This window comes from Acartia tonsa, chromosome 12 (genome assembly GCF_053477335.1).
Source record: "Acartia tonsa isolate MP-2025a chromosome 12, ASM5347733v1, whole genome shotgun sequence".
NCBI classification, from domain to species: domain Eukaryota; kingdom Metazoa; phylum Arthropoda; class Copepoda; order Calanoida; family Acartiidae; genus Acartia; species Acartia tonsa.
In genome coordinates, this window is record NC_137271.1 from 37,615,599 (window position 1) to 37,687,687 (window position 72,089).

At 32.6% G+C, this 72,089-nt stretch overlaps 1 protein-coding gene and 4 long non-coding RNA genes across 6 annotated transcripts; 4 read left to right on the forward strand and 1 right to left on the reverse strand.

Moving 5' to 3' along the window:
• The first annotated feature begins 3,875 nt into the window (after positions 1-3,875).
• LOC145333672 (uncharacterized) lies at positions 3,876-7,596 on the forward strand. Its single transcript, XR_013884576.1, has 4 exons — positions 3,876-3,928; positions 4,584-4,632; positions 7,114-7,166; positions 7,504-7,596. It is a non-coding gene; the product is annotated as an uncharacterized LOC145333672 (long non-coding RNA).
• Positions 7,597-8,545: 949 nt separating this feature from the next.
• LOC145333330 (uncharacterized) lies at positions 8,546-10,265 on the forward strand. The gene is made up of 6 exons (XM_080178450.1): positions 8,546-8,739; positions 9,151-9,194; positions 9,446-9,507; positions 9,677-9,739; positions 9,837-9,872; positions 10,006-10,265. The coding sequence occupies exons 1-6, from the start codon at positions 8,546-8,548 to the stop codon at positions 10,015-10,017; spliced, it is 411 nt and encodes a 136-aa protein (XP_080034576.1). The 3' UTR covers positions 10,018-10,265.
• Positions 10,266-14,452: 4,187 nt separating this feature from the next.
• On the reverse strand, positions 14,453-24,799 carry LOC145333594 (uncharacterized). Its single transcript, XR_013884544.1, has 3 exons — positions 24,660-24,799; positions 16,304-16,423; positions 14,453-14,826 (listed from the first exon to the last, which is right to left on the reverse strand). It is a non-coding gene; the product is annotated as an uncharacterized LOC145333594 (long non-coding RNA).
• Positions 15,372-17,178, forward strand: LOC145333595 (uncharacterized). The gene is made up of 4 exons (XR_013884545.1): positions 15,372-15,698; positions 16,041-16,123; positions 16,334-16,380; positions 16,948-17,178. It is a non-coding gene; the product is annotated as an uncharacterized LOC145333595 (long non-coding RNA).
• On the forward strand, positions 18,130-27,127 carry LOC145333593 (uncharacterized). Of its 2 annotated transcripts, XR_013884543.1 has the most exons (10): positions 18,130-18,153; positions 18,460-18,526; positions 18,979-19,056; positions 20,073-20,191; positions 20,702-20,757; positions 21,397-21,500; positions 24,683-24,767; positions 25,161-25,209; positions 26,353-26,402; positions 27,058-27,127. It is a non-coding gene; the product is annotated as an uncharacterized LOC145333593 (long non-coding RNA). The 2 variants fall into 2 exon arrangements; XR_013884542.1 differs by having other exon boundaries at positions 18,979-20,191.
• Positions 27,128-72,089: the final 44,962 nt, after the last annotated feature.

Consider the following 72,089-nt stretch of genomic DNA (forward strand, 5'->3'; position numbering starts at 1 on the left):
CAAAACTGGTTTTAATCTTATAAATTTTCATTTTAATATCCGCGGAAAGCTGTCTTTAATAATATACGATAAATGACTATTATAGAAGTGTAATTTTCGATTAACAGAAATGTAAACCTTTTCTTCTAAGAAATCATTTTTGCAAAGCACAAATAACACAAAAAAAGACAAGTCAATAGTAAAATAAATTTTATAGAAACTTTGCTACCAAACTTTTCATGGTGCTTATCTTTTATCCCTGAAAAAGAACTTTTGAAAATTTAAGGAATTTCTATGCTTTAATACAATCAAGGGCTTATAAAAATTTGTGCGGCCCTCTTTTCTATAATTCTTAAAGGCGTAGATATGACACTTTTCAAAAGTTGACATCAAAAAAGGAATTTTGTTCCAAGAAAATGCTGAAAATATAAATAGATTGTAAGGAATTTAAAATTGGAAAAGTTAAGTTTCCTTACACTATCGGCTACGCCCCTAGATGTCTCTAGGGGAACTTCAAGTGGTGGGGCTCGAATTCTTCCCCTTATTTTATTTTTTTTTAAAGAAAAAGTAAAAAAATTTCTCCAAAATTTGTTTGAGAGTGAGTAGTAGTTATATACTTTCCCAGGACCTATGAAAAGCTACATTGTAAAGGAGAACCATATCGGTTCAGCTGTGAGCGAGATCCTTCGGTGCAGACAGACACACTTAGATCCTTGTAATTTTATTTAAAGATGTTCGTGTGTCCATCTACCTTAAACTCTTTAATCAGACGGTTTATGCCAAAGTTGAAATTTTAGTTGCTTTTTAATTTTTATGCAATATACATATAATTTAATCTTTTGAAATGGCGATTCCTATAACAATTATGTGCGATGTTTAAAGCTTTTTGTTCTAATAACCACTCATAGATATACAAAATCGTAATTAAAATGCTCATATTCTTACATTAATTTTACACTTTTTCAAAATTTTGATAAGAGACAATAATTGAGTAGCAAATGATAAAATAGGAAATTAATCAATTTCTTAATTTTGATAAGGATTTTGTATTCAACTATTAATTATCAAAATATTGGTAACTCAACACTTAATATTTCATTTATAATTCAGATAAGTAAATTGTATCGTTTTACTTTTATAGACAGTTTTCCGAGGATAGGAAAACGATAAATTTTAAGATTAATTACGCTTTTGTTAGCCCCGAATGTCTACGAAACGATACAAGATTTTAAGTATGGCTGAGGACCAATTACAATCGGTTTCACGGCCATACTGTAAAATTAATTTTATTTATCTATCCATCAAAATTCATGATTAAAATAATTGTTTGTCTATTTTCTTTTTCAGTAGTATATTTTTTTCCATTCAAGTTGTCTCAAGTTCTACTGAACTTTTCTGTGATGGTTTTTGACTATTTTTCTTCCCCTCCTCCACCCTTCGAATACCTATGAACGCCCCAATATAATGTATCTATCTATCTAAGTATTATATGATATATGATTATCTATCTATCTAAGTATTATATGATATATGATTATCTATCTATCTAAGTATTATTTATATGATATATGATTATCTATCTATCTAAGTATTATATGATATATGATTATCTATCTATCTAAGTATTATATGATATATGATTATCTATCTATCTAAGTATTATATGATATATGATTATCTATCTATCTAAGTATTATTTATATGATATATGATTATCTATCTATCTAAGTATTATATGATATATGATTATCTATCTATCTAAGTATTATATGATATATGATTATCTATCTATCTAAGTATTATATGATATATGATTATCTATCTATCTAAGTATTATATGATATATGATTATCTATCTATCTAAGTATTATATGATATATGATTATCTTGCCATATTTAGATCTTGATGTGTGATCAACATAAGAATTTTAGGGTGTCAACATTTTTTACAAAAAATATGTAAATTATCAATGGATATAGAATATAAGAAGATATATTGGCAGGTGAAAATTTGTCGCAAATTTTGCTCCTGATATTGATTTCATTTAATGGTTAGTTTGATCATCCAGTAGGAGGTTGGATGGGGAGTATCGTTATTTTAGCCAGCTGCGAGCATCACTTTATCAGAGTACATAAAAATAAGGTGCAACATCCAAAAAATAATACATTGATAAATTTTTTAGAATATTTTACGGAAAAATATAAAAAGCGTTTCAACTAAAGGTAAAATAGATTTTACTTGGTGACTAAACTTGGGCATATAACATTTTTATATAATGATATGCGTTAGATTAAAATCGATATACTATTGCTTGGATGTTGCACCAGAATTTCATGTACTCTGATAAATTAATCCTAGCTGGCTAAAATAACGATACCTCCATCCATCACCTTTACCCCACCCCTTCCCTTTTACTTAATGAACGAGCTGACAAATAAATGATGGCCATATTAGCATCCCAGACTAACGACAAATTTTCCCCTATATCCTATATCTTTTTACATTACGGAAAACTTGAATAAATCCGGCACCCGCATTCCTGATAAGAGAATGAGATGTTGACCAAAGTATGGGCTTGTGCCACTTTCATCATCACAGGGTGTTCATGCAAAACAAAAAATACAGAACCTACAGAAAATTTATCCTTTAATTGCATCAACCTTTTCTGTAAGTCCTTAATAACATTCTAACTTGTAGTTTATAGGCAGAATGTATTTTGCCTGACTTAATATTAATTGGTTAATTATTGGGGATTTTATTTTTAACACTATTGGCTTTGTCTTTTATAATTAGATGGGATAAGAACTCAAAAGACAGACAGATGGATTTGTAGGAGTGATGATAGCGTTTACCGCTATTCTATACCTTGCGTTATCAAAAGAGCAGATTTTAACCTATCTATCCTTTGAAATTAGAAGACGTACTTATCAGCCTTCCTACCTGCAAAGCAATCCTTTAAATGTTGGTTCAGTAAGTAGTTAATCCTAGTCCCGACTCTCAAGGAAACCCAATTCTAACCGATAAGGTTCTCCCTTTCTTAACGGCTTGCCACTAATTCCCTTGACAGTGTTTTATTCGAGCTAGGTAAATTATAGAGTAGTTTTCAAACGAGTTTACCAATTAATAACTAATTCCTTATTATTTTATAATTTTATTTTACAAGACTTATTTAAACACAAAACAATCACAAGATATTAATTAGATTTTAATTAGATTACAAGATCTCAAGATTTAATAATATTAGATTTATATAAATGGTGGAATAATACTTATGAATTTATTTACAAGACAAAACAATTCAAGATTTTAATGATATTGGATATATAAAAGGTGGAGTTATACTTATGAATTAAAGGACAAGACAGAACAATTTAAATTCAAAATGGTTGCAATAGTTTAGAATAAAACCAAACAAAATTGTACACAAAACTTATTTAACACAAAGGATTATCAATTAATGTATACTTAATTACAGACGTGATAGGTATACCTATCTCAATGGATTATTAATTACTTAAGTATTAATTACTATTCAAAGTTAGTTCTTTATTTTAAAATGATAATCAATCAATAGCGTCGGACTTTTACTGAGGCTTTAAAACAAATCTTTTACTTAATGTTTAGTTTAAGATTTAAAATTAAATAATCAACCAATGGTGTTAAATGTTTACTGAGGCTTTAAATAAATGTTATTTTAGACTTAGCTTAGGATTTAAATTTTAAAATCAACCAATGGTGTTAAAGGTTTACTGAGGCTTTAAATAAGTGTTACTTAAAACTTTAGCTTAGGATTTTAAAATTAAAAATCAACCAATTGTGTTGGAATTACTGAGGCTTTAATTAATATTACTTAAACCTTTGGCTTAATAAACTTGTTATCAAATGTCAATTATTTCAGGTAGTCAAATTCAACAACTGATGTTTGGTGTACCTTTGGATATGATTAAGGTAATTTAACCAAAGTCTTTGAAGTAAAACTTACTGGATTTCTATAGATCTGGAATTAATTTTCTATGGACTATGTTCTACAAGTGAGGTGTTTTAAGTTTGGTGGCTATGAGAAGAGTGAGGAATTTCCAGAAATCCCTTCCTTTTATACTTTTGGGGACGCTTGTTGCGCCCCCTAGACGTCTGGTTCTAACCATAATTAATGGCCATCTTGGCTATCTGTTGCTATGATTGTCACATCTCAGACGTCTAACCTTTTATGGTTGTTGGTTTTAGACGTCTAAATCACTGATATTTTCTCTTTCTAACATGGTGAAATTTGGCATACTAGACGTCTAGTTTTTGATCTGTGGATAACTGTTTATTGGGGTTGTCACTTTTTAGGGTAAAACTTTCCCTTTTTTCACTTTCCTTCTGTCTAACAAGTGTATGAGTCACTGGGTTATGAACCCTGGTGTGTGACAAGTTCATTGACTGCCTAATACAATCTCATTCTGACAACCATTCTTCCACCAAAGGCCTGTAATATTTTAAGTTTAATTATAAAGGAAATGATTGTGGTTTTTAAATTTAAAGATGTGATAAAAAGGAACGAATAAATGATTTGTTGATTTTGAACTTTTTTATCCTTGTTACAATATTAAACATTTTATAGGATACTACTTGGATGTTGCATTTTGGACAAGGACAAGCTATGTTAGAAGGTAAGTGTTTTAAAGCTTACTTTTTACATTATATTCCACTTTACAAAAAAAAGGAGAAAAAAAATTAATTAGCTTGCCAAGTATATTTTTTTTGCATAAAAGAGAAAGAGAAAAGAAAAGGAAATTTTTTATGTAGTACCTGTAATACTAAAATTTTGGTGATTTATTCCTTGCTGTGGGCAATGATGATGAGGCGGGAAATCTCTGCTAGGGTGATCTTGTATGCGATCCTGCTGGGTAGGATCAAACAACATGCTCCCTGGGGCATGCAGTTTAGGAGCTCTCGGAAGGTGATGGATGAAGACAGGTATAATCTGTATACTGTTTCTTCATTGGTTTCTGTGAGGGTTCTGATGGTCTGCAGTATCTCAGGCAGGCGATATGCGCGGGAGTAGGTAGACATTTGCATCAACAGGTGACGTTTTGCAGGAACGGTGTGGTTGATCAATGGCATGCTGGGCAGTATCAGGTATCGGTTGGTCATCTTCTCCAGGTACTTGGTGGAGAAGTTAGGAATTGTGCTTAAAACCTCTCTGTTGGCATGATGCCAGAGGCTGCACATTTCTCCTTCGGGAGTGAGCGGGTATCTTTTTGGAGGCTCCAAGACTTGGAATTTGAAATTATTCAAAGTGACAGAGACAATACTGCGATCTTGGTGAATGTGCTTCAAGGAAGGAACCCACGAATGTGGACAACTCGTATTGGCGAGTCTCACCAAGTTGGCTCCCTGGCTGTATACCATGGTAGGTACATATAAGCCCTGCGTTATGTCGTATGAGGTTGTTTGGGTCTCATACACTGTCAGCTGGTCTGTCACCAAATCCCATGTGCATGATTTACCTGTCCCCCTGGAGAAGTTTGATACATGACTCAGCTGGTAGGTCTTGATAATATTATTACTGAGTATTATCTGGGGACAGCTATTCTTCAGAGTGCTCATGCCTTCTTGGTTTACTTTCCCCATGCACCGCGTTATCTGTGGAATACTGGTCATGTTGGTGTTGATTTGCTCGACCACAGCTAATGGGGTAGGATAGATCATGTTGGTGAAGAATGCTCTTTTTTCATTTAGGTCGCTGACTGTGAAGCCGTCCATCAGTCTTCGTTTCAGTGAGTAAATCTTTTTGCGCTTGGAGGGTTGTTCTGCTGATGGAATGGGCGGCCTTGTTTTAGGGGTTACCTCTGTATTTGGGGGCGAGTTTGGGGCTGAAATTATGTATTGTGGGCTTCCCGGAGGGGTCCTAGGACCAAAGTTGGGTTTATAGGATGGCGAATTTGAAGGTCCGGGGGGGCATTCTGGGGACTTTCTAGGGGGCGTGCTGGCGCGTGCTGGTCTCTTAGGGGATGGGGGGTTGTAGTCGGGGCTGGAGCCACGGGGTTTTGTCCACGAGTAAGTCTTCTTTACGCGTTTATTAGGGGCGCCGCCGCCTGAAACATTTAAAGCATAAGTTTTATATAGTATCACAGTTAGTTTATATTGTATCACATTGAGTTACAATAAGTTTGGGAGGAGCTTTGCTCCTTTACTAAAATTGAAATAATATATGTTTCTATCAACAAAAATGATATGTGTAGAGATAATTTTCGAGTTTGTTTACATATGATTTTTGGCGGTGAAAGGACAATGGGGAATAATTTATATTTACATCAAAATATAGTTATTTTGTGGTTAAGATTTAGCATAAGTTTAACAATGTTTACTAGTAAGTGCAGGGGTTGGATATTGGAAGATATTTTCATATTTAATATTGAAAGAAAATTTTCATTTTGATATTACAAATAGATTTTATTGGTAAATTTTAATATTTTAATAAGTTGATAAATTTGTAGGGTGTTATAAATGGAAAATAAAATATATATATAGATAGGTTGAGAGATAAATATTACAGTGTAGTCATAATATTACAAAAATTCAGGGGGGGGGGTAAATGGGAATTAATTTTGTTGTTCTCCAAAAGAAATAATAATAGATAGGATGTGAAGATAAATGTTAAATTGTAGTTAAAATAATAAAAAGAATGCGGGGGGGGGGGGCTGGTAAATGGGAAATAATTTTATGGGTCTCCAAAAGAAATATTTATAGATAGGATGTGAAGATAAATGTTACATTGTTGAAAGCTTAAAATTATGGAGGGTTGGGTAAATGAAAAATAAATTTTATATATCCCCAAAAATAATGTTTATGGATAAGTTTTAGCGATAAATGTTACAGTATAATCAAAACATTACAAAATGTGGAGGGGGGGGTAAATGAAAATAAAATTTTCTATATGTAAAATAAGCCTTTATAATTGATGTGTAAGAAGAAATATGTTATTGGAAAATTAAATTTTTGTGTAACAGTGACTTTTAGATTAGCTTGCCTACAGATTATCAATTATAAATGATAAATCTACACTTTTTGTTCGGTTCAAATTTTTAATAGGCTATTTGTTAGCGAGATATTAATATGAAAAATAATAGAGTTACCTGATTTTTTAGGACTTGGTGGATCTAGTGGTTGTATTTCATCGTCCGACTGAAATAATATAAAGGTAAGGAAAAGGTAAAAAAAGGAATATTATTGTGTAGTTGGGAATAGTAAAAGGTTGTGGGTTGAAAACATTATTTATAATTTTGTAAATAAAAAGATAAAAAATTTGAACCAATATGGTTTAAAGATTTGTTGAAATAAGAGGTTTAGGGGTAGGGGGGGGAAATTTATTTTAGACTGAATAACATATTTTAGTGATTCTATATGAATCTATTATCGGGTTAAATTACATGCTTTCTATATATTAGGGTTATATTAAAACAATTATACTTACAAAGCAGTCATATACTGGCTGTTTCTGCGCCATCATTGAATATGAGTGCTGTGTTCTTTCCTAGCCTCTCGTTTCCGGATCCTAATGAGTTAAGTTCTGAAGATCTTGGAGCCGTTGAAGGAGTGGTTCTAGATGGATCTGGCAAATCTGTCCCCAGGTAATCTGTAAGACATATAATATGTAAGGGAAAAAAAATGCATTTTTTGGAAAATATCTATTTATATAAAAAAATTCTTATTATTTTAGAGGTTTCCGAATTGACTTGAATACGTGGTTGCTTATCGCGATTCTCGTCCTTGTTCTGTTGTTGGTCTTAACGCAAATGTGTATGGTTTTCGTTAAGTTGGGAGGTATGTTTCTAATTTAATTAAATATTTATGATAAAGAATATATTTTTACTTTTCTATCCGTATTTTAAATTTCCTTATACGGAAAGGAGGGTTAAAATAATGCAAGCGCGTATGCCGCGTAAAATTTTTTACTAGTAATGAACTAAAATTCGCGTGTGTTTCATTGTTTATATAAATTATTGGAGTGAGGATATTCTTTGTAAAAAAAATTTTAATTTTTTAGCGTTATTTGAGCGGTGTTTTCGAAGGACAAACAATATTCGGCGAGTGGAGGAGGGAAATGGAGCCCACATTGAAATGAATCCCTTAAACCCTGCTGGAAATAACATCTATGATGATGTCGAGTTCTAGAGAGTGAATTCAAATCGTATTTAATAAAATTATACAAGTTAGTTTAAATAAGAGGTCAACAGAAAATTTGAGGATTTTATTATATTTAATATAAAAATTTGAAAGTAATTTGGGTATTTTTATATGATAAAGCTTGTATAAATTTGTGAAATACGACCTAATTTCTGTGTGTTTTCTATTTAAGAACATTATTAAAAAAAATTTTACCTGATTTTTCAGCACTTTAGTAATGAAATTGATCTAATGATCTCTGTAAGGCAGAGTAATGATAACAAATGTGATTTTAATTATTAAAGTAATTTTCACTGAGTATTGTGTCTATTTTTTTAACTTTTATAACTGTTTTCTTCTATAATTATTCACTATAACTTGAATATGTTTTTGCTTTCAGATTTATTTGCGATTATGGATATCTATTCTGTTTTGTTCGATGTGGGTGATGAAACTGGGGGTCAGGAGCTGGGGGTCGGCGATTTTAAATCGGAGTATGAGGGGGATGGAGGAGACGGGGGAACTGTGTTGTCCGGTGGGGCTGGCAATACTCTGACGATAAATGTGGTGGTGGGGGGCAGTGTTATTGCGATCTGCGTTCTCTCAATGTAAGTAAAAAAAAAATTTTTATTGTTGGTTAATATCGTTATTTTTGAAAACAAAGTAGCAGTCAAGAAATTGTTTTTGTGTGAAGTTTATCTTTGCTATTTTTGTGTTGGCTTCAACAAAGAAGGGTGTGTTTTTTAAGTTGACTAAATCTATATTTAAAATTCCATTCGGGAAGTCTATTGCTTGTAATAGTAAACCATGTTCCAGTTGAGGGCGTTCAAGCTGTATTAAGCATATAAATTTTTCATCAAATTGAATTTCAATCTTGGAATCAAGCTTGGTATGTCCTGGCAGGATAACAAATGATGTAAGGGAGGTTAAGTAGTAGTCTGCCTTTATTTGTTCTATTTTAAAGTATGGTGATCCGTGGATGATTAGTTCATACATCTAATATTTTTTTGTTGTTTCAGGTTGTTTCGGATGCTGTTCAAGCGCTTATGGAGACAATCCACCGGTAAGATTTGTTCTTAAATTTCGAATGGGAATTGGGCTTGATTGTTTAAAATGAAACGTTTAAACAGGTAGTTTATTAGTTTGTAGGTACCATAAATGTAAAATAATACGGACGAGATTAGGGCCGTCACTAGAATAATTGCTACCGGCAGTAAAAATAAGATTGCTATCAAAATACCGATAAATTGGGCTGGGTTTAGTTCATCAGTATGGTTGATAACAGTTTTCATAGATTGAATGTTTTCTTTTTAGTTGCCAACCGAGATATCAACGATGTTGTCGGGTCTGGAGGTGCTGCGGGTGAATTAATCCAGGTACATTTTTTAGATTCTGGAAAAGAAATAATTATTTTGTCGAATATAATTAAAAGGGAGATGCAATATAATCAAAAAAGATATACAATTTAAGAGTTATAATGCAAGAAAAAATACATAAAAAACGAAATATTGAAGGAAAACTTAAAAAATATAATATTTTTTTTAGCTGGAACCTGTCAGCGCCAGCGCCAAGACCTGCACTCAGCCCCGTCCCGGCCTGGTGAGAAAGGTAAGAATAGGGTTTAATTTATTAATGGTAGGTAGTTAAGCTTTAAAGAATATTATGCAATTTTATTCGGTTCTTTAAGAATACTTTATTATTTTAGAGGTTAACTGCGTTCGAGCCGAGACGGATTAATTTTGTAAGTTTGTATTTCATTTATTGGTGTGGGAGGGGATTTTGAAGGATATTAATAAGTAGTTAAAATAATTTCTTAAGTTATTTATAGGTTTAGTTAGTAAATTTCTTGATTAAAATCTTATTTAATATTTTAGGATGAGGTTTGAAGCGTCTGTTATTTCTAAGAAGAATTACCACTACCCACATTTCAACATAGTTGGGGGGGGTTAGTTTAAAAATGTTTTTCTTCTTAAAAATACTAGGGCTAAATTTAGGTAAAACATAAGTAGAGATTTTCGATGGGTTAAGTTATTTATTTGTTAGGAGGGTTTAAGTTTAGGGTACGTATTTAATTTAGGATTAGCAGTTGGATAAGGAAAAAAATATGTTGGATTGTATTAACTTTTAGGGGGGGGAGAAAAATAGGGGGGGGAGGTTGTAGAATAAAGGATTGTAGTGGTTTAGTATATGAATGGAAAGAAATTTTACAGGATAAAAGGAAACGAAAGTAAAAAAATTATGGGTAGGTATTTAAATACGTAATTTTAATTGTAAAAAATGTTCGGAAAGGTGGGGGGTTAAATTTGGGGGGGGGTAATAAAATTGAAAGAATTAAGATTTCTTTTCGGGCGCAGAGATTTAAGTTAGGACGAATTTAATTTTAAGTTGGGGGTTAAATTTGGGGGGGGTAATAAAATTGAAAGAATTAAGATTTCTTTTCGGGCGCAGAGATTTAGGACGAATTTAATTTTAAGGTGGGATATTTTAAAATTTAAGGAGTTAATATTTCTTCTCGGGCGCAAGGATTTAGGTTAGGATGAAATTAATTTTAAGGTGGGGGTTAAATTTGGGGGGGGGAATAAAATTTAAAGAATTAAGATTTCTTTTCGGGCGCAGAGATTTAGGACGAATTTAATTTTAAGTTGGGATATTTTAAAATTTAAGGTGTTAATATTTCTTCTCGGGCGCAAGGATTTAGGTTAGGATGAAATTAATTTTAAGGTGGGGGTTAAATTTGGGGGGGGGAATAAAATTTAAAGAATTAAGATTTCTTTTCGGGCGCAGAGATTTAGGACGAATTTAATTTTAAGGTGGGATATTTTAAAATTTAAGGAATTAATATTTCTTCTCGGGCGCAAGGATTTAAGGTAGGATGAAATTAAAAATGAGAAAATCTTTACTAGAATGTTATTAACCTATGTATTATTATGATGTATATTTTTAGAGGAAAAGACCACTACATTCCTGACAACTGAATAACATTTGGTTTGGAGGGGGGGGGTTTAGGCTATTGAACATTATATCTTAATATTGATGGGTATCGTTAGATTTATTATTGGAATGAAAGTAAGTGTAAAGAAAAATTTATCAAGGGATTTGAAGGGAAATTTAAAGGTTGTAAAATTAGGGGAAATATGTATGGAATAAGGATTTAGAGTTTAGTGCTTTGAAAGTAATTTTAAATAAATTTAGGGGGTTAATTTATTTATGCACTATTGTCAGGTTTGGAATGGCTTTTTCTCAAAAAATAAAAGAATTTTAGTCTTTGACTAAATTCTTAAAGTTATTTAAGATAAAATATTTAAGATTTGGTGTTAAGATTTTGGTTTAAAGTTAAATTAAAGGACTATTTCTGTTTTTAAAATTCAAAATTTGATATTCAAAAGTTCTTTATTATCAGGTGTGTGTCTCAAGGTTTGGACGTCCTGGAGAATTTATACCGTAGTATTTTAAGAAAGTCTTTATCTTCGGAATTATGAAACTTAAATATATTTGTTAAGTATTTGCGTAAAATTTAAGTAAAAGTTAAAAATGGAGTGCGTCATTTTAATGGCGTGGGTTGGATGGAGGGTTTAAATAAAATCGTTAAAAATTTAGAATATTCTTCAGGAATGTTAAACGAAAGACACACCACTGTATAATAACAGAAGTAAAATATGATTGATTTTAATTCATCATTAAATTGATATTGGTAAAACCAAGGAAAGAAATTTGTTTCGAGATACATTAATTTAACACCTATTTGTATAAATGTTGGTAAAAATAGATTTTTATTAGCTTCTTAACGTATCGGAAATAATTTATTTGAATAGATGGTTAATTAAAGGGAACAAGAAGAATTATGGGTGTTAGTTAAGTGCTATGTAAATCAAGTAGCGTTTAAAATCTGTTGTATTAAGGGGAATCATTCTTTTGTACTATAAGATTTATGGGTTATGGTGTTAAAATATTTTGAGAGAAGCTAGTGGAAATCTGTATTTATCTTCATTATTTTAAACAAGGATGTAAATTTTCAAAATTTTGTTTGTAAATATGTAAAGTTTGTATAAATTAAACTAAAATTTGCAATTTTTAAAGATTTTAAAGTTTAGAAAAGATCGTTTTATAATATTATTAGCATTCTTGTGATAAAAAAATTGTACCTAAGAAATTTGTATATAAAAGATTAGAGCATTTGACTAAATTACGCTTATATTTCAAAAGAACTTGTACCTGTTTTTAGTAATTATGTGACAGAAATTTATGTAACGTTGTTTTAAGACGAAAATTAAAATAAAAGTGGTTTATAAATCTCACGTTTTCTTTTCTTATTTTATCTGTAAATTAATAAATTAAAATTTGATAAAGAATTAAACAAGAGAGTGTAATAAAATAATTTCGAGGTGAATGTTTTCTTATGAATATTGTTTGATTCTTTATAAATGTTTCGGAAAGATTGGAACTAGTTTTAGTGAAAGAAAAATGTTTTAAAAAATTTTTCACTTCTTTGGAATAAAAATTGTTTTAAATTTACGGAAATTTCGAGGTCAGAATTTATTTTAAAAGATCATAAAGGTTGAATGTTTTCAAATCTTAATTAAAATATTAATCTTTAAATGGTCGTTTTAAAAGATAAAGACGATTAATCGATTGCGTCTTTTTTCTTAATTTGATAATACCTAGTTGTATATTTCCGATACATAAATTTTAATGTAAATCTGCTTTTAAGATCTCGTAAAAAAAACTGATTTTATGAAAAGAAAAGGTGTTATGATAAACCAATTTAAAACGTAATACCTAGTTATTTTGATTAAGATTAAAAAAAAAAGTTGTATTTATTTCGAATATAATTCTAAAATTTGTACTATTAAGTGGTTGAAAGTAAGATTAAAGTTTATTGAGTAGGAGCAGGTTAGTTTGAATACAATGGGTGAAAAATACATTGTAAAATTTTGGTTAGAAATAAGTAGGGGCAATTTAACTTGTGTGTTTAGTGGACCAAAAAAGATTTATGGCACGAGGATACAATAAGCTTGTGCGGAGGTGAGGGGGTTATAAAATTTATGGGGTGGTATTAAGATATTTAGATAAATATTGAGATTTCGTTATCTTTATGGTTATAAACATTAATTTAAATGGTAGGTTGTAAGATTTATGCGGTAAATATTTGGTAAGAAAATTGACAAGAAGTTTTCATCTGCCGAAAATAGATGTAGAGAAACCGTTGGCCAAATATCTGAAGATTTATGTTAGCAATCAAGAAGGACTAGAAATTTGTATTACAGGATGGAAATAAGTTAACCGTTATTGAATATTTGTTTGCAAGAATGTTCTATAAAGCTTAGATTAGAAAAAAAAATTTCTTAATAGTATGGAATTTATCTTATATGTAAATATTGGATCGATTTTAACATGGAATTATAAACGGCTTAAAGGTATGAATAATAGAGCTTGGATTTCATTAGAGGAGAGCGGTGAAAATTGCGTGTTCTATAATGCTTAGTATTTAATAAAAACAGGTAATAATGCGATTAAAGAAGTTATTAGTTAAGAATAGAATGTTTAATTTTTCTATTTCGTAGGATTATAAGTTAAAAAATGCTTCATAATACTTAACAATGAGATTAATATACAGGTGAGAAGTTAATTCGAACTGTTCGTTACTTTGATAAAATAAATAAATGAGCGTTTGAAGGTTTAATGCAAAGCGTGTTTTATATTGCTTAGTAAAAAAAATAAAGATTAGGTCAGAGATTTTATTTAATGAAAATAAAAAGGCAGTGTTACAATTAAACAGATAGATAATAAGATAATTAAAGGTTTAATTTCACGTATATATATATAAAAGAATATTATTAGGTACGAAAGGAGAAAATTATTTGCTAGACGCGGAAACGTGTTTATGTATATTAGAAAAAGATTAAGCGTGTTCTATACAGCTTAGGCTAAATTAGAATGGGTCGATTCCAGTATGGGGGGGTATGTACACAGTAATTGTTAAAAACATATTATACAATAATTAGGGTGAATCGATTTCGAGATTAGATTAATTATACTTATTATTAGGAAGGGTTAATTATAAATTGATGCTTGGGACTTAAGTTAGTTAATCAATTAATATGGTGGATATTAAGGAATGTAATTCAATAGAAATATGCTTAGATGCATTGAATTATTAAAGTGTGTAGTATATAGCTTAGATTTACTCATATGATTAGTTTGAATTGGTTGGAATCGATAAAGGTTAAAAAAAGAAAAGTATAACAGAAATAATGTACAATAATTTATATTAATAAATACACAAACAAAATTGTAATTTAAATAGTATCATTTGTCGTATTTCTAAAAAATGTGTCGCTATAAAGATTGATGTCAAATCCGAATTTTTTACGTTCTGAAATAGACATAGCATCAAAGAATATGTAAAATACATAGTAGAAATAAGGCAGATGATTTCGGAGGATGAAATTAAGCACTCTAGGTGCAAAATTTATTGTAGGATTTAGCTGTTTATAGATAATAGCGGCATTACATAAATTAGAAATAAAAATGAGGTCTTTATGTTTTATAATGATCTCTAGATTAGGTTTTAAGATTCTATCTCTAAAAAGATCTTTTTCAGCTGGCGTAAGGTGTTTAAATTTTAATAAGGATCTGTCTATTATTTCGTCCACGTTCAATATATTGTTTCTGATGGTGCTGGATATGTTATACATCTGAAACAAAAAAAGAATTATGCATGATTTTTTCTTACCATTTTAATAATGTTATTTTCCATTGGAACTCTTTTACAATGACGTGTAGATTTGAGGAAAAGTTTTTGCACTATGGCTACGAGAATAACTACTAATCCTACAGCTGAAATGTCAATTAATATGCCTACGTAATTATCTTCAACATATTCAGGAAATGTCAGATTATTTTTAACTTTATCTTCTTTTTTTCTTAAATAATCTGTCATGTAATCTATTCTATTGTGAGAAAATGTAGATTCCTCGACATCTATTGCTGAGTTACGCTTGAAGGATACTAAACCAATCTCCATGTCTATGAATGATAAATTACCATCAAAAGTTATATGCGCAGGTAAGTCTGATTGAGCTAAATCAACATTTAATTGATTATTTATAGCATTAATAGTTAATTGGCTGGCTTTATGAAGCAAAACTCCTTCATTTGTTGGTGTAAAAGTATTTGATGGGTTATATTGAAATTCACAAAATTTTAATGTATCATTAAAATTTTCTGAGTTTAAGGCTGTTAGACATTTATTAAGATTTATCCTTTGTTTATAAGATAAAGATTTATCTGATGGCTTAATATATTTATGTAATGAAGGATCAAAAAGATAACCTTCTTCTAAACCAAAATTATTATAATATACAGGAAGTAGTTTGTTTCCTGTTTTTTGGTTGTGATATTCAATCTTTTTAATATAATACGTAGGTATACCATCCTTAATAAATGAATCAATTATTTTAATGTCTGTTTTAGGTGTGTTGTATTCAAAAGTCGAGATGGCAGAGGCCAAGCGATCTGTGATTATGTTTTGTTTGGCTTGTTTTATGGCTTCATAATGTGAGTCCAGGTTAGTAAATAAATAACTTAGTGTTTCTTGTATAAATCGAAATTGGATAATAATTGATGTAAAGGATTGACTGTTGGCTTTAAAAGCGTCCCAAGTAGGATATTTATCAAATGTTATTTTTGTGACCGCATTTAAATAGTCTAATGCGTTAAGGGTATCATTTAAAAATTTCTCAGATACTTCAAATTTACCAGATTGGTGATAAGGCGATGGAACCTCTTGTGTGTAATATTGCTGTAATTCAGTAAATTTTTTGTTTATTTCCATAATTTTTTGTATCTGAGTATTTACTAATGATAAATGTACATAATACTCATTTGTTATTAGCGTGTTATATTGTAGGTCGTTACTTGCAGGCAATGGGAATTTTGTATTTGCTTGATCATAAATATTGAATACTGTTGTATTAATTTTGTTAATATCAGGTAATTTACATTCAAGTTTTATAATCGTTTCAAATTTATAATCATACATATTAGTAGTAATAGTGTCGATTAAGAAAAATTGCAAAGAAAATATTGACGATGGAAGGATTAATATTAAAAGATATTTTAATAGCATTATGAATTAAAAATCTTAATATCAACTTTTGAATTAAAATTTACCTTTTTATTCTGATTTTGTGCTTTTTTAAGGGCTGATCTTGTTACAATCTGTTTGTCTTCGTCGTTGTGGTCTTCAGGTAGGTCAACGGGCTCTATGGGGACAACTCCGTTCTCAAGTTCCTTAACAATTGCAATTTCGTCGTCAATAATTTCCTCAGGTGTGTTAAATATTTCTTCAAGAACTATATTATCTGATGATAAAAGATTATCTAATTCTTCTTTATTTATATCCTCATACTGTTTTAGGCAAATATTTCTAACAGAAGGGGGGAGGGGGTCAAATAGGGGGTCTGAAGGAATGTATTTTTTTATCTCATTCCTGTTTCTTCTTAATTGTTTATTATTTAAATTAGATATAGCTTTTACTACTACAGCTTTTTCAGGGAGTTGTACAATAACAAAGGGTGTTTGATAATAAGTTGTTTTTAACGGTCGTGTATTACCTAAGATTTTGGATTGATCTTTTACAAATACAATGTCTCCAATTTTATAATCTCTGGTGATTCTATTTTTATTTTTGTATGTTGTTCTATCTACATTAACTTTTTCAATTTTTAATTGTGCTTCTTTCCATATTTTTTGTAGAAAGTTATGTTTTTCTTTTATTTGGTCAATGTGGATATGAGCATTTGGATGTATTTTAGGTAGGTTGTCTGATAGAAGCGGATTTTCTGACAAATGTACACCTGGTCCGAAGATGAGTTCAGCTGGAGAGTAGCCTGTTTTGTGAATTTTTGAGGTATTATGCAATAGACTGACAGAGCAGCAGAGGAAACTCCAATTGAATGACGGACTAATTGCCAAGACTTTTTTGAAATATGTTTTAAACAGCCCCACGTATCTTTCTATCCCTCCATGGCTAAATCCTGAGAAGGCTGAGGAATAAAACATCCTACATTTTAAGAAAGCTAAAGTTGAGATTGTCTTTTTTGATACAAAGAATGGGGCGTTGTCAGCAAGTATGCTTTTTGGGTGCCAAAATTGAAATATGTAATTTTGAAAAATATGTAAGAATTCCTCGCTTGTCTTATTGACTACGGGGAAGCAATTAATGAAATTTGTAGCTGGACATTTTACAATCAGTATATGCACAAAACCACTACTACTAGGAAGACTTTCTATTAGGTCCATGTGTAAAATTTCACCTGCCTGGTCACTGATTGGATAGAATCCTAATTTTTCATTTTTAGAGTACTGATTTACAAGCTGACATGCATAACAAGTTTTTGTAAATTTATCAACATATTCTTTTAGGCGAGGATGAAAATAATTTTGGAGATTAAGAATCATTTTATCTTTGCCAGAATGGTTCGTAGCCAGGTGAGCAGAAGCTATATATGCATATAATAGCTTAGAAGGAATATAGAGTTTTGGAATGTCATCTTTGTCAATGTAATATAAAAGTGCATTTTTAATTTTGTATTTATTATTGTTATGTACATAAGTGTCTTCCGTTAATGCTTGGATGTAAATGTCTTTGTATTCTAATTTTTGTTCATCAATAATTCTTTGAGTGGTTAGAATTTTTTCTAAATCTTTCAATGGTTGAAAGATTGAAGTTAAATTTTCAATTATTTTATTGTATGAAAGACTAGAGCCTAAGACTTTTTTGCTGAGTTTTGTCTCTTTAAAATCTTTTTCAAATTTTTCTCTAGAGATTTGAGATAAGAGGTTAATATGTACTTCAGGAATGGAGTATGCTGTAATGTTGTTGACTGATAATGATTTTTCAGGTTTTGGATCTTTGTACTCAACAAACTGTGGATGTTGTACTACCCATTTGGCCCAGTCGCCAATGGACATCTCCTCAGCAGGCATATTGTCGTCTAAGCTGTCCTTCACATACAGAGGTAATTGTATTTTTACTCTTTCATGTTTTGGAACTTGAAATTTTCTACTTAGATAATCTGCTGGGTTGTTTTTTGAACTTAAAAATGCAAGTGTGACAGTTTTATGGTCATGTTTAATAATTAATCCCCATCGTTTCATTTTTCTACATGATTTTGTGACTCCTTCATTATACATCCAGAGGACTGTTTTATTGTCACATAATGCTAGAGTTGGGTCGAAGCCTCGAAGGTGCTCCGTAGCATGTAAGGCATCTAGAAGTGCATTAAGTTCTAGAGTATATATAGCATTACTTTCTACTGTTTCAGGTATAGACTTTGTGTGATAACAGATAATTTCAAAAGTTCCTCTGTGTTTGCTGAGCTGATATTCTGGGTAAGAAATATTTATTGCTGGTCTTACAATTAGAGTGTCTTTTGATTCATAAAGTAGAAAAATGAGGGGTGCTGCACTTTTAAGTTTAGGTGCATTAAAGATAATTTGTTTTTGGTTATTGAATTTATCTGTTGAGTTTATTATTATTACTGATTTGTATAGTACACGTGCTAGAGCATCAAAAACATTTAAATCTTTGTCTATGGAAATTTCTCCGTTTTCCATATTTTTAATGAAATCTTTCATCATATGACGGTTTGACATGTATGTGTTTTCTAATATCTGCGGGTGGAGGATGTGGTCCCTAATATAGGTCACCATTTTCTTACAAATTGTATTGAATTCTGTAGGGCAATTTGAGACTTTTAGTAATAACTTGAGACTATGACTAAAAGAGTTTTTTACATCTTCACCATATCCTAAAGTTTTATCTAATAGATATTCATGTTTAGGTGGTTGAGATGTTTTTAAGTCTGCCATGAATGCTTTGTGAGATTGGTCTGCTCTTGGATAAAAGATAGGTTTATAAGGTAATTTTAAATCATAAATTATTCTGTGTGTTTTATCGTCCATGTTGATGTATTCTGGGACTTTTAATTTTGGGAATTTTGCTGGAATAATTTGTGCTAGGACGCAGCTATACTGAGAACCTGATGCGCTGGCGGCATCTGTCATAAGAATTTTGGGAACTCCAGGTTGTACAATTTTTGAGTACAATGGAGCTGATGATAAGGTTTTATTTAAATCCATAATTACTTTTTTATGTGAATCTTTCATAATGAATTTTGTTTTATCGCTTGTGAGTACTGTTATGTGTTTTATGTCTTTAAATACGTCAAATCCACAAACTGTTCTGAAAGAATTTAACATACCTAAATATGATTGCAGACATTCTTTAGATTTTGGCATGGGTGCTTGCAACACTTTTTCGACCCTTTTGGGGTCGGCTTGTATAAAGTTGTTGCACACATACCATCCCAAAATGTTGATTTTGCTTTTACAAAAGGATGCTTTTTCTATGGAGATTTTACATTTGTGAAAAGCTAAGCGAGAAACTAATTTTTCTATGCATTGGAAATGAAATTTAACACTTTCCTCATAAGTATCTTTTGCAGGTGTGAAGACAACAATGTCGTCGTAGTAGGTGTCACAGAAATCCAGGTAATCTGGCAACATGAGAGGATAACCATTGTCATCGAAGATTATTGTATTATTTTTATCTCTACTAGGAACATGATTAATGATCATATCTGTGAAACGAGCCAATATAGATGGAGAGCTGGCCAATCCTGTGCATAGTGAATTCATTTGATAGGCTCCAATTTGTGTTGCGAATTGGGTGTACTTGCGGCAGTCTGGATGTATGCTTATGGAATTAAATGCATTTTTTAGGTCTATGACACTGTAAAAGGAAGCATCTCTTAATTTATTAAGGATTGAGCTAACCGTAGGTATGAGTGGAGGCTCTATGGTTATAAGCTCGTTAAGTAGTTTGTAATTGACAACTAATCTTGCTGTCTGAGCTTTATTTGATTTTGCAATTAAGAAACAAGGACTGGCAAACTGACTGAGTTCCGAACCTGATGTGCTGGCTTTGCTGACAATGCCAAGTTTTTCAAGAATTCGAAGAATTTCTCTTAACTGTGCCAGTTCCATTGGAGCCAGGTAATAACATTTTCTGGTTTTTGGAAGAGAGACATGTGGTTTAAGTGTAATTTTATAAAAACCAAGAGTGTCGCTGATTTTACCTGCGTCCAGAGAGTGTAGTGAGATTATTTGTGGATATTTATCAATAAAAATGTCTTTTATATATGGCCAGTGTTCAGCATCATAATTGTTTTCTAATATAATGTCTGATGCATTTTCGTAATAATTTGAAGGAATTGAAAAACCTGAGGGTTGTAAGTCTTCAGGTACAATATCTTTAGTGTTTGGCTTAAAGCCTAATTGTATTGTTTCATTATCATCAAGGAAAGAATCTTCCTGTTCTTTAGTTAATGTAATAGGTGATTCCTCTATCCTATCCCTTTCTTCTGACAAGCTATATTTTGGATCTTTTACGTCATTATTAATTGCATCTGGGTTACCTATAAAATCTTCTGCAAAGTTAAAGTCTAAATTAAAAATATTTTGATCTATGTCTGCGGTCTTAATTTTATCATCTATATTTTTTAGAAGAGTGATTTCACCTATTGGAGTGATTGAACTGTCAAGGAAAGAGACTTCATGCAGTAAGTTAATTTTATTCTCAATGTAAGAATTTATGGAGATATGATTTATAACAGTAAGTTCCTGGCTTTGTTCAATAAAATCTATATATCCCTGGATTGCGCCATTATAAGTCGTAGGTCCTACATTTTGAACTTTTGCTATTACAGACATTTTATTTCTGTATCTTTGAACAAAACTAGTTGAAGGAAAAATTTTAATATTATAATGCTGAGAGTAAGGAATGTGGTCCTGACTTATAATCACGTGATCGTTTTCTAAAAATTTTGAAGCTGGGGATAATTGAAAATAGATTTCTGTTATTTCTTTAGGTTTAAAATCATTAAGAAAAGCATGAGCTAAATTTAAATTTTCATCAGTATCAAAGTAGCTAGGAATTTCTTGTTCTAAATCATTTGATTTGTATACTATTGGTTGCATATAATTATCGGCTTTAAGACTTTTAATAATTAAGTTTAAATTAAGAAAATCTGTTAATGATAAAATAACTGGGTGTTTGCATTGAAATCTATCTTGGAATTTAACAATGTACAGTTTAATAATTTGTGGCTTATCTTTATAATCAAATTTAACTTTAAAATCGATCGTTCCTAATAAAGGTATTTTGTGACCCGTGTAAGACTTTAAACTAATATTTGTAGGTTGAATCATGTCATCCCATTCATCATCATCAAAGTATGGAAACAAATCTTTTAAATAAGAAAAAGAACAAATAGATAAATCAGCACCTGTATCCAGCATAGAGGTACATGATCTATAGTCATTATTAGTTAGATGTATTAACATTGGTATATATAGTTTCCGTCCATATGTAGGTTTTAGATCCATAAAAATAAGTTGGTGCTTGTCAGATTTTAGGGTGTTTAAAGAAATCACATTTAGTTGCTATTGTGATTTAATTCGATTTCTATATTCTTGATTCACTACTCTCATATCATAATCCCTGTGTTTTCCTTCCCTTTTAGCTTGAATAAAAGCGGGTCTGCGAAAACATAAGTGTTCAGGGTGGAGAAGTTTCATTTCATTTTTTGTTGCTTTAAGGCAGATGGTGCAAGGTACATTTGTTGGTGGCTGAACTTTTAATTTACCATTATCTAAACGCATTTGTCTGCATCTAGTTGATTCATGCCCAGAATCACCGCATAGAGGGCAATTAATTTTATTTTTATATTCTTCTACAGGTTTATTGTGGTGATATTTGTGAGAACCAAAATTATCGAAGAATTGGTCTCTAAGACGTTTAGAAAAATTTTGCGGATTATATTGGCCATTTTTATATTGGTTATGAGGCTGTTTACTATAGCTAGCATTGTTTATATTATTATTATTTTTATAATTATTATTATTCCTGTAATTATTAATGTTATTTCTGTTGCTATTATTATTTCTTTGGTAACTTTGACCAGGATTATATTGTGGCTTTCTATTTATATAAGAAGATTGATTATTATAATGATTTTTATTATTATTATTGGAGTTATTTGAATAATTTCTAGAGTATTGGGGCGTCCCGCCAATATCTAATGAATTTATATAGCTCCTGTTATAATTAGAGAAATTGGATCCATTATTATAAAATATATAATTATCTTCTATATCGAGATTATTGATGAAGTGCCTATTATTTTTATAATTATTATAGCTAGATTTTGCGTGATTATTGTTATTATACGTAGATCTACGATTTTCATCAAAATTTAAAGCATTTACAGAGTGTCTAGGTGTATTGTATTTGCTGAAATGTATAGACTTCATTGGTTTGCTAGCATAAAGTTTTTCTAATTCTAGATCTATGAGGTCAGAATAAACTTTTAATGAAGTACTAAATTCAGCAAAAGATGCGTTACGGCCGTAGTAAGCATTGCACTCTTTTTCAGCTTTAAGTACGTACTCTGAGCATTGGCGGGGCAATGCTTTCTTTAAAGCACTTATGACTTCAGCATTAAAGCATGAATTTCTGGAGGTTTCATCATGAATAAGTGCCGCACGGTTCCCTAATTCAAGAATGTCTGATTCAATACTTGATAAAGTTGAATTAGGGGGAGGATTATATTGTAATAATTTATCTCTAGCTTGGAATGGATTTATGCGAGTATCATATTTTTTTAATAGGTTTGAATAGATATCGCTAATAGGCAATTTTGAGCTTATTTGATCAGATATAAACTGATAAGGTTCATTTGTAAAACTTTTTTGTAAGAATCTTTTAAATTCAGCCTCTGATAAACACATGTCCTCCTGAAACTCGTTAAGATTTGTTAAATGTTCAGCAATGGAAGGAGAGGAAGGACTTTTAGTGTTGAATTGTTTTTTTGGAAATAGATTATGAGCTAAGTTTCTTTTATACTCATCATGAGTTAAACTGTTTTTAACCTATTTTTGAATGGGGGGTCAAAAATATACTAGGACACCTATAGAATCAGACTGCAGAGCCCAAATTTGAATTAAGTCCCCAATAAACTTTTTTTGGGGGATTTAAAAATTAATTTTTAGTGTTGCTGTAATCATTTTGACCGAAGCAAAAGCTTTTTTTTTACTTCGGGTAATATTGTGGCTTACAGAACATTTTTATATAATTCACTTTATATTGATACATTAAAAAAACATTACTCTGTTCATTGGAAATATTTTTTTTTCCCAAAACAATTAATTTCATTGAAAAATCTAACATTTACAATAAAACAAATAATTCTAAAATCTAACCAATAAAAAGTCTTGTTTTATATAATTCTTTACAATTCAAAAAAAGAGTGTTTTCACAAAGTGACGTATTTCCAATGTAGTTAAATATTTTTATTTAATTAAAATGAAAAGAATGAAAACCATACACATAAAAAATACATACTTTTTAAAATTATTTTAAAAGATAAGTTTGAATAATCTTATTTTATAACACATTTGTATATGTGACAAAAAAAAATTTGTTGTATTGCATAAACATTTGTTGTCATTTAACCCTTTACAGCCATTTTTTATGTTTTTAAAATAAGTGAGAGAACACAAACATGTTAATGTTAATTCGTTGATATATTATAAAGAATTAACTTTTTAGTGAATTTTTATAGTAAAAGGCCTAATTTTACTCTATACCAGAATACAATATTTATGAAGCAAAACACTCTAAAAGCTACGAATTTTACCCAAATAAAAAAAAGACCTTTTGCTTCGGTCAAAATGATCACGGCAACAGTAAAAATTAATATTTAAATCCCCCCAAAAAAGTTTATTGGGGACTTAATTCAAATTTAGGCTCTGCAGTCTCATTCTACTGGTGTCATAGTATATTTTTTATATACGTTTTAAAAATAGGTTAAAAACAGTTTAAGATATCTGTAGGAGAATATTTTGATGGGGCCACTATAGTTTCCATGGTTGTAAATTTTTTATCCGCTGTATAATTTTTTATTAAGTGATCTAATTTTAATTTTTCTTCTCTGATTTCTTTTTCAATGCGTTTTTTATTTTGTTGTAAATGTTCTTGATAATCATTACTTATGTCTTCTATATCAAGATTTGGAGCAGGAATGTCAGATTTTTTACTCAAAGCAATTGAAGTGCTAGCTAGGTTTAAAAGTAATCGACCGATAGGGTCTTGTAATGTTTTTGCCACATTTTCAGTAATTAGATTATTATGATGATCATCATTTATTAAATTATTATCTGTATTTTGAGATTCCATTGTGATTGACCCCGCCTGTGACGTAGGTCTCGAGGGGGATTTTTCGCTTCTTTTAAAGATGCTTGTCATATTTTGACTTAATTAGTTTTATAATATTTTCAAAAGTTGAGAAAAATTGATTTATAAATTCAGCAAAACTTTTTAACAATTGTATATTAAAAATAGATAAAGCTACTAAACCTAATAAGGATACGAAAATAATAAAAGATAAGGCAATACACTTACCTAAAATTTTGAATGTTTTTCAGGTAGAAGACCAAAGATCGCTGTTTTGACGGGACTCTTCTCTGTTGATGTTGTGGTGTTATATACCGGATCCGTCAGAAATCACAGGTCTCCTTAATATTACTAAGAGTTATTATCACAGAAAGTTTTTCACAGCAAATTAGAAATACTTATTAATGGTGTAGAATACACAATCCGATAGGAAAAGAATTCGAGAACTATGAAAAAAAGTTGGAAAAGAGTTTATTAGTAGCAAATTAAAGTTATAATGTCAATTAGAATAAAAATAAGAGGTATCCTTTGAGTTATATCCAAAAAAATAGCAAAATTTTCAAGTGCTTTATCAGATTTTAAATTGTCTAATTCAAGTTTATAAACTAAATTATTGGCTGTTATTTTAGTGTCAATTGACGCAATTAAAAATAGTAATATGATAGTATAGAGAAGTTGTTTTGTCTTGTACAAGATATAGATTGTCAAAAATATTAAGTATATATCAAGGAAGTCAATGTTCTTGGTAAAATGCTATGGGTCCGTATAGAAAAATAAGGTAAGAGAACTTAATTAAAAATTTTCTTAATAATTCTTATCTATCTAAGATTCAAAAGGACGGTCGCACCACCTGTAGGAGTGATGATAGCGTTTACCGCTATTCTATACCTTGCGTTATCAAAAGAGCAGATTTTAACCTATCTATCCTTTGAAATTAGAAGACGTACTTATCAGCCTTCCTACCTGCAAAGCAATCCTTTAAATGTTGGTTCAGTAAGTAGTTAATCCTAGTCCCGACTCTCAAGGAAACCCAATTCTAACCGATAAGGTTCTCCCTTTCTTAACGGCTTGCCACTAATTCCCTTGACAGTGTTTTATTCGAGCTAGGTAAATTATAGAGTAGTTTTCAAACGAGTTTACCAATTAATAACTAATTCCTTATTATTTTATAATTTTATTTTACAAGACTTATTTAAACACAAAACAATCACAAGATATTAATTAGATTTTAATTAGATTACAAGATCTCAAGATTTAATAATATTAGATTTATATAAATGGTGGAATAATACTTATGAATTTATTTACAAGACAAAACAATTCAAGATTTTAATGATATTGGATATATAAAAGGTGGAGTTATACTTATGAATTAAAGGACAAGACAGAACAATTTAAATTCAAAATGGTTGCAATAGTTTAGAATAAAACCAAACAAAATTGTACACAAAACTTATTTAACACAAAGGATTATCAATTAATGTATACTTAATTACAGACGTGATAGGTATACCTATCTCAATGGATTATTAATTACTTAAGTATTAATTACTATTCAAAGTTAGTTCTTTATTTTAAAATGATAATCAATCAATAGCGTCGGACTTTTACTGAGGCTTTAAAACAAATCTTTTACTTAATGTTTAGTTTAAGATTTAAAATTAAATAATCAACCAATGGTGTTAAATGTTTACTGAGGCTTTAAATAAATGTTATTTTAGACTTAGCTTAGGATTTAAATTTTAAAATCAACCAATGGTGTTAAAGGTTTACTGAGGCTTTAAATAAGTGTTACTTAAAACTTTAGCTTAGGATTTTAAAATTAAAAATCAACCAATTGTGTTGGAATTACTGAGGCTTTAATTAATATTACTTAAACCTTTGGCTTAATAAACTTGTTATCAAATGTCAATTATTTCAGGTAGTCAAATTCAACAACTGATGTTTGGTGTACCTTTGGATATGATTAAGGTAATTTAACCAAAGTCTTTGAAGTAAAACTTACTGGATTTCTATAGATCTGGAATTAATTTTCTATGGACTATGTTCTACAAGTGAGGTGTTTTAAGTTTGGTGGCTATGAGAAGAGTGAGGAATTTCCAGAAATCCCTTCCTTTTATACTTTTGGGGACGCTTGTTGCGCCCCCTAGACGTCTGGTTCTAACCATAATTAATGGCCATCTTGGCTATCTGTTGCTATGATTGTCACATCTCAGACGTCTAACCTTTTATGGTTGTTGGTTTTAGACGTCTAAATCACTGATATTTTCTCTTTCTAACATGGTGAAATTTGGCATACTAGACGTCTAGTTTTTGATCTGTGGATAACTGTTTATTGGGGTTGTCACTTTTTAGGGTAAAACTTTCCCTTTTTTCACTTTCCTTCTGTCTAACAAGTGTATGAGTCACTGGGTTATGAACCCTGGTGTGTGACAAGTTCATTGACTGCCTAATACAATCTCATTCTGACAACCATTCTTCCACCAAAGGCCTGTAATATTTTAAGTTTAATTATAAAGGAAATGGTTGTGGTTTTTAAATTTAAAGATGTGATAAAAAGGAACGAATAAATGATTTGTTGATTTTGAACTTTTTTATCCTTGTTACAATATTAAACATTTTATAGGATACTACTTGGATGTTGCATTTTGGACAAGGACAAGCTATGTTAGAAGGTAAGTGTTTTAAAGCTTACTTTTTACAGATTTTTTGGAATTAGTAGTGGTTGAGACGTTCAATTTTTGGCATTATTTCTTTTTAAAAGGTGCTCTTTTATGCCAATATGTAATTATACCATTAACAATTAGAATACATTTAGATTTTTAGTATTGTTGTAACAGCTATTTAAAAAAATCTAAAGGAGATCCATATTAGGTTGGCAATTAGCAATACTGTACAAACAGACACACACCCTGTTACTTTTATATAAGGATAGTATAAGGATGTACAATATATGCAACAACACGTACTTCTTTAAGAGGATTTTTAAGTTTTTAGTATTGTTGTAACACCTATTTGAATTGCCTGGAGGCAAGATACAGACATAAGGTCCAGATGGATTCTTGGAATGCTCCTGTGAAACAGTCAAACATTATTGTTATTCTTGCCCATAGAACTAGTGCTTTATTTATGGTCTTGCAGGGGTTATAACCTAAATTAACCATTAAAAAACCATAACCCAAGGATTTAAGATTAAAAATACCTATAAAGGGGTGGGAGGGCATTTCTTCGCAAAGTAAAGCATATATTTGATGCTAAAATTAAAAACACAATAATGTCCATTTTCAGAGAAACACCGAAGTCAGATAAATTGTTGGTTAGGGGCTAAATCTGGGAGACATCTTCATTTCAGGGGAAATTATGCCCTAAAAATTTACACAAAAAAATCTTCCAAAATTTTTTTTTAAATCTTTTAAATAACAATAAAAATAATAATCTTTTAAAATTAAAACAAAGAAGTATATTTACATTAAAAATTATGCCTAAAATTATCATGCATAAATTGCCTTTAATATTTGAAACCCATAAATTTCAGTTTTTAAGAACATTTAGTTTTATATTAACAAAAGAATATCTATTTTTCGATTTTTCATCCACTATTATTTTTAATCTAAAAAACAAAAGAAGGGTTAAGAAATAATCTTTAATTCTGATTTAAAAGTAACAGGATGTCTATATGCGTGTACTAATAAATATAGCTAATCGACGAACCGTCCTAAACATATATAAAGCTTCGTAAAGGTCCAAGGAAGGTTTCTACCTATTTTGGGAGAGAGAATCAACACCCTCCTAAGAGAAAAGGGGCATAACCTCTAGAAGTAAACAAAATACCACAGAATTTGCCATTTGGTATTAATATCAAAAAGTATTCATAATGAAATAATTTATTTTAAAAACTGAGCATTTAAATGATAGATTTTGACCCTGTAATAATTTGAATACGTCTTGCTTAGAATATAACAAAGGGTAGGAATAATTATTCTGTATAAAAAGTGAAACTAGTATGTTAACAACATATGAATGAAACAAAAAAAATAATGAAATATATCTAGAACAGCCAAGCCAAACAGACAGATCGTAAAGTAAGTTATATAGAAGATGCTTTTACAATATAGATAGACTAGCGGCTCTGCTAGTATCTAGGGCTCTTAATTCGAGGGGCGGAAAATATAGCCTTACACCAGTCCAAGGCTTAAAGAAATATGACCTAAAACCATCCTGGGACCTTTGGAAAGCTTCTATCAAACAGAGGACTCAATCGGTTCAGTAGTTACTGAAATCAGCTTCAAAATTACCTTATCACTTTGTATAATTGGATCGATGGCTTATGCAAGTTGTAGTTGTAAAAACTAAATGGTTGGAACAATCTTACAGCAATCTATCTTTAAAAGCAGCTAAGATAATTGCATTTCCTCGTACTTCATGACGTATGAGGGGATGTACAGACAGACTGCGAATACGAGTATAGAGTAGCTCCGATACAATTTAATAATCAATGATCTAACAAAGTATTTCTAAAAAATACACATTTATTAAACATATAAAACTGGTTAGAAATAGGCAGATTAATGGGATTATTATTATAGGATATATTTATTAGGATATCAATTAAAGGCTTGGACGTCCTGTTTCTTAGTTAGGTAAGAAACGACGTACTTAAACACGTGGGAAATATAGATACCGCCAGCCTAGACATATAGGCTTGTATCTAACCGAATGCAGACGGGAGGAAGCGTATTCACTCTTTGGCCTGCAACAATCAACTAGCCCTCAACACAGCAGGATGGAGTATGGTGACGGTTACAAGTGGAGGTCTGACTCAGCCAGAGAAGTATAGGAATGTGAACAGGGATAAGGATACATAAACTTGGGTGTTGATTACCACACTTGCCCCCTCTGAGGGAATATGAAATATTCCCTCACAGTTGACCTGCACGCCGGCTTCTGCGGGTTGATGTGGTACTCGCAGGTTCTTCGATTGCGGCCATAGCCCTCTCTACGATATCCACAGGATTGGGTTCAGCGGGAGTAGGATTTTCTGGAGCTGCTGGAGGCTCTGGAGCAACAGCATTCTGGAGGGCTAACATGCCCTCACAGGGAGCCGTGGCTACTGGATCTTCAGAGGCAGCGCCAGCCTGCGGATTAACAGGCAGATCAATTCCAGATGGAAAGAGCTCACTGATTTGAGCATCGAGCTCTGTGTCACTGTTTTCCTCTGCAGGATCCAGGACCTCTGGATTGCCTTCTCTATCGGTGGGCCTGTACTCATCAGAGCACTCAGAACCGCCATAATGGGAGATCAGCTCAACTCCATCATCATCTGGCCGGGGTACGTCCCCAGCGGGAAGAGATGCCTCTATGGGTGCCACATTCTGCCCAGGTACATTCATTACATTACAACGAGTATTAATATATTTAATTACCCTGTCAGAGTTTTGGTCCAACAGTCGACTAGTGGCCTCAATAACCGTGGTCATTCGTGATTTTAACTCAACGGTCGAGTCCTCAGAGACGGTGCGAATTTTGTCGCGCAAAGTTTTGCGGTTCCGCAGTAATTCTGCGGAAATTTCAATAAGGCGCTTGCCATGTTGTATATATGCTTTCTCAACAAATGAAGCATTGCTAGCAATTTTAGTTTCCAGACTTCTCTGGAAGGGGAGAAGAGCTTCCTCCATTGCTTCTTTTACAGTGGAGGATAGGACTTTTTTCCATTCCTCAGCGGTCACCCAAAAAGCCTTAGGCTCACTTTTGTTTTCTGCTAATGTCTCTTTCTTTTTAGGGGGTAATGGAGGCGGTTGAATTTCCACCTTAGCCTTTTTGGCTACTGGGCCGCCGCTGCCTGTTGGTGTTGGCGGACGTTTTTCTACCGCTTTTGGGGCAGATTTTACGGCGACTACCTCCAATTCAGGTGAGGCACTACGTTTTGGCGGCGATTCCACCCGATTTTTTTGCGGTTCCCCTCCCCTATTTTGTTCCATTAGAGGCCTGGTTCTAGACCTGGCTTTATTGGAATATTCGTTGGCTTCTAAGTTTTTAGCCTGCCGCAATTTTTCTTGCAAGTCTAGGAGTTCCTTTGGAACATCTTTTCTCGCGGTGCGGTAAACGTGGATTGACTTTGAGACACATTGCAGTTCACTGAGGTTTTCAGGGTTGCGCGGCGGTTTTACACGCGGCTGATACCTGTTTTCATCAGGTTCATAGTAGGCTTCCTCAGGGCCGCCCTGGGGATAGCCATGATTGCTGTCATAGTAATAGTCCTCTTCATTGTAAAAGGGTGCCTCTTCATATTCTCGACGGTATGAAGAGTGACCGGCCCCATGGGAGTGGTGAAAACCCCTTGAAAAATTCCGCCTGGGATATCCTAAAACAAAAATAATAAACTTAAAATTAAGGGTCATTAATTCCTTATACCAAATAAGGAAATATTTTTACAAAGACGACCTTTAGGGACGACAATTTTATAGGTATATATGCTTGATACAGGTCGTCCGTTTTTGAGGGGATTAGTTTTCCCCATTATTTGTAAAATCCCGCAATTCGTGCGTTTCACTCGTACCTCCTTCTTTGTACGCGTGAATTTTGGTGCAGGCTAATATGTAGATAATAAAAGCGACGCATAATAACGACCCTATTCCTGTAAGGATGGCTGCTACTACAAGCACTATATGATACCAAGTACTGGATAGAAAATCAACCACCTTATGATACGTTTGAATAAACCAGGAGTCAGTTATTTTTACTTCAAAATTATTGGAGTCTGCGGCAAGTTGGCTGAGGTATAATTCCTCGGCACTTTCTGAGAAATTAGTTTTTTCTAGGCTTTGCCAAGAATGATATAGAAATAAGCTAATCGGTTTATCCATAAGATATTGATTTACATTTAGTATTTGCATACCCTGCCCTTGATTACCAAGGAATTTTCCTTGGTACAAATGTAAGAAAATTGGATTTTCGGCACATTTAGTCGGGGTTAAATGGGTGGTATTAACCAATCTGCGCGAAAATGGGGATATTCCCATAGTCTTATTATTGATTGAAACCGAAAAATGATCCACAAAACAGGGTAAATTTTCTCCCAAAGAAACATTGATTTTAAGACTGTCGCACTGTATTACTAAATCCAGCTCACCGAGCGCCCTAACTAGTTTTTTACGATGAGTCTGAATACTGCTTTTAGACAGAAAATGGTTCTGTAAACAGCGAGTTTCGGGGACAATTAATTTGTTATATTGTTGGTAGGAATAGAAAATCTCTAGTGGTAACATATCATCTTTTTCTTTAGCGTTTAAGAGTGGGAAATATGGTTTTATGGCATTTGTGAACCATACCATTAAGTTATCAATATTAGTTTTGTAATAAAATAATTCGGGAATTAGACTTTCAAAATGTTTTTTGTCTTTAAGTTCTAGTGCTAGAGTAATTTGGGGATCGATCACTAGATATTTTTGGGTACCCTGTTCTCCTTCAAATGTAAACAATGAAATATTAAAGATGTCTACCGTTCGCCAAGGAGAAGTGAATTTTTGTGCGCTATCAGTTTTATCATCTGAGATAATTCTATCGTAGCCTAATCTCAGATTGTGATCTAAACAATTGTTTCCCACCCAGTGACTGCCCAGGTAACAGCCCGCTTTTGTTTGTAATAATTCAACAGGCTCAGCCTGGACCCCTATTTGTTTTTCCTCAAATGTCCCAGGGATAAAAATGCCGTTTATGTTTACGCCGTTCCCCTCGCAGGCGGGGTCGATGCCGTTAAGGATGTTATTGGGGTAAGTAAGTGTCCCGTTTACCAGGAAACGCGTGTATGACATCTGGTGTTCATACACTGAGACTGATTTTCCTTCAAAGTTAAATATTTTAGTTTTGGACATGGTGTAACAGTCTTCATAAGTTACGAGGTTCGGTATCTCTACAAGAGCTGGAGCAGCGAGGTGTATGTGGCTATATCTGCCACAATACCAGTAATGAGTACTGGTTCGGAGGTGGCAACGAATTCCAGGTATAATTTTTCTTTCAACCTTTTGCAGCAGGTGAAATTGTTTTTGTTCAATGTTAGTAATATTAAGAAACGCAGCGCATTCAGAGATTTTCAAACGCGGATTTTCGTTTGCTACACATTGAGTCGCATCTATTTGTATTATTTCGGACGCATTTGATTTTGCCAAAATAATAAAAAGCCCCAAGAATCCCAAAATAAATTTACCTCGAGCTCCTGGTGCCTTTGCCAAATGATGCTGCATTTTATTTTTATGCTTCTCGTTTTTCTCTGAAATATGTTAATTAGTTAGTTTTAACATATATTTTTTTTGTTTATTTTCGTTATTATACATACGTAGATTAAGCTATATACATTTGCCACCTTGGTTTTATATAATACATTTATATACATTTTATTTTTTCCTTTTAATTGGGTTATGCAGTCCGATTTGGACATGTATGCGGTTATCCCCCCCTTGTGACCTAGTTTTTCTTTCTTCTTCTAATATATACTTGGGTACTATGCTTTGTTTGTTAACGTTAATAACCTTTTCAGGGCTGGATTGTTTGGGTCTTTGTGCGAAGAAAGAAGCCTCGGACGGGACGGTTTCTTCCAAGAAACTATTTTCGACGTGAATTTGAGGACCGGATGACCGATCTGCGCCAGGGGGTTCTTGGTCTTTGGGCTGTGACTCAAATGGTGAGTTTTTTTCCATTATATCCCCTCCCCCATCACAATCCACCTCCCCCTGGGGTAAATCCTGACTAGTTTCAGGGTTTCCTTCTATAAAATCGTCACCATCGTTATCTAGGTAGGTAAAATCGTCATTTTCCATACCTTTATTATCGTTTATTTCGGTTACCGGTATTATCTATTCCTAAGGTTATTTCCTCAGACGGGACGATTTCCTGAATAGGAAAGACGTTAAAGGAAAGTGTTTCCCCCAATAATTCTACTTTAGAATCTATTTTCCGTATTTTATCTCTACTAACAACTTGGTTAGTTTTTATTGGATTTGATCCAAAGGGACTGAGCTCAAAAAGGGCCTCTGAGAATTTTTTTGTTACAATAAAAGGACCCCCATAGAAAGATTGCAATTTTTTACTGACCCCTATTTTGACTAGGTTAAAAAATGCAAAGACCACGTCGTTAACGAAAAGGGGAGATGAAGCCTTCCTAGATTTATTTTGAAACTCTAAATAAATCTTAGATTTTTTGGAAACCTGTGCAATAATTTCTTCCAAATTTTTTAGGTAGTTCAAGTAAGACCTGCAGTCAATGTCCTGCCTTTTCTGTAAGATTGGAGAAAAGAAATCGAGATTGAGAGTTGGTTGCCTGCCGAACATGAGGTAATAAGGCGTATACCCCGTTCTTCTAGACGTACTAGAGTTAATTACAAAAGTGGTCAAGGCTAATTTTCTTGCCCAGTCTTTACTTTCAAATCGGTCATCGGATCTTAGACCTGCATAAATGCTTTGATTATGCCTTTCACATGGGTTACTATTAGGGTTTCTTGGGGGAATAAGTTTAGTTTCGATACCCAGTTCATCCATAACCTTTTTGAAAACTTCCCCAGTAAAATTTGTTCCCCTGTCACTTCTCAATGACCGAAATAAGCCGTAGATGGGTACCACCTGTTCAAGGATGACCTTCACCGTGCTTTCCACGGTGGCGTCCTTGATGGGGTGAGCGATAATATACCTAGAGAATAGGTCAACCAGTATAAATATGTAACGGACATGTTGTCCTTGAAAATAGTTAGGGGTTAAAGGACCGATAAGGTCTACTGACACCTGGCCAAAAATCTCGTGACTAATGGCTGAATGGGTGATAGGTTGCTTGTGTTTAGGTACCTGTCCTATTTTTCTTAGGCAGGTAATACAATTTTTAATGCGTGATTCGACAAACTTATTAATTCCTATAAGGAAGAATCTTTCATTTATCTTGCGTGTTGTTTCGTTAACCCCCTTGTGACCTATACTATTATTATGTGCCAATTCAAAAACTTTATTATATAATCCAATGGGTACGACGGGTCTTTCAATGAATGTTCCATTGCTAAGAGGTTGTCTAAATATTAGAAGTCCTTCCATAACGTATAAATGTTCTATTAATTTAAAAAGGACCTCTTTCCGGCCGGTTAGTTCAGCTTTTTCAAAGCTCGACAACTTCTTTTTTTCGAATATCCACCTACGAATTTCAGATAATACTTGATCTTTTTGTGTTTCAGATTGCCAAACATTGTTCACACCGACTTCCGAAGCCGAATGTAACTCAAAAATCTGGTCTTGGTATGGGCAATCCTGTTCATAAGGATCCAAGGTAAATGAACTAGTACATTTTTCACAATCGGTTTCCTTATGTTCTTTGCATAAAAATTGCCCTCTAGATAAATTGTCGGCATTACAATGGTCCCTACCCTTTCGATGAATTACTGTAAAGTCAAAACTTTGGATGAAGTAAATCCATCTTACAGTTACACCATTTATTGTTCCTTTTTGCCATTTTTTGTAATGAACTAAGGAAATCGAATCTGTACGCACAATAAAGTTTCTAAATCTTAAATAATGAAGAAAGGTTTTAAGAACAAATACTAGACATGCTAATTCGCCTTTATAACTTGGATAATTTTTCTCTGCCCCGTTACATTTTTTGGAACATATTCCAATAATTCTTTCTACCCCCCCCTGATTTTGGCTGAGAATTCCAGCGAAATAACTCGTAGAAAAATCTACGTCTACTATAAAGGGGTTAGGATTATCCCACTGGGGGTAGCCTTTACTTATAGAATTTGAGAACATATTTATGAAATTTTCCCAATCTTTTGATAGGGAATTAGTCCATTCGATAATTTTATCGTTTCTGTGTTCATCTAGGGTACAAGAATTTTTCGCATAGGATGGGAAATAGGCCCTATAATAATTGGAGAAGCCCAGGAAACGCTGGAGTTCCTTGCCTGTCCTGGGCCTGCTCCAATTTTTAATTTGTTCTAAATATTCGGGGTTCATTTTAAGTCCTTGGGAACTGACTATATGACCTAAATATGTACATTCGGATGTGAAAAATTTACATTTGGCTAGATTTAACTTAAGTTTTGCTATTTTTAGGACTCCGAAGAGTTTTCTGAGATGTTTCAGATGTTCCTCAACATTCTTTGAGAATATAATAAGATCATCAAGGTAAGATATTATAAATTCATATAAGCCAGGGATAAGGGTTAGGACTTTGTCCATCAAGTGGCAGAAAACACTTGGCGCGTTACACAGTCCAAACGGCAGTTTCTTGAAAAGATACTGCCTGTTAAGGGCTGTGAACGCGGTCAAGTGTTTACTTTCCTTCGAAATGGCTAGCGCATGGAATGCGCTAGTCAAATCGAGGGTGGTAAATACATTACCAGTGCCTAATTTTTCTAAATTACTAGAAATCAGGGGAAGGGGCCAATTAATTTTTCGTGTTACACTATTAAGCGCACGAAAGTCGATAACGAACCTAAGCTTGCCTTCCCCCCCAGCCGTCGGTTTTTTCTTTACCGCAAAGATTGGGGAGGACCACTCGCTGTAGCCCTCCTCAATGACGCCCCCCCTTAGCCAATTTTCAATTTGTTCTTTTAATTTGGCTTCGTATAATGGGTTTAACTGAATGTTCCTAGCCTTAATAGGTTTAGCCCCGGGGATCAAGTCTATTTTATACTGTAAGAGGTCACAGTTACCGATATCGGCATCGTCAGCCGAAAATATATCAAAATGATCAAGGCATAATTTTACTACCTTTTCCTTCATCCCTGGGTTATTTTTGATAAGATCACTATTTTCTAAATCTAATTTTTCTTTAATGAATTTAATTCTTTTAAGAAGTGTAGTTCCTGATAATTCATTTATTTGATTAATACTTTTATTGCAGGAATTTGGGGGATCTGATTCGAATTCAAAGCAATATCCAACTTTAACGTTATCCAATAAGGTAATATTTTTTCCTGCTAAATTAACAAAATTTACCCAACATTCTCCTTTCTCATTTACATTATAAATACCCTCCATAAGCATTAAGCCGTTATGGCTTGTCATTTTAGAATTATTTGGGGATATATACAGCTTCCTATTTTTCTGATGAATAGGAATTGTTATCACCGTTGTATTCCCCCCCGGCAAGAATGTTGTTTTCTTTGCTAATTTTACGGATGTTTTATTTTGTTTTAATGTCCCAGTACCCCCCTTGTTACTCCAATTTATTCCCGGGATAAGGGAGTTTTGTTCCGTATGAACATTATTTGTAGGAATTAAGGGTATGTTTTTACTTTCTTCAACTATATTAATTGTTGAATTTTCTATGGGGATTTGCTCGCCAGTGGGGAGCTCAAAGGAGAACTTATCTAATAATAAATTAATACGATTAACTTTGAGAAATTCATATCCTAGATTTATGATTTTAGACGTCGTTTCAGGGATGTAAAACGTTTCTTCGAATATTTTATCTGACCCATCAAAGCTGAATTTTAAACTTACATGTCCTATGATATTTACTGGTTTTAAATCTACAGACAGAGCGCTAAGATTGGCGGGGGTGAATGTGATTTTGTTATCATCTAAGATTTCTCTAGAAATAAGGGACCTAAAGTTGTTTCCTGTATCCACTAAAGCGTGTTGCAGGAATTCCCCCCCCACGGGATTAAGAACTTTTAGTTTTGCACAGATAGGCATTATAAAATAAATTATATTTTTAGTCGAAGCCTAAGATTCATATTTTCCAAGATCCCCACCTCAGCGGTTAGACGATGGTAATCCTCACACAGAGACTTCCTGTGTTCCAGGTATAGTTGTCTGTCGAAATTTTTTAAATAATGAAATGTTTTAACAATATGGTTAATTGTTAAAATAATTTTATATAGCTTTCTGGGTTTCATTAAGTTTTTTTATCAAGCGCTTTTCAGCTCCAGAAATGTCTCAATAAGCATGAGAATGTTAATAGTTCTAAAGAAACTACTTAATTTTTATACGGGTCCTTATTTATATACTTGGATATATGATAGAAACCTATCGGAATAAAACTGAACTAAAAAGTTTTAAAAGATTGAAGGGCTACAAAGTAGCTTAAAAATAAGTGTTCAGCTTGCAACTAACAAGACATTAAAAACAGACTGACTTATTTTTTGACTTACATCTGTATTTATACAAAATATATTGTCATTAGTCAGTATCTGATTCACGATACAAATAATTTAAGGTTAGCGCTAAATTATAGCTTAAAAATTATTAGATATGGTTAATATAATAAAGAGGGTCAATGATGACTGGTTTATTATTCTGATATTGTTAGTATTTATACTTAATTTTTTCCACCTATGGGGTAGAAACAAGCTTATATATTTACTAGAGTATGATTAATGCTGAAATCAGCTTAAAAAAATAGGATGTGGTTTGTAGTAACTGCTTTGGTAGTAACTGGCCTCGATTAATCATGTGCATTCACTTTTATATAGACTTTTTATTCCACTGGTAATCCTAGCGGAAGCTAATAGAACTAACTTTATTTCATTCTGCTAGTAATCCTAGCGGAAAATAATTTAATCAAAATGTTTTAAGATTTTATTAATCACATCTTAAGTGATTAAAGATTTTAATTTTTAAATGCTGCTTGATTGCAGCTCAAAAATGAGTAAATGATAACAACAAAGAACTGAAGGACAACTGAATTAGATTTGAAAATTTTGCTTGTATTTATACAGATTTTCCATAGACCCCCCCCTACTTAATCTTATCATTTACTTATACGGACCGCGGTAGCATTCTAGGCGACATCTTTCGGATACATAATAAATTAAATATAGTTCTATTATTGTCACTGTACAAAATGCAATAATATTTATCCATATGGATAAGTTATTATACATAATTGCTGAAATATTTCAGCTACAAAAATCAGAGGCTAAGAGTGAGCAACTCTCAGATAAAATTGATACTGAGGGTTCAACTCAAAAATCATTGTTTATATACAGATAATTCGCTTAAGTTCCCCTAGCGGTTAAAAGTTGAACTAGAATGTTTTAGGTTCTACTATATATACATTCAGAATATACGATATTTACATTTTAGATAGGTCATGCGATATTAAAAATAAATACTACTAAATAGAAAATAGGTATTCACTTATTAGCTTCTTGATAAAGACTATTAGATTTTTAAAAATGGAAATATTAAGTGCATGTGAAATGCTCCTCAGGTTACTTCCCTATTTCCCCCAATTTCCTGTATCAGCTACATTTGGATAGGGAAAGGAGGGGGGAGGAGTTTATTTTGTGTTGCTTAGTCAGACTTAATAACAATAATTTGTTTTATTTTTTCGCGCCAAAGCATTGCTTGGCAAGGGATATTTGATATTAAGGAATTTGCAAGCTTAGCTTGGCATGGGATATTTTGTTTATCTTTCATATCAAAATATGAAACTCATTCAGCAAATTTTTATTTTCTGGGATAGGGACAATTAATATCGCATAAATCCACTTTTATATTTAGTGGACGTGATTTTTAACAATCGCTTGTACATATTTATCTATTTCAGATTCTTCGCTGGCTTCCTGATCCATTTGGTTGATAGTTTTACGTGCATACTGCTCAGGTATTTTATTACTATTACTTGGAGTTTTTCTAGGCGTGAATTTACTCCGTGTTTTACCAAAGCGGGACTCAGGATTTGGGGGCTCCCCAGCTTTCTTTTTGTTGCAATTCTGCACTACATGGCCAGGGATATTACAATGCCAGCATTTAATATTTTTACTCCTCCCATTAAAGGCTCCTATAACGCCCTCGATTTGATCCCAAGCGATAGGATCATCCTCATGGTCTACCCAAGAAGGAACCTCGTCAGGTTCTTCGGTTAAGTTTTCCTTATGCATTGCCGTGTTAGTGGGGATATTATCTTCGATAATACTGATTATGGGTTGTTTTTTCGTTTCCGCAGAATTTTTAGGTAGGAACATTTCCATGGCTTGAGAATAGCAAGCCGAAAGGTTTTCCTTGCTAATATGGCCAGACCCATCCCAGTTAACGTATCTCTGTCCGAGATTAATAAGTTTATTCAAGTAAGCGTTGTAATCGTCCAAAAATTGCATGCTCTCAACATAATTGGCCATGTCTATGGCAAGGTTGGTATACAGCAGATTTTTGCTAACGTTAAGATAGAATTCTTTCCACTTCTTTTTAGGTATGAGACCAGGATTCATGAGTTTGAACACCCTAAGTTTGTTTTCAAAATAGGTGTCAAGGGGTTGATTAGTCTCCTGTTTTAGGTTGTAGAAGTACTGAGAGGCTACTTCTGGATCCGAGAAAGGAGTGACCAGCCTCCTAATCATCAGGTAATAACTTAAAGCAGATAAGGCCTGATTTCTTTCAGGCGTAATTAAGTCTCCTAATCGTTCCCCTCTAGAGTCATAAATTCGCTGGTATAAAATATCCTTAAAAAGAATTGGGTCACAGATTCTGTATGTCTTTGCAACCCTCCACATATTAGAAAAGAAGTTATCAAAGTCAGCCCTACCGTCCCACCTTGGGGCATCCCTCGCAAAATCGGAATCCCATTTTTGTCCCTTAATAAAGCATTCTTTAATAAAGTCATCGTCGGCGGCGCTAGTTGTTGCCGTTGCGGCTGTGCCTGTGTTTGGCGTATTTCTTGTAGAGGGTCTTGTTGCTACATTGGGTGCAGACCTTGTAGGTCTACGGAGGGGTTCTAACGACTTAATCCTATCAGGGATAAAGGGAATCCTTTCTAGCAAGGTTTTTTCATATTCAGTTAGAGAAGTTTCTCTTACATTCATCCAATTGTCATTATCCGCCGGACCTATAAAGCCTACAATTGAATAGGCCATACAACCTGGGGCTGTCATCCTATCCTTGGCGACCCATTCAACCACGTTTATCTTTTGCTGGACCGATATCCGGTCATAAAAAGTGGCATTAATTGAATCATCACCTATGGTGTTAAAATGAGTCATGTTAAGACTTTCGTTTAACGTTTTTTCCGCAAACAATGGGCCAAGATTTCCGTCCGCTGGGAGTTTTGATACTCTGCGTTTTAGATCTAAAATGTCGGTATCGGCTAATAATCTGCGATGTGATTCTGTGTCCTTAAACCCTGCCCATTTTGTTTCTAATTCGAGCTGCATAATCTCGGATTCTTGTTTTATTAAATCTCTATAATGTGCCGAATATTCGTTTAACTTATCATTTAACGCTTCCGATATGAGATCTTTGATTTTTTCAGGGGAAAGCGGGTCAGCCTGCTGCTGCTGCTGCTGCTGCGAGGTGCCAGAGACGGCCGGAGCCGGCGGAGGCGGCGGTTTTTGTTTATCATCATTTTTCTTATCGGTCATGGTGCTGGAGTGTAGTGTTCGTTAACACTGATTTGTCTACCACGAAACTTTTTAAGAACTTGGGAATATCCCTTTCTTCCTGTTTTAAGGAGAAAATATGGAAATGTGTGAAATTAAATACTAGTGTGAAAATAAAAGGCGGGTTCCTTTTTATCTTTATTTGGCAGTTTGCCACGAAATAATTATTATAGATATTCTGTAACAAATTGTTACTGTAAACCGTTTCCGTGAATAAACTTAGTTATCAGGAAAATATTAATTTCACTTTGCAATCGAAGCTACTTTACAATTTAATTTTGTCTGTACGCTAATTATCCAAACCTTCCCCCCTCAAAAAATGAGTGGTAGACAAGACTGCGCCAAAATGACGTATGAGGGGATGTACAGACAGACTGCGAATACGAGTATAGAGTAGCTCCGATACAATTTAATAATCAATGATCTAACAAAGTATTTCTAAAAAATACACATTTATTAAACATATAAAACTGGTTAGAAATAGGCAGATTAATGGGATTATTATTATAGGATATATTTATTAGGATATCAATTAAAGGCTTGGACGTCCTGTTTCTTAGTTAGGTAAGAAACGACGTACTTAAACACGTGGGAAATATAGATACCGCCAGCCTAGACATATAGGCTTGTATCTAACCGAATGCAGACGGGAGGAAGCGTATTCACTCTTTGGCCTGCAACAATCAACTAGCCCTCAACACAGCAGGATGGAGTATGGTGACGGTTACAAGTGGAGGTCTGACTCAGCCAGAGAAGTATAGGAATGTGAACAGGGATAAGGATACATAAACTTGGGTGTTGATTACCACATTCATCTAATAAAGTCAATCGACAAACAGATGTTTCATATTTTACTCTTTTTGTATAGTTAAGATATCACAATATTCAAAATGAATTTATAAAGGAGGATAAGTTAAAGGCAATAATCTGTGTTTATTTTTTAGAATTCAAGTCTCTAATCCCTCGTATAAAATAGCCCAATTTTAAGGCTGGCGCTGATTTGTAATCAATACCCATTATTTCTGATTATCTGACCATTAAGTGTGGATCATAATGTTCGTACTTGTCCACTAGACTGGATCAAAAAGTCTTTGTAGAACTATCTATAAAAAGTTGGTATTTTGGTATAGGCTCACTAAGAAAGAATAGTTAAATAAATAATAGTTATCTCATTAAATTTTAGTCAGCTTTTCGCAGATATATTAAAATTAAAATTAATAAGATTAAAACCAGTTTTGTTAGGCCCATAGGGCTGAAGGCCCAGGTGAATCAAACTGGCATTAATTTATGATTTTTATTTTAATATTTGTTTGGCTGAGAACAGGTTCAATCCAGCGGATATTAATCGGTTTCGAAGTGAATCTGGAAATATATAAAGATTGAAATTTGGTAAAGGCTAACAAAGATAGAAATATGTATATACGTTTGATAATTAGTGCCTTAGAGCAAACAAATATTATGTTTATGTCAGATTATCGCGTGGACCTTTAAATATATGCAATTAACATTTATTGATCTTATTAATAGCAAAGTTATTATATAATTCGAGATGTACGTTTGTCCGGTTGTCAACTATTTTAAGTAGGAAATGTTATTTTTCGGAAAATTTTTGTGAATATTTCTTATTCAGTTTACATTCTCAAGATGAAATTCATTGAAGGAAAAGTTTGGACACTGCTAGTTTGTACCTACCAATCAAGAACACAGTAATAGTGTCTGACTGATTATGACGTAACCAATCAAATTAGCCAATGAGAGGCCACCATAAATTTTACCATTGGTCAATAACGACCTCTCATTGGCTAATTTTTTTTGTTACGTCATAATCAGTCAGACACTATTACTGTGTTCACCAATCAATGTTTTATATAAGTCCCCAAAGTTATTAAACCAACAAATGAGAAATAGTATATATAAACAGGGAGTAAGGGAGAGGAGACAATGGATCGAATATTAAATTTTAAGGAGTTTGGGTACTGGTTTAAAGGAAATGTCCAAGAATTTAGCAGGGTCGGACTTACTTTGGGACTGGGTACTAGCGCATCATTGCCGCTAACCCGCTGGGAGTTAGTTTTGAATATAGCAGACAAGTATCAATAAACTTAATTTCTAGCAGACAGAAAAATTTGTTATGATATGGGTGGTTTTAACAATTTTTAGTTAAAAACTTTATTGAGATATTTGTGTAATAAACAATCTAAGAACCCTTAAATTCAATTCTTGTGTATAGTGGTATTTTAAAATTTAGGAATATGGGGTGAACGAGTTCAAGGGACGATTTTTTAAAGATTAATTACAGAATGGTTACGTCAGTCTGATATTCTGATAATCTATTTCCGTATTTTTTTTTATAATTCCTTAAGATTAGCAAGTGTCATAGACGGTTAAGGTTGGAGAGCAAAGGGTTGTTTCCGCCCCTCAATATTTGAATTGAAACCTCTTAGTTTACCCATCTCAAAAAGCTTGGACGTCCCTGGCAAGCGATACAAATTTTGGTTCAAATAAACAATTTGAAAGACACGCGGCAGGCATAATAATTTCAATATTTTCATTAATCCTCATAAATATTGAAATTTTGATAATGATTAACTCGGTCTTATTTTAATGATCAGGGTTATTGAGAAAGTAAATAGATGATAATTTTATTTTCTTTATTTATAGTGCAAAGTAGAACGATGACCGTCTGAAGCAATCACTTTGCCGATTTAGCTCTGCTTTTGAGAGAATATACACAAAGGTTTTATTATGATTTTAAGCATTTTACCGTAATTGGTTGGACACCCTCTCTCCTGAAAAAAATTACTCCCTCTCCCTCCCACCCCTCTAAAAATATCTTTAAAATAAGATAATACATTTCATTGCGATAAAAGACTAGGATGTCGTGTATCGATATTATGTCAGTCAAGGTTACTTTTATTAATGCCATATAGTCCACATAAACTAAAAAATATCATTTCGATAAAATGAAACAAATTTTCTAATTGTAATGTTTACAGTTAACAATTTTGTATTGTAATAATAGCTTATTGTCTCTGCGTTTTCTATGGACATAATTAGTTGAAATCAATCTTTATTTGTCTATCCATAAATCCCTGACTATAACAAATAAATAATTACGAAGGTGTCATAAACCAGGGAGGAGGAGAAGGAAATTATACTAGTACCCAAAGTTTTCCACCAATAATTTTGATAGGGTAAATGGGGAATTTTGGGCCGTACATCAATCATCATCAATTGTCTTATCCCTTAAGATTCCTGGTTCTAAACCTATGCAAATCAAAAAGCCGCACCGACTCATGGTCCGTTGGCCGTCGGCTGTGATCAATCCCTGTTAGAACTGGAGAGAACGTAATGACTTGTAATTCCTCATTGTTTATATCGACATAATTGATTTTATAAGTACTATTTTGCTTACAATTAACTAACAATAGGTATATTATTACTTGGATCTTACACCAGGATTTGATGTGCTATAATACAGTGAAACTCGTAGCTGTCTCAAATAACGATACCCCCATCTATCCCCTTTACCCCATCCCTTCTTCTCCTACTGGATAAACGAACATAAAAATAATTGATGTCTAAGTTAGCAACCGAAAATGGCTTTGATTTTTCCCCAGTCATAATATCCACTTATATACTATATCAATTTGCCTAACATTTGTAAGTTTTAACCATCAAATCAAGATTTAAAAAAAAAAACTTTTGGTAATAATTCAAAGTCCAATGTTCCCTGACTAAACAATGTTATGTGATGTAATAACAACACAAAAGCTTAACAGGGGTTGGCTGTCGGGCAGTATATGCACATTATTAACAATTTAACATTTAAATAATAAAATTAAAATAGTCTTAAAACCCGCGTCAATAGCGGCGTACTTGCTGTCGGGGAGGTGTCGGGCTCGTCAAGACCACACCGCTTCATACTAGAGACGTTAAAGAACACTTTATGTCAGTAGCGCGCACAGTGATTTGTCAGAGTAAGCTCAACAACTTTGGGAGAATTTTTATTGAATTTTGATTTGCTGATTAATTTGGGTATCCAGATGTTTTAACCACTAATTGTAATCTACAGAGGGAAAAATTTTTGCATCATCATTGGGGATGTAAATTGAATTATAGCCCATTGTATTATCCCTTTAGATCCCTGCTAATTTCATTATCAAACACAAAGAAATTAAATCTGTTTATCTAAGTCTTACAAATTAACTTTAAATGAAAAATTCAAAATATTTTCTTTGTCCGATATGAAAAGTTATATTTTGGGGAATTTCTTTGATATAATCAACAGTTTGTATATAAACAAGGATGACAACATCCAAAAAAGCGAAACTCTGAAAAAGTAAGACAAACTAACATTAACACTTGCAGAGTGTCATAACAGATTAAGCAGAATATTAATACATAAATCTAAATAAAATTGTTTAAATACATGATACTGTTTAAGGACATACATACATTTTTAGGACTGAATTATAGATATGCGTCGATTATAACATTGTAATAGGAATCAGTATACCAAAAATAAGATGAAACTGATAATTTTAACATACATGAATTTGTTGTCAAAAAATCAGCCTGGATTAAATAAACGCACGGACTTTCTGATAACTATTGTAGAGTTGCTGCGTTTTCTAAGTCGTACCTAACTGTTATAGGAATCAACATGCAAAGGTAGAAATCGATAGAACAATTCTAAAATGTTTAAATTAACGAAAAGAGGTAACGGACGGACGGACGGACGGACGCACGGACAGACCGACTCTAATTATAGAAAAGCTTCGCTTTCAACAAGTATGACAACATTTATAAAAGCGAAACTTTGAAACGGCAAGACAAACGAACTTTAACATTTGCAGAGTGTCGTAACTTAATAAGCAGAATATTTGGATCATGTAAAGGAAGCGAAGTTGCGAGTTTCGTCATTTTTTTCACAGTAGCTTTTCTCCTATTTCTAGCCCCTACGGAAGGCTCAACCATGCGGGGCAATAATTAACATTTACCTAACCTAACCTCAAATAACCTTTTAAAAGCTACTGTGAAAATACGATGAAACCCGCAACTTCGTTTCCGTTACATGACCTGAATATTTATTTATAAAAAAACTTACCCATGTTGTAGACAAAAAGTAATAGTGGAAAAGTTTTGAGATGGCTGGTTTGTACAACCCAATTAAGAATTAATGGAAGTTTCCTGCGAATAAATGAGGAATTATTGGTTTAAACACTCTATTTTAGACACTCTTATTCTAAAACTCAGAAGATTAAGTCTACAATGGCTATGACCAAAGAAATTTAAAGTGTTCTTTTCTTACAACTAATCTTTTTATAGAGCAAAATCAAACTAAAGCAGTTTGTATGGGCAGTCCTACTATGCTAATAATCTCCAGTATAAATTTTGTTTTAATAAAATGATACGTGGATACCTTATAAAGTATTAGAATAGAGGGGGCAGGGTTAAATAACTGTTAGTTTACGGGATGGGAACCCTGTGCCGACTTGGGTCTCTGAATATCAGGCAATAGCGTCAGAAATGTAAAAACAGCTGAGTCCCTACAAAAGAACAGAAAGAAATTTGCTAGTAGACAAAAAGAGCCTCAACCACTTTGGGCAGTTAGTTGTCTGGGTTATACATTTAAACTTATACATTTATTATCGAAAGTTTGGTCGTTGCAATGCTTGCTTTTGGTGTACCTGGACCAAATGTTTAATTGATGAATAAATCCAATGTCCTATAAATATATCAAAATCTTTTAGCTAACTAATTGTAGCTTTTTAAAACGGTCTTTTTCGCAAAGGGTTTTAATAAAACGCCTAGTGCAACTATTTTTAACATCTCTTGTTATGATGAAGTCTTAAACACTACACTATTCCCACCAATAATCGCGGGTAAAAAAAAATTAGCTGTTTTGAAAGCTATCCCCCGAAATCTAATATCAACACAATAGTCTATAAATCTTAAAAAAGCTTTGAAATTCGGTACTGGACATAAAAAGGGCAACTTCATAACTTTTTTTAAAATTTCAACAAATTTTGTATCCTTTTAATCCTTACTAAATAACATTAAAAGCATATTTAATATTTGAGGAGTTCTATACAGCCCTGAAATTTTATGACAATTGTTTAAAAATATTGTTCACGACCCTTTTTAACCCATTACACGTTTGCTCAGCTGGAATTAAACAATAGACATAAACAAAAAAAAATATAATGTTTTTTAAATATATAAAATTCTTATCAAATGCATATAAAAAATCATTCTTTATCTTTACAAAAACGCACTAAAACAGACATACGGACAAATGAACATTTACAAATATAGATTGATTGCGCTTTTAGGTAAAAGAAACCAAAGCAAAATCTCTTGAGGCGTCTAAAGGCGGATGTTTAAGGCTAGTTTTTTTAAAATTCAAGTCTTGGGGTGGTTTTAGGCTTGAATACTGCCCAACTTATCCTTTATGTTAGGGTTGTTTTTTCAGATATCTTTTTTTTATTTTTTTTTTGGGGGGGGGGGGAAGGGCAGTGTTTCCAGGGGCCATGTTACTTGACATGGTGTAGTTACACTCCCTTCCTTATAATAGAAATAAACCCCTACCTATAACATGCATCAGTATAAAGGAGCACCATATCGGCTTGTCGGTTATCCAGATCTATCGTACAAACATACAGACATCCTGTTACTTTTATAAAAGGATATAGAAGAGCGTTATTAAATATTTTGCACAAGGAAATAATCAATTAAATCAAATCTAATATTTCGGGCTAGATTAGGAAAGCACTGTAAAAATAATTTACCATTTTTTTATTTTGATTAATTTTTTCGTCAGATAAAACTTGCTTTTTTTATTATCGGTAATACATATAGGCAGTTTCCTTTATATTGCAGCTTGACCACAAACCAATTTTTAAAAAAGCTTGATGCTTGTTTTAGGTAGGTTAGGTTAAAAAAGCCACCCATGGACAGTTACCCGTGGGAATAAGGCCTTGTAGGATTGATTCCACCTACAGGGGCTACAAAAGTTTTACAAAAAAAAAATGAGGGAGTAGGGTTTGAGTGAAAGCACCTAGTGGGAAAGAAAACCCTTAAAAAGAGATGGATAATCCCTCATTTTTATGACGTCACATGGCTGATTTTGAGTGACTTTGTTACGCTACATTTATTTCTAGTAAGAAGGTCTGAAGAAAAACAATTATTTTTTAGAGTGAAAAAGCCTTTTGACCAAAAATCTTTTGATTATAAAGGAAGGACGCTAACTTGTATAATATATTTATATGTCGATAGATTTAGGGTGTTGGTTTAATCATGCAAGATATAACTGAGAATTTATAACTCTTTTTAAACCAATTACTTGCAAATTTCCAAAAAATCGAGGAAAATTTTATTTATATTAAAGGCTCTTATGGAAATGGACATAGAATACGTAGATGATGTCAAAGATTCTCGAATGTCCTGATAAAATGTTTCTTCCAGCTGGCTGATTTATTAATATCCCCCATCCCCTCCACACAATGGTGGACAGAATGGATCAAAATCAGAGGACTATGTTAGCAACATAAATTGGCGTCAAAAATCCCCCTCTCACAATGTCCAAGTATTCTATATACATTCTTATGGATAAGATGTTCTTTTTACTTTTTGTTGATCTATACCCCCACCCGCAACAACCCCTCTTACAACAAATATGATGTGATAGCCCCACCCAAAAGCGGTTGTCAAGGTTTATTTCAAAGATTTGTAAAAATCAAGTTCTTCAAAACGGCTTGATTGATTTTATAGAAATGGTAGATTTTTTTTCATGGTAAATTAATTAAAATTTTGTAGTAATTGTGTTAAACCTAAAAAATCAATGTAATAAATTAATTATATTCAAATAGGACTCCTTACTGAAAAGACTCTTAAGAAAATATATTAGGGTGAGGGGGTATATAGAGATTTTTGCTAATTCAATATCTTAAAGGGACTGGCCTATTTTATGCTAAATAGCCTAAAACCTGCATTTACTTTTAGCTTTTACTTTTACTTTTCAAGGATAAACTAACGATTCCCCATTTCATTCTCCTGGATGAAAGAACTCATCAATAAATGTGAAGACATTTTCCGCTGTCATAATATCCACGTAAATTCTACATCCAAGGGAATAAAAGTACAATATACAAGCTGTATAAATGTTGAGAATGTATGTTGTCGACTGCTGGGGAAGCAATGTCATGATAGCCTGATATCTAGTTGCCGAATGTGTACGCAGTTTCCTGAGTGTTTCCTCATCCTAGCTCAATATTTACTACTAGCTAAAAAAGCTTCAAACTTCAAAAAAAAAAATCAAAATTTAAAAAATTCAAATTTATAATGTATATTGTATAAATCGTTTACACATTCAAATTTTGATTTTTTTAAGGGAAGTTTGAAGATTTGTAGCTAGTAGTAAATATTGAGCGAGGATGAGGAAACACTCAGGAAACTGCGTACACATTCGGCAACTAGATATCAGGCTATCAATGTCATGCTTGGAAGGAGGCCAAAGGACCGTTGAAGTCACATAAGGTGAGACACACGGTGTGAGGCAGGGGAGAGGTCAATTGGTAATAATGCTATATCAAAGTATTAAAGGTACTCAATTATTATTTTACGTCGCTAAAAAGAGTTGTATAACTCAAAATTATGTGTTTTTGGTTGTTCATTGCCTAAACCCAACCCCTTTATTCACTCTAATAGCATTTTTAATTTAGGTGATAGGTTTAAAATGCTTTAGAAGGGGCGGGAGGTGTTCTTCTCCTGTGAAATACCATCGACTCCCTCCATTCTGACCCCCTCCATTCTTAAGACGACTATATGCTAGGGGCGGAACACAAATTTTGTGTGAATATTTGAGGGGTTGAAAAAGTCAAATAATATTGATTACATCACACATACATTAAAAAGGGAAATGGGGAGGGGTCAACAACAGGGGAAATTAAAAAGAAGGGTGATGCAAACATGTGAAAAAAAGGGGAAATGAAAGGAAGTATACAATCATCGGATTAAGGAATTTAACGTTAAAAAGGAAGGGAGGAGCTAATGTAAGTTATTTTAGATTTTTGTATTTATGTAAAATCTTTAAATAGCTAATTATATATTTTTCTATGCTTAATTAGAATTTAGCGGTTACACACCCATTGAAGCCTCTAGGGGCACTTGAGTAAAGGGGGGCGGGGAGAAAGTTTATCCTTCAATTTTAATTTTAGTTTTATAAAACTGTATTTTTTTCCAGGGGTGATTTCTCTTGGAAGAGTGGAGATACCCTCCCCCAAATAGCTATAAACCTTGCCTGGACCTATGCGAAGCTTCCCTTTAAAGGAAAACCATGTGGGTTCAGAGGTTAGCGAGATCATTTTTGGCTTTACTCGGACAAACAAAAATCAACTTACATGTAACATTATTATTCATCGTTCAAGGAAACAGCATTTCAAAATTAAAATGATTTAAAATATCGTTTTGGCTAACATTTTGTTTGTGAAGAATCCTAAAAACATACAGTGGGATGATTTTAATAAAAGAGGGTCAAAAACGGATATCAAATAAATGGAACGGAAATATTATTTGGGAAAACATTTCTAGTATGGCTCAGAAACCTGTTATATGCCATATTGAAAAACAGGAATCGAATCTTTTATCAGAGATAATCATATGCGAGAAATAAATCCCTGATTTGTTAGCCTGATTGGGCCTCCTCAAGACCATCAAAACGGGTGTTAATTCTAAAAACATAATTTACTATTTCATTTTTTAAACATTGGTCTAATAGCTAACAACGAGTTTAAAACACAGTTTTTAACAAGAAAAATATAGGAGGCATAATATGTTTTTAGGATTATATATCCCCGTCTCAAATATATATAAATTTCTAAATAAATAATCCAACACAGACTGTTGAATGTTGTCCAAAGATTAGAAATATCATAGATTTTAGGGGTTATAACACATCCGCCCCAATGATGATAATCATAATAATTTTGTTAATTTAATTGTTGGTTAAAAAGTTTGGACACTACTTGTTTGGAACCAACAAATCACAACTTCAAAAAGTTTTTGAGCCAACGAATATAATAACGTTGTTACAAAATTTTTGTGTACAATGGACATACCAATAGACAGATGGACATATTTACACGTTTAGGTAGACTGACGGTTAGACAGACAGATTGGAGATGCGATCCCCAATTTTCAAATTCTTTGAACGTACATATAAGACTTTTACAGAAATGCTTCGCATCCAGACTATCTATCTATGTTTGATATAAAGTTAACACTATATAAGAGTAGAATCTAAATATTTGATTGACGTGCCTCTGTAATTATCAAGTAACATTCAGGCACGAGACACAATTACTTTAGCTAGGCCCAAGGCATTATTTGTATCCTTTTTATGCATTCATAGGCCTACCTTTACCAATATAACACCATATATGGGTAACGCTAGCCTATTCATGGTAATTTGTATGTGATTCGTTAATATTATATGTTTATTGAAGACATTATGTTTAATGTTAAAGTAATCATGTAACCAATTAGTACATGTATGTATGCCTACAACCATGTCTGATTTACGTCACAAGTTAACATACAGACACTTTATTGAACAGACAAACACTAAGATCCTTATTATAAGCTGATGTTATAGCATGTATCTCTTAAAATAAGTTAGTTATTTATTGACTCTCCTACCATCAAGTTCTCTTCTGGCTTTAAAAGGTAATGACTTAGTTGTTTGGCATGCATTGTAGTTTAAATTTAGGACCCTTAGTACTTAGCATGAATTGAGCTTAGGCCTTATGTTAGAATTCTAACACTTAGCACAATTCACTGCTTGGGACTTAGGGCACTTTTCTGTCCTACACTACTTATGATTTTAACACTTATCCTGTAAATATTTTCATACTTAACTTATTCACTTGTAATATAAATACACTTTATAAAACATTTTCCTTCCTTAATACTTCATATACTTATATAATTCCGATCGAATATCAAAACCAACCACTTATTCTTAGATTAAAGCAATATAATACCTCGCGTGGGTCTTTTGTTGAGCTTCCACCAGCTCAACCAAATTCGTATTATACTTGTGGGAATAGAGGGATAAGCATTCTAAATAGATGAACCGACGATGAGAATGTCTATGTGTATTACAGTAAAAGTAGGTTTTAGTAGTTCTCATAGAAGAGCGGTCTCCATACCATATTATTGGACAAACGCCCCATTCGCACTACCAAGATAATCAGCAAAAAATAACCTTTTTTCTTCTTTGGTAGCCAGTCCATTTTGGAGAGGTTATAGATAGTAGATTTTTCAACTTTCATTGTCCTCTCCCTCACTGCGATTAAGTGACCTATGGCTACAGACAACGGAAAAGTTTTTGGTCAAATATTAAAGAGGGAGAGAGAGAAAGAGAAAAATATAGAAAGAGAGAAATGAAGAGAGAGAAAGAAAGAAAAGTATGAATGATGATAAACAAAATTACCCCTCTTTTAAACAATAATTATTGATAGAATATTTAGCTTATGCTAAATAATCAGCACTTTTAAAAAGTTTTTAAGCCATTGAATTTGAGAACTTGTTTATAAAAAGTTTGGGTACCAGTGTATTTTTCAGTCAAATGTCCCCTCCCTCCTTAGCTAGCTATGATATAAAATTGGGTAGGACATATAAAAAGACGGTTAGGTTTTGATATTAAATCAGGGTAGTTGTAAAGAAGAGTATTTATACAATGTAGCTAAAAAAAAAATTTTAAAAGGAGAAAAGTGTTTGTTAAGTAACATAATTGTCATTGTGTATTTTAAGGATAAGTATTTGGATGCATGTTTATGAAAATCATTATTTTAAATTTTAATTGAGAATATTAGTAATTGTCAAAGAGGTTTGAAGCTCTTTTCCATGACGAAATGGTCAAAATCATTATGTGTATTGTGTGCAGTTTTGGACTTTTCATCTCAAGAAAAACAATATTGTCTTTTGTTTTTTTTTTGGCAAGTAAAAAATAACATATAGACAAAATGTAATTTTTCAATTAAATGCTGTAATTTTTTTTGCTGTTTTGAATGGACATAAAAGTTTTGATATAAAATGTGTATATTTGTTAAGAATGAAACTGGACATCTGCTCTAATCAAAAGTCATAGACAAAATTGTAATAGATATTTCAACTGTTTGATTAACGTAACCTCCATAAGTAGAACAGAAGTATAATACGTTCATCCAGTAGAAGGGAAGGGAAAGGGGTGGATGGGGGATATCGTTATATAAACCAGCTGCAAGTATCATTTTATTAGAGTACATGAAAATATGGTGCAACATCGAAGTAAAAATAATCGATAATAATCGAGAGAGGTAAAAAGCAATAATGACAACATTCAAAGGTAGCTAGACACAAAACAACCATACAGATTGCACAGGTATGGTAAAAGAACAAAGTTATAAAGCAGAGGCAGGCTTAGCCTGATGGGGTAAAGGAGGTGTATGGGTAGGATCGTTATTTTAGCCAACTTCAAGTTACACTTTATTAGAGTACATGATAATCTGGTTTAAGATACAAGTAATAATAAATCCATTCTTTAGTAGTGGAAAAGCAAGAAAAAATAAAAATGATAACATCCAAAAGTAGCTAATCACAAAACAACCATGCACGGTTATGGCAAAAGCACAAAGAATAGGCTTAGAAGTAAACTTTAATATCAGCTTAAAAATAAAATTTTCTCCTTGGCATTACAGTACCCTTATCCAAAAGAGCTATAGACCTTCCCAAGATCTATATTGTTATTGAAAACCATCGGTACAAATAGACAGACAGACATCATGTTACTTTTATTTAAGGATAAATTACCATTATTTTAAACATAAAGATTTTCAATATTGCTAATGATATTTGACAATCTGACGACTAAAAATTCGTTATAAGAAAATAATGTTCGCTTGGCCCATAGCTATAAATATTATAAGCATACCCGATTCTTAATGATCATATCTATCTAGGTATATTGAGAACAAGGATTAATTTTTCCATAAGTAGTGCACCAAAAATAAGCTTATCAAATATAAATATTTTAAAGAAGTAACCTTAGTATATAAAAAACAACAATAAACAATGACACAGCATTGATGTAAGCATATAAATAGTACATATATATTTTTTGTGGCAAATTAAAGAAATGCAGGTCCTAAGACAAACTTAGGAGTGACAAACGTCGGAATGGGCACTTAACCTAACCTTCTGTATTTTAAACCATTTCTTTAAATGTCTAACCCTTGCAGGGGGGGTTATTTGTAAGTATTCCTGCATTTGTCACTCCTGCGTTTGTCTATACCAACGTTTGTCGCTCCTGCGTTTGCCAACTTCGACGTGTGTCACTCCAGCGTTTGTCCTGGATAATTATGTTGGATTGAATAAGGAATGATGCACTTTTTCAACAAGAAAGATAAACATTAGTTAGTTCGCACAACTCTGACATATGACGACGTACAGACAGGCCGTAAGTAAAGAGTAGCTGCGCTCCAAATAATAATATACATATTTGCTACATGTAGGTAGTCAAAAATCATTAGGATTAAATGACCGATAATTGGTTTTGATTGCAGGGGTAATAATAATAATATACATCTTTGTCTCTCTCTATCTGTATCTCTCCCTCAGCCCCCCCCCCCCTCCCTCTACTCTCTCTCTCTCTATCTCTCTCTCTCTCTTTATCTCTCTCTCTATCTCTCTCTCTCTCTCTCTCTCTCTCTCTCTCTCTCTCTCTCTCTCTCTCTCTCTTGTATCTTTCTTTATTTGTAATGGAAATGCGACCAAGTTTGTTTAGACTAATTCCTCTAATTTACTAGCAGCTACGCCTCTAGAGGTATTTGAGTAAGGGGGGGGGGGGAAGGGGAAGTCAAACCTCTACTTTTAATATTAGTTTTAAAAGTAATTTTGTTTTAAGGGGGGGGGGGGGTTCTACAGGCAATTTCTTTTGCAAGGATGGTGGTACTTTTCTAGAGCTATGAGAAGCTTCACTGTAAAGGAGCACCAAATCTGTTCAGCGCTTAGCAAGATCTTAATCTACACACACACACACACAAATCCTATTTTAGTGATTGTTCAATAATAATTTGTTTGCAATTTGCTTTTTATTCTTTTGAATGTACCAAGCTATGGGTCCTACGACAAACGCAGGAGTCCCAAACGTCGGAGTGGACAAACGTCAGAGTGGACACTTAACCTAACCTACCTATTTTAGACCATCTTATAGCTTTTTTAAATGCCTAACCCCTGCGGGGGCTTATTTGTTCATTCATATCTTAACCTAACCTAATCTGTATAGAAATACTTAACAAAATTAATATTTTAACACTCCTGCGTTTGTCCACTCCGACGTTTGGGACTCCTGCGTTTGTCCTGGAACCTTTGTTAAAGCTACATATAGCTCTTGCCCTCTCTATTCTTTTACTTTAATCTATCATCATTAGGTTAAGTATTAGAGTAAAACACTAGAGGGAGAAAGGGTTAAATAACTGTATCTCACCATCGCAATCGTCTTGTGCAACCTTTCTATTGGGTCATTAAAAATCAACCAATGGTATCGCTTATATTAACACAGCTAAGTAGCAGATAATTATTTTGAAGCAGACGAAAGAGGTCTTTGAAAAATGAAGGGAGGTAGTTGTCTGTATATTCATCTATACTATAGATCTGTTGGTTAAGTAATACCCAACAGACAACCAGATAGGTCTAGCCTAAGTAGTCCCTAATATATTAGTCCGTGTGTATATCTTTATGATAAATATAGAAAGTCTAGATCCCCAAACTCTAATAGGACCAATTGGAAAACATAAAAGAATAATCATAACGCATGTTTGGTCATAGGGTGTATACTAGCCTGTCCCGGATTTGAAAAATTTTGTTAAAATTTTTGCCCCCAGCCATAATATAGTTGATTTATGCAAAATATTGACCCATGCAAACTATTTTTTCTGTAATGCAAAAATTGCGATGGTACAAGCACTGCAAAGTTTTTAAAATTTGCAAAAAAGACCTGTTTTTAAAGCTCTTGTACCATCTCAATTTTAAAGATTTTTTAAAAATTTCAATTCAAGTGTGTCAAAATAAACCTGAAATTTACCAAAAAAAATGGGGGCAGTCTCAATTCTAACATATAATGGAAGAAGGTGTAGCAAGTAATTTTCCAAAGTAAAAATTGCCAGATTTCATACATAAATAATGGGGTTGGGCTGGAATCGATAGATACAGATATCCGGCTGATTCATAATTCTGGATATCAAGTATTTAGGGTTATATTGACACACTAGAATAGAAATTTCGTAAAAATCTTTAAAATTGAGATGGTACAAACTTTTTAAAATCTGCAAAAAGACCGTTTTTAAAGCTTTTGTATTATCTCAATTTTAAAGATTTTTATGAAATTTCAATTCTAGTGTGTCAATATAAACCTAAATACTTGATATCCAGAATTATAGATCAGCCGGATATCTGTATCCATCCAATCTGGCCTAACCCTATTATTTGTGTATGAAATCTGGCAATTTTTACTTTGGAAAATTACTTGCTACACCTTCTTCCATTATATGTTAGAATTGAGACTGCCCCCATTTTTTTTGGTAAATTTCAGGTTTATTTTGACACACTTGAATTGAAATTTTTAAAAAATCTTTAAAATTGAGATGGTACAAGAGCTTGAAAAACAGATCTTTTTGCAAATTTTAAAAATTTTGCAGTGCTTGTACCATCGCAATTTTTGCATTACAGAAAAAATAGTTTGCATGGGTCATTATTTTGCATAAATCAACCATATTATGGCTGGGGGCAAAAATTTTTTTAAAAATTTTCTAAAACGGGACAGGGTAGTGTAGACATAGAAAATTGATATTTTTTAATTTCATTCATATAATAAGTTGAACTTCTTGGCATTTAGCCTTGCTTGCATGAATTATATAATACAATAAATTATTTTTATGTGATTTATTATTACTTGGATCTTACACCAGATTATCATGTAATAACTTATAACGGGCTAAAATAACGGTTCTCCAACCTTTTCCCTCCCCTTCTAATGGATAAACGAACTGACCAATAAATGACAGGGGAAATACCAACCTAAATTGACGACAATTTTACCCCTTATCCACGTATATTCTAAATCTACATCCATTTATGTGATTGAATCATAAGTGAATAAATGTAATAAAGAATCTTTGTCTGCTATAAATAAATGAGACGGTTTATTATCCATAATTGCGCATCTAGGATAATAAATGTATTATCTATGATTATTTTGAGTGAGGGTAGCCTCTGGGCGGACATTATGTATGCATAAATTTCTGACCTTATGTACATATATCTATGGAAACGGACATGTATTATAAAAACGTATTAGTCAAAATAGTTTAGATGTTATCTTAGTAGGTATTTCATTATTATGGGTTGTTATAAATATCCTGCTCAAAAATAGGTTCTTGAAGTAATACAAAGAGACGTTGAAATTTATAGCAACTGCTGCTATATCTGGCACTAGCGGCTACGCCCCTAGAGGCCTCTAGTTGTACTTTAAATATTTTTTTTATATATTTAAAATAAGTCTATGTTGCGTTTGACGTTTATGTTTGCGTTGGTCTCTCTTTCTAAAATCGAGAACGTAAAAAAAAAATTATTTTTTTGTGATTTCTCTTGGGAGGGTGTTGGTACCATCCCCCAAAATAGTTAAAAACTTTCCCGGGACAAATGAGAATCTACCCTGTTAAGGAGAACCCGATCGGTTCAGCGGTTAGCGAGATCCTTCAGTACAGACACACAGACAAACAAACAGACAAACATCCTGTTACTTTAGTATAAGGATGTAGCATCAATAATAAACAGGCACTGTTAGGGATTTCTGATAAAGGTTATGCAATGAAAGGGCTGGTTGTCTGTTAGATGTTGTTTTTTTTGACTATTTTGTTTATCAAATTAATGTCATACTAAGCATCTAGGAGCACTTGATTAAAAGGGTAACCTCCACTTTCCATTCTAGTTTTAAATACAAAGAAATATTTATTTTGCTGGTTAAATTCTCCAGGTTTATTTCTCCTGGGAGGGTGGAGGTACCCTCCACTAACTAGTTTTAACAGCTGGACTGTAATGTAAAGGAGATTCATTACAGTCCAGCTGTTAGCAAGATCCTTAGCTAAAGACAGACAACCTGTTACTTTTATATAAATCATGATACTTTGTCCCCATTCTTGGGCATAAATCTCGTATTTTCCAAAAGTTAGCCCCGTGGTATTCGTATATGGAGATATGGTGACTATATGGCCACGCTACACGACATATACTATATGTAGGTATGTCCGTACGTCCGACTGCCCGTTAATTAAAGATGGTTACAAAGAAAGGGTTTTATTAGTAAGATGCCCTTTATCTTTTTTCCCCAAGATTTATAATCTGCAGAAGCCGGTTTTTTTATTTACAGCAACCCTTTTGCTTTTATCAATATAAATTAAACTTTGTTTTTTTTTATTTGATTGGTTGGTTCCAAACTAATAGGGAGAAAACCTTTGAACTGGTAATATTAAAATACAAAACGAGTAATTTTGTTAATCATCATTGGAGAAGCATATTAATATATCCCCCCTTGTCGTATCCCTTGAGATCCTTGGTTCTCGTGCTGTAAGAATCCATTGTAGCCTCGGGCACAAGATGGACATCATCATCTTTATGTTGATGGAGGTCCACAATCACTATGGGAAAAAGAACTCTGAATTCAGAGTTTTTATGCAAAGTATATCTGAAATTATAGAATTATTGGTTAAGCCTTTTTATAGATCTTAATGAGCACACGAACACGGGTATTCTACCTCTTCTTCAATCTTATTATGTTAAATCCAAAAAAATCATTTGAAGAATTTTTAGAGTAGTTTCCCAAATTCATTGTGGTGCAAAAAATACCTTCCTTAATTGCTAATGTTAATTGTTACCTTAGATTAGGTTAGGTTAGGTTTTAATGGATACTGGGTAGCCCCGCAAGTTTAAGGCACCGCAGGTTTGGGCCACGCAGGGTTAGGGCTCAGCACGGGTATTGGGGATAAAAATAACTTATTTTTAATTTGTTTTCACCGAAAAGGATGGGGGAGTTCTGTGTTCGCTATGCACTTTAAGGGAAGGTAACTTTTTTGTAATTAGTAAAAATACTTTTTAAGTTATCTAAAACAATTTGCAGTAATTGTTACTTACATTGAAAATCTAACTTTACTTGATTTTGGGACAAAATTGTCTTTCTTAAAATGAAATATCTCACATAAATTTTCTATAGTGTTGAATAAGGGGGCGGTTTTATTAGGTGGAAGGGGGGGGGGGCATGTGCGATATTATACCAAATCTAGAATTTATGGTCAAATCCATCAATATGGAAATATATGTCACTTATGCACCCCTCATATTGATATCCAGGAACAGAGATAGGATATCTGAAAAAAAATTATTTTTACTCTAACATTTCTTCCATTATGGTAAAAAGCACACCAGGGTTAATTCTTAAAAAACTTTTGCCTCCCAAAATCAGTTTGCCCCACTAAAATCAGTGAGGCTTGCTAAAAATTTAGAGGGGATAATTTGCCTCAATAAAATTTTAGTGGGACAAACTGATTTTAGTGAGACAAAAGTTTTTTTTAAGAATTCACCTCAGATAAAAAAACAAAAAATAAAACATTCGTCTAACCGCGGAAAAGATTTCCTTTTCTATACAAAGAAGCTTCTCCTAGATCCAGGGAAGGTACATAACCATTTTGTGGAAGGGTGCTTAACCCTCCAAAGAAAAGTTGCTCCATAAAAATTTCCTTAGCGGAAAATTTGGATGCTAAACATCTTTTTTTCTTTAGGGTTCATATCCCTCTCTCTGACTTTATCTTTCTTTCTTTTTTCGCTTGCAGCATATAATTTTGAGATATTTTGATATGAATTTATAATTTTCATACATTTTGGACATATGAAGAAAAGTATAGTATACTATATTACCGTTATTAAGAATTGAAACTTTACAATTATGAAGGCACTTAAAGTGTAACGGGAGCTCCCCCCCCCCTTTTTTTAAAAGCGAAGCTTTTCTATACTTAGGGTCGGTCCGTCCGTACGTCTGTAACGGATAGGTTTTCACGTAAATTTAGGCATGTTAGAATTATCCTATCGATTTCAAACTTTGCATGGTGATTCCTGTAGTAGTTAGGTACGATTTAGAAAGCGTAGCAACTCTATAATCATTACCAGAATGTCCGTACGTTCATTTTAAAAATGTTGATTTTTTTACTTTTTAAACAAGAAATTTTTACGTGATCTAATTATCCGATTGATCTGATTTTTGGTATACCGATTCCTGGAACAACAAAGTACAATATTGTAAGCAAAGCAACTCTATAATCAAGATCTAAAAATGTAAATGTCCATAAACATTATCCTGCATCAATCAGTTTTCAACAAATTTACTTACAATTTGGCTTCGACTCTTATACATTTATATTCTGCTTATTCAGTTCTGACACTATACAAGTGTTAATGTCCGTTTGTCCAACCGTTTCAGTGCTTCGCTTTTATGGATGTTGTCATCCTTGTTTTTTTTATTTACAGCTTTAGAAAGAAAAAGCAGAAAGAAAATATTTAGGGTGGTCACTTTTTCTAGGGGCTATTTAACTTGGGAAGGTGGAGGTAACCTCCCCCAAAATAGTTATAAAGCTTCCCAGGACTTAAATATATTGAGATCTTAAAGGAAAAACAGAGACTATACCATGCATTGTATAAACTGGTATCCAAAGTTTTTATAAAAGAACTCTATAATTCATTAACTAAAAACTTTTTGGAAATTGATTGGTTGGTTCAAACTAGATTTGTCCCCTTTCCACCTGCAATTTTAAAGTATACAGAATTAGGGTAATTTAAATTTTCAAAATTTGGGGTGCACATCAGTTTATTGTCCATTGTCTTATCCCGTAAGATAACTTTCCACGATTTAATCAAAATCACCTTCATTAATATATTTGCTATTGTGTGCTTTTGCGAAATTTAAATCGAAGCGGATGTGATGCTATGTGGAAGTGTATGCGCACCTAAAAATTTGTGTGTAAAAAGGCATAAATTGTTTTTATAATTTGTTGTGTACATTAACTATTGGCTATACTAGGAGTAGTAGCACTGTTCAATATTTATATTTTTTATAATTTGTTGTGTACGCAATTTATTGGCTATACTAGGAGTAGTAGCACTGTCCAGTGTCCAATATTTATAATTTTTATAATTTGTTGTGTACATTAACTATTAGCTATACTAGGAGTAATAGCACTGTCCAATATTTATAATTTGTTCTGTACATTAACCCATTAGTGCCGAACCGGACATTAAAACCCGGTTCCGAAAAATGGAAAAAAAACCGGTTTCCGGCTCCATAATTGCATCATTCTCAGTATGAATCCCTCCTCTACTACCCTGGCTTTCATTTCCCCCTGGAGCAGGCAGTTTAGCTTACTTCCGTTTTATGGTATAGCTCAACAAAATTTGAAAATCATGAAATTCAAAATACCCCTTCTAACTTTTTTGTTTTTATAGTAAAGTCGCTGATTTTTTTCGTGAAATCTAATGTTTATTGACAAGTACATCTATATGTGAATTCGTTTTATTCAAATTATTATTTTTTATATGATTTTTTTATCGTTTTTTTACGCCCTATTATGACCCGGTTCGGCTTGGCCATACATACCCGAAAATTTTAAAACCCGGCTCGGTTTCGGTTTTTATTACCCGGTTTTAACTTTTCAACCAATAAAAATAACAATTAACGTCATTAGTAAGGGTTTGAGCCACCATAATAACCCTAGTAATCTCTATAGGTGTCACCCAATAGTTTTATGATCGTTTTCTGATATGTAACACCCAAATTTTATATGTTCTTTTTTTTGTAGTGTGTGTCTTTTAAAACTTCGAGCAACGGTTTTTTTACCCGAAAACGGCGGCACCTATAGCCGAAACACTAAATTTGAAATAAATCGCTTCTTATTATACTTGTAGCTCTTTAGATTACATGTGGTTGTGTAGTTTTCAATTACGGATCGTATCAAAGTTCTAAAAAGTGTTCATCTCACTTTTGGCGTCCAAAAATTACATTTTTCGATTTTTGGTCAAAATAACCGGGTTTATACGGGTCAACCGGGTTTTAAAACTGGGGGAAAGCACCAAAAACGGGTGTTAATGCCTGGTTGGTATTTATGGCCAAGCCGAACCGGGTTTTTTTGCAACTTTCCTGTGCACGCCACTAGAGCAAAACAAAAAAATACGAATTCCGTTTTGACCATTATAAAGCTTCCCTGAAACTTACAGCTCGATCGGCCCATAAAAGTGGCGCTCGGCACTAATGGGTTAACTATTGGCTATACTAGAAGTAGTAGCACTATCTATCTATCTTTCTATCTATCTATCTATCTATCTATCTATCTATCTATCTATCTATCTATCTATCTATCTATCTATCTATCTATCTATCTATCTATCTATCTATCTATCTATCTATCTATCTATCTATCTATCTATCTATCTATCTATCTATCTATCTATCTATCTATCTATCTATCTATCTATCTATCTATCTATCTATCTATCTATCTGTCTATCTATCTATCTATCTATCTATCTATCTATCTATCTATCTATATATATATATATATCTATCTATCTATCTATCTATCTATCTATCTATTACATTATTATTATTATTACATTAACTATTGGCTATACTAGAAGTAGTAGCACTATCTATCTATCTATCTATCTATGTATCTATCTATCTATCTATCTATCTATCTATCTATCTATCTATCTATCTATCTATCTATCTATCTTTCTATCTATCTATCTATCTATCTATCTATCTATCTATCTATCTATCTATCTATCTATCTATCTATTTGTCTATCTACCTACCTATCTATATATCTATTTATCTATCTATCTCTCTCTCTCTTTCTCTCTCTCTCTCTCTCTCACTATATACTCTGTATTTGAAAATATAAATTTTGAACCGACCTAATGAGTATACCTAATCAATTTTGACCGATTACAATTATTCAAAAGCTTCTACTTTTTGCTCAGTAGGTGCGACGTCACTGAAGAAAAAAAAACTTTTTAATGTAGACTTTTTTTAACACTGCAACTAAAGACAGTAATAAAAATGTAACTAATTCCGCTGCCTTGGGCAGCCATCTTGAAATTTCCTCCACAAGTTGCAGGGATCATAATGCACAAAACAATGGACGATAATTAGATATATGTTCCTTATGAAGATTAAAAAAATTACACTACTGAAAATTATTAATTGTTTTGGGTAACAAAATAATTTTTTTATAGTGTTATAGCCTTTAGCTAAGTATTTATAGATGAATAAATATTTCTTACTATAAGTTATAAAAAGCTTTGTGATTAATTCAAAATTATATATTGCTATTTATCGTAATAACGCAATTTTGCAAAAATTGCGCTATTTTAAAACCCCCAAAAAATAATACTAAGTATATGATTTTTTGTCTGTCCTTTATGATCCACTGAGTTTTCTATATTAGGGATGCTTTATTAGGTCTAGGAATGGTTAAAGGCTGTTTTCCTCACTCAACTCCATAGGTTAGTTTTAGTCTTTTTTTCTACCCTAACTCGTCCTTTGTTTGACAGAAATAAAAAGAAAATAAGATTTAAAATTGTCTTGAGATATGATCTTTATGAAAAATACATTTTTTGATGCAATAATTTATTCTTTCTTTATAACTTAAAGAGGGGTGTCCGTGCATTGTAAAAGAAATGTGTTTTTAAATTTTTAGCAATGTTTGTTTGTGTCCAATCAGATCTCCTAAACGGCAATATATAAGGGATGCTTTTCTTGGGATACAAGCAGGTTTAGACCCACTTTTTAATATTTTTAACATTCGGGGGGGGGGGGGGGCACTGGTTCAATGCTCTACAAGACACTTTGACAAGAATCTTAGTTTCTTGGTTATTTGACAGGGGCGCCCCTCCCAGTGTTTCTATTTTGGACAATGTTAGCTTGGGGGGTCGAGATGTCCAAAATTTCACCAGAATACACATTCACATTTGAATAAGGATCAGGTCCGTTTGGGGAAAATGCCTTTCCGTGGAATGAAAATGGGTGGCTGATTATCATCAGATTTGACTGTAATCTGACGCCAACTAGGTAAGATGTGGCCAATGATTGCTGGGTAACTGGTGGCTGCAGATTAAAAAAAAACCGGCTTTTGTTGTAGTAGCTTGTATTTCCTAAAAAAATTACCTCATTCAATACAAATGACCAATGATAGACCAGTATATATTTTATCATTGATTAATTACAATGCATTCTGGCCTATCATTGGTCATTTGTATTATATGACGTCATCTTTTGTTAGGCACTTTAAGCTGCTTCCTTTCCTTGCGTTATGCTAAATAAGAAGACTGTCAAATATGTTTTAAAATGTTTAGCAAAAGTTTTTGTTCTAGGAAGGTTCCTTGATATTGCCAAATGCAGAGTTTTAAAAAAAAATATTAGGTAAATACTAATAGTGATGGACCTCCTGTGTACTAAACTTTTGCCTAGATAGGACATGAACTATAGGTCAGATACGAAGTTTTAGAAATGAATAAAATTATCATCCATGTACCTATCAGTATCCTTGTACACTACCATTGAATCATATAATGGACCTGATCCATGAAGGTCCAATGATATGTTCTGGTCAAATACGGTGTTTTAGGTATGAATAAAATTATCATCCATGTACCTATCCTTGAATACTACCATTGAAGCATATAATGGACCTGATCCATAAAAGTCCTATGATATGTTCTGGTCAATTTATACTACATGGAATTTTCTGTATTCTTACTTTAACTAAAGCATAAAATGGATAGGATCCATAAAGGTCCTATGATATGTTCTGGTCAAATACGGAGTTTTAGGAATAATATATTAGGTGTTATGTGAAGAATATTCGAAATCTTACATTAACATAAAAAAATAAACTAGGGAGGGGGGGAGGATTTTTGTTACATTTCTAAGAAACAAGAAAGAAACTATGTTTGTTATGCTTTTACTTGGTTTCAAACCTTTATCAATTTGGTGTAAAGTTTGATTGATCATTAATATTGACAATAATTATTGTCAACTTTTCGCGGATATGAAAATAAAAAATAATAAGATTAAAACAAGTTTTGTTTGCTCTGAGGGGCCGAAGACTAAGGCTGACAAAACTGCTATTGATTTTAGGATTTTTATTTTATGAATCGTAGAGAATAGTCTGTAATACGATGCGATAAATAAATATTATTGAGCAATCAAACTATAAAATTGAATCTTAGAATTACGTCACAACCCTAGCGATAAACACTTTAAAAAGGCATATGAATAATAATTTTTTGTGTATATTTTAAGAACAAAAAATAAGACAAAACAGTGACGTTTATGTACTTTTTTTTGTGCAGGATTTTATAACATTTTTATTTAGGTGAACAATTTTTATAAAACAATAAAAAAAAGACGTCGTGTGTTTTTTTCATTGCGGAATATAATTCGTTTTTAGAAAACTCAATTGGTCATTAAAGTCTTGTCAACCATCTAACCGATTGAGTTTTCTATTTTTAGGGACACAACCAGAGCTTGATCTTTAAATCATTTTAGGGGTGATTTGGATCGGGGCGCTCCAAACTTTCAGCCAATCACAGCGCTGCATTTTCAAAACGCAGCGCTGTGATTGGCTGAAATTTTGGCGCGCCCCGATCTGAATCGCCACTAAAATGATTTAAAGATCCAGCTCAGTAGTCTCTGATAACAGAAGCAAGTTTGTTTTTGTTGAAGATCTCGGAAAGAGCTAGTCCAATAGAGTTGTGATTTTCAAGTTTCATATTTCAGGCTTATTTCAAGTATACTAGCAGTATTGTATTATTTATTTATCGCATCGAATTATATATAGCTTTCCGCGGATAATACAATGAAAAATTATAAGATCAAAACAACTTTTGTTAGCTCTGAGGGGATGAAAAAAGGAGAGGGAAATCTTAACTTATTTAAGGTTTTAGGGGGGTTTTGACGCCCCCTTCTGCACGCCACTAAAAATCATGTGTTATATCAATCTGTCTCTCCCTGAATCGATATAATATTACTCGGATTTTGCTCCAGTTTTTCGTGTAATAAAGTGATAAAGTAATACTCGCAGCTGGCTAAAATAACGATACCAACCATCCATCCCCTTTACCGCATGCCCTCCCCTCCTACTGGAAGAACGAACTGGTTTATAAATCCAACATTAAAAATCTAAAATGACGACAAATTTTTCCTCTGTCACTACATTCCTCTCTCCCTGTGTACAGTGTTCGTAAAAAAAGTGAACAAATTTGGACATAGAAAGAAAGAGGAAAAGATGGTTATCTTATTTTTTTTAGAAGCGAAGCTATTACATTATTAGTGTATGTCTGTACGTCAATCTGTCCGACTGTTACTATTCTTGTTATCAAAGAGTTGGCAAAGTTCTATAACTACGTTATTATTCGTTGGCTCAAAATTGTGGATACTTTTGTATTTTAATTTTGATTAGTTGGTTCCAAATTAGCACTGTCCAAAATTTTCATCCAATCATTTGATATACATGACATTGGGGATATCAATCAATTTATTATCTATTGCCTTAAATCCTCAAGATATCTGCAATAATCATACCAATCAGACAATTACTTAAACATTTACTAGATATGTCATTCAATTTATATATTTTTTTCTGTATCATACTTCATTGTCTTTGTTTTCTTTAAAATATTTTCAGCTTGTTGATACTGCGCTACTTACATACATTGTTGTCCTTGTTTTTTTGTACAGATTCTATGTTTACCACACACGTACTTTTATTATTTATTTACACTTTATATAATGAGTAACGTCTGCACCCCTAACATCCAAAGGTGTTATAAAATAGACCAAAACCATCTTAAGGCTTAAATCTAAAAATGGAATAGCATAAAAACCATCCTGAGACCTATGTGTAGCTTCCCTAAAGAGGAGAACTCAATCAGTTAAGTAGTTATTTAAATCTTAGGCTTTAAATAAAAAAAAACCTTACTCCTTTTTGTAATAGGATAAATATCTTTTTATTTCATTCAGACCTATACGGAGCTTCTCTATAAAGCATTAGGCTTCGGTTTAGTTTAAATACAGAAAAAAATCATATCAAAATCTTTATTGTATCTTTTTATTTATTGGTTTGGATTTTAAGGGATAAGACAATGGATGATAAATTAATTTACATCCCCAATGTTGATAAACAAAATTATCAATAAGAAATTCCCAAAGTTTTGGAGCCAGCTCAAACGTGGTTATAAATATTTAGGTACCAGTTTAATTTAGAGTCCAATGTCCCTTCCCTCACATGATTTTGCCAAAATAATTATAATAAAGTAATTTTAAAATCTATAAATTTTTATTACCTTTTAAAATTGTACCATTATTGAAAATAAACAGTCAATAATTTTAGCCTTTTCATGATTAGCTTATGAAGTACTAGCGGCTTCGCCCCTAGCCTCTAGGGGCTTTGCCCCTAGAGGTAATTAAAGAAAAATATAATTACCTCTCTGGAGATGTCCCCACAATTTTTAAATAATTTTAAAAAATTGAGGGGGATTTTTTTCATTTTTCGGGGGGTTGGGGGTGTCCCACCCCCCAAGAAAATAGCCTAAAACCACCACAGGACCATTAGGTATATTCCCTGAAGAGTAGAATCCGATCGGTTCAGTGGTTACCGAGATCTTAAGGGACGGACAGACAAACGGACGGACAGACATCATTCTACTTTGTATTATAGATAAATTTCAGGGAGGTATAAACTTTACCCCATAGTCAACTGTAAGTCACCAAGGCTAGGTTCGGTGATAGTTATTTATCACATCATTCATATTATAGACAGCTTTCCACGGATATTAAAATAAGAAATCATAAGCTATTAAAACTATAATTTTATCTATTTTCTTATCCCTCGATTCCTAAATAGAAATGCAATTGGTTTAATAATTATACTAATAGAATATAGGTAATTAAGATATGAACTAAATTTAACTGAATTATTTTCATTTTATTTGGAAATATATAGCATAAAACCAACCTAAGCCTAAGATCTAAAGTTCCAAACCATCCCGGGATCTTTATAAAGCCTCCCTGATATTCAGAGCGCAATCCTTTCAGCAGTTATTGAAATCTTAATCTCCAGACAAAAGACCTCAGTACTACTTGATATACTTTGATAAAATACAGGCTAAGAAAAAATACCGTATTCAAAGAGTTGCTACGCTACCTCAAAAGTCTGAGAACCCGCCATATACGATATTTAGTAAGTAGTAATCATTTTTTACACTCATAACTCAATTATTATTTAACCTTCAGATAAATGGAACCGTAAATTGAGCTACTAAATCAGACGTGTGTAATGAACTTTATAAAAGAGAAGCTTTTTTACAATTATGGTAGGACCATCATTCCGTCCGTCGGGAATTTAGGCATGTTAGAACTGTCCTATTAACTTCAAACTTTGCTGCTACTTTACTCTTGGAATTTGACCGAGCAGTTTCCATCGTTTTAATAACACTTAGCACTATAAAATATGTGAATATGTGAGTTCTATATAGCATGCATGGTTTTAAAAAGATAAGACAATGGACGATAAATTTATGCACGTACCAATACCTAACTGTTTCACCTGTCAATTGTTTAAAAAGTTGGGAACTAAACAAAAAAAGGAACCTACAGTTTTTAGCTTTAAGATAACCTAGTTAAAAACTTTGGGTACCATTATAATTTTCAGTCCAATGTGCCTTTCCCTACCTGGGAGTCTGGAATTGAAATTAACATTGAAGTAGCACAATAATTTTTGTTGGGTATGTCATTGTCCAAAAAGGGAGGGGACATTGGACTGTAAATTACACCAAAGTTTAATAAGCGAATTGTCTCATTCGTTGGCCTAAAAACGTTGGGTACTTTTGTTAGATCTTGATAAGTTGGCACAAACTATTAAAATCCATACTTTTCGACCAATAATTTTATCTACAGAAGTGATAATACTGTACGAAACCGATTAATACCCATTGAATTAGAACTGGTTCTAAGCAATAGTAAAAATTCATGTATGGCAATGTAATTTTCCACGGACATTAAGTTAAAATCATAAAATTAATACATGTTTTGTTACCTCGAGCCTTCGGTCCCTTGGGGCTAACAAACTAGTTTAAATCTAATTTTTTTTATTTTAATAACCGCAGAAAACAAGAGAATTTTCATTTTTTTTTGATAATGACATACAGTCGGACATATCCTAGTTATAAACTTGCTACTCATATGAATAAGTAATTAAATATCTTTTTTCTTTCATTACTAGAATAATACACTCAATTTAGACCCCAAAATTAATGATATTTCTTACATTTTTACACCCTTTTTTTCTATTAGGCTACTGGGTATATAATAAGTGTTTTAACGGAAATTTTTTTTAATATACAGAACTAGGATTTTCAATGTTTATTCAATAGATAGTTGTGTTTATTAGTTAATTACTATCCTAGTGGAATTGTTTTAAGGTAAGGATGTTATGTTTCTAAAACCCTTACTTGGTAAAAAAAACAAGGATGACAACATCCATAAAAGCGAAGCACTGAAACGGTAGGACAAATGGACAAACGCCCAACCCAATGTTAAATAGCTTAAATCCTTCCCGAGAATAAAAATAAGCTTCCACTAAAATTGGGGAGTAATCTTCCAACTGTTTATGAGATCTTACTGGAAAAAAAACCAGAATAGAAAATCTATGATAGTTTGAGTTATAAAATTTTGTGTAATTTGGACACAATTATAATTTCTTTATCCCATGTCTAGACCCAGACACTGACCCTCTACCATACACTAACTATTACATAGATTTATAATTATAATTTCTTTATCCCATGTCTAGACCCAGACACTGACCCTCTACCATACACTAACTATTTCATAGATTTATAATTATAATTTCTTTATCCCATGTCTAGACCCAGACACTGACCCTCTACCATACACTAACTATTTCTTAGATTTATAATTATAATTTCTTTATCCCATGTCTAGACCCAGACACTGACCCTCTACCATATACTAACTATTTCATAGATTTGTTATTATAATTTCTTTATTCCATGTCTAGACCCAGACACTGACCCTCTACCATATACTAACTATTTCATAGATTTATTATTATAATTTCTTTATTCCATGTCTAGACCCAGACACTGACCCTCTACCATACACTAACTATTACATAGATTTATAATTATAATTTCTTTATCCCATGTCTAGACCCAGACATTGACTCTCTACCATACACTAACTATTACATAGATTTATAATTATAATTTTTTTATCCCATGTCTAGACCCAGACACTGACCCTCTACCATACACTAACTATTTCATAGATTTATAATTATAATTTCTTTATCCCTTTTCTAGACCCAGACACTCACCCTCTACCATACACTAACTATTTCTTAGATTTATAATTATAATTTCTTTATCCCATGTCTAGACCCAGACACTGACCCTCTACCATATACTAACTATTTCATAGATTTATTATTATAATTTCTTTATTCCATGTCTAGACCCAGACACTGATCCTCTACCATATACTAACTATTTCATAGATTTATTATTATAATTTCTTTATTCCATGTCTAGACCCAGACACTGACCCTCTACCATATACTAACTATTTCATAGATTTATTATTATAATTTCTTTATCCCATGTCCAGACCCAGACACTGACCCTCTACCATATACTAACTATTTCATAGATTTATTATTATAATTTCTTTATCCCATGTCTAGACCCAGACACTGACCCTCTACCATATACTAACTATTTCATAGATTTATTATTATAATTTCTTTATCCCATGTCTAGATCCAGACACTGACCCTCTACCATACACTAACTATTTCATAGATTTATAATTATTTAATTTCTTTATCCTATGTCTAGACCCAGACACTGACCCTCTACCATATACTAACTATTTCATAGATTTATAATTATAATTTCTTTATCCCATGTCTAGACTCAGACACTGACCCTCTACCATACACTAACTATTTCATAGATTTATAATTAGAATTTCTTTATCCCTTGTCTAGACCCAGACACTGACCCTTTTCCATATACTAACTATTTCATAGATATGATTATTATACCAGTTAAAAATATTACAATATAATATTAAGTCTATGATAAACTTTATAGGTCGTCAGACTATGATAATAATGTCACGTAAGAATAATTCTGATCTACAATGTTATATTTTGTCTATGACAAGATTTAGAGGTGGACAAATTATGCCAGTTGAGATTATATCTGATCTACAATATTGAGTCTATGATTGCTAGAGGTGTTCAGACTATGAAAATAGTTTTAATCAAAATATTTCTGACTTACAATATCATATTTAGATTATGATAAGATAAAGAGGTGGCTAAACCATGATCTATATGCCAGTTAAGAATGTTTCTGATCTACAATATCATATTTAGTTTATGATAAGATTTAGAGGTGGCTAAACCATGATTTTCATTCCAATTAAGAATATTTCTGATCTACAATTTCATATTTAATCTATGATAAGCTTTAGAGGTGGCTAAACCAAGATTTTTATGCCAGTTAAGAATATTTCTGATATACAATATCATATTTAGTTTATTATAAGATATATGGTGGTTAAACCATGATTTTTATGCCAGTTAAGAATATTTCTGATATACAATATTATATTTAGTCCATGAAAAGCTTTAGAGGTGTTCAGACTATGAGAATAATGTCAGTTAAGAATAATTCTGATCTACAGTATGATATTTAGTCGATGATAAGATATAGAGGTGGCTAAACCATGATTTTTATGCCAGTTAAGAATATTTCTGATCTACAATATCATATTTAGTCTATGATAAGCTTTAGAGGTGGCCAGACTATGATAATAATGTCACTTAAGAATAATTCTGATCTACAATATATATTTAGTTTATGATAAGCTTTAGAGGTGTTAAGGTTATGATAATAATATCAGTTAAAATATTTCTAATCTACAATATCATTTTCAGTCTATGGTAAGCTTTAGAGGTGGTCAGACTATGATAATAATGTCAGTTAAAAAAGCCTCCAGGTCTAAATATATACATAATTCTATTTGGCTTCTTTTTCATTCGTTATAAAAACAGGGATATGAATT

What these genes read in the sequence shown, in the direction of transcription:
- LOC145333330 (XM_080178450.1), top strand. Translation starts at nt 8,546, where the DNA reads ATGGATATCTATTCTGTTTTGTTCGATGTGGGTGATGAAACTGGGGGT. An exon ending in CTTATGGAGACAATCCACCG is followed by an intron (nt 9,195 to 9,445) that starts GTAAGATTTGTT and finishes TTTTCTTTTTAG; the next exon opens with TTGCCAACCGAGATATCAAC. An exon ending in GTCCCGGCCTGGTGAGAAAG is followed by an intron (nt 9,740 to 9,836) that starts GTAAGAATAGGG and finishes TTATTATTTTAG; the next exon opens with AGGTTAACTGCGTTCGAGCC.